The following is a 71,354-nucleotide window of genomic DNA, read 5'->3' as shown; positions in this document are numbered from 1 at the left end:
TTTACGGAAAACCATACTGGATGTCTCCATCTGTAAAAAATCAAAAAAGATACATGTGGGTTAAGAGTCATGTAAACAGAATTTGTATATAGTTGGTTTAAATGTGATACACAAAAATGTACAGTAGTGAGCTAGAAAGAGGGATGTATCATAGCACAAAAAGGTGTATTTTTTTGAATGAAAGCACAGTTGAGGTTGAAAAGACAATGGGGGTGCCGTGAGTGATACATAACACAAAAAAATGTGTTGTAAAATAAAACAAAGGGGTGCTAAAAACACAAATAAGTGTGTGAAAGTGAAACATAAATAAATGGGTCTGTGAAGTTAGTAACACAAAAAAGTGTACACTAAAACAAAAAAAGTAAACTTATAAGAGTGTAAGGGAAGATGAAAGAGTGCTTGAATTCAAAAAATGCACTTAAAAGTGCTTGATATATTCAAAGAAAAGGCTCTGAAAAATTAGAAAAATTTAAAAATTCAAAAATAAACAGAGGGGAGGAGCCTAGGCCCTGCTCGGGATATAAGAAGCTGCACACACAGCTCCCGAGTGAGAAGAGGATGACAGTTGATTTTTTGCTCCACCACATACATGGTGTTTAGAAATAAAATTAAAAAATTATATTGAGCTCAGAGACAAAAACATTTATTTTACACAAGTCATGCCTGAAGAAGACACAGAAAGCTGTCGAAACGTCGCGATAAAAGGCTTGTGTACTTGTATATAGTTTAAAATCTCCTCCCAAAAACCAACCCTGACCTTAACCACTTAGGCCCTGGGTAATAGAGCCCGGGACATTACAGCCCTGACTGTTAGAGCCCTATACTGGGTGATGGGACACTCTGGTGTGGCCAGTATGAAAGTGGAGCCTGCTTGGTGACCATGGGTGGGATGGACAGTGCACAACCCAGTCCGATGCCCTTTGGGCGTTGGTTCTGGGATCTCTACTTACCTAACTCAGCCCGTGCCTCTCTCTCTGGGCCTCGCTGGTCTCCCTTTACGGAAAACCATACTGGATGTCTCCATCTGTAAAAAATCAAAAAAGATACATGTGGGTTAAGAGTCATGTAAACAGAATTTGTATATAGTTGGTTTAAATGTGATACACAAAAATGTACAGTAGTGAGCTAGAAAGAGGGATGTATCATAGCACAAAAAGGTGTATTTTTTTGAATGAAAGCACAGTTGAGGTTGAAAAGACAATGGGGGTGCCGTGAGTGATACATAACACAAAAAAATGTGTTGTAAAATAAAACAAAGGGGTGCTAAAAACACAAATAAGTGTGTGAAAGTGAAACATAAATAAATGGGTCTGTGAAGTTAGTAACACAAAAAAGTGTACACTAAAACAAAAAAAGTAAACTTATAAGAGTGTAAGGGAAGATGAAAGAGTGCTTGAATTCAAAAAATGCACTTAAAAGTGCTTGATATATTCAAAGAAAAGGCTCTGAAAAATTAGAAAAATTTAAAAATTCAAAAATAAACAGAGGGGAGGAGCCTAGGCCCTGCTCGGGATATAAGAAGCTGCACACACAGCTCCCGAGTGAGAAGAGGATGACAGTTGATTTTTTGCTCCACCACATACATGGTGTTTAGAAATAAAATTAAAAAATTATATTGAGCTCAGAGACAAAAACATTTATTTTACACAAGTCATGCCTGAAGAAGACACAGAAAGCTGTCGAAACGTCGCGATAAAAGGCTTGTGTACTTGTATATAGTTTAAAATCTCCTCCCAAAAACCAACCCTGACCTTAACCACTTAGGCCCTGGGTAATAGAGCCCGGGACATTACAGCCCTGACTGTTAGAGCCCTATACTGGGTGATGGGACACTCTGGTGTGGCCAGTATGAAAGTGGAGCCTGCTTGGTGACCATGGGTGGGATGGACAGTGCACAACCCAGTCCGATGCCCTTTGGGCGTTGGTTCTGGGATCTCTACTTACCTAACTCAGCCCGTGCCTCTCTCTCTGGGCCTCGCTGGTCTCCCTTTACGGAAAACCATACTGGATGTCTCCATCTGTAAAAAATCAAAAAAGATACATGTGGGTTAAGAGTCATGTAAACAGAATTTGTATATAGTTGGTTTAAATGTGATACACAAAAATGTACAGTAGTGAGCTAGAAAGAGGGATGTATCATAGCACAAAAAGGTGTATTTTTTTGAATGAAAGCACAGTTGAGGTTGAAAAGACAATGGGGGTGCCGTGAGTGATACATAACACAAAAAAATGTGTTGTAAAATAAAACAAAGGGGTGCTAAAAACACAAATAAGTGTGTGAAAGTGAAACATAAATAAATGGGTCTGTGAAGTTAGTAACACAAAAAAGTGTACACTAAAACAAAAAAAGTAAACTTATAAGAGTGTAAGGGAAGATGAAAGAGTGCTTGAATTCAAAAAATGCACTTAAAAGTGCTTGATATATTCAAAGAAAAGGCTCTGAAAAATTAGAAAAATTTAAAAATTCAAAAATAAACAGAGGGGAGGAGCCTAGGCCCTGCTCGGGATATAAGAAGCTGCACACACAGCTCCCGAGTGAGAAGAGGATGACAGTTGATTTTTTGCTCCACCACATACATGGTGTTTAGAAATAAAATTAAAAAATTATATTGAGCTCAGAGACAAAAACATTTATTTTACACAAGTCATGCCTGAAGAAGACACAGAAAGCTGTCGAAACGTCGCGATAAAAGGCTTGTGTACTTGTATATAGTTTAAAATCTCCTCCCAAAAACCAACCCTGACCTTAACCACTTAGGCCCTGGGTAATAGAGCCCGGGACATTACAGCCCTGACTGTTAGAGCCCTATACTGGGTGATGGGACACTCTGGTGTGGCCAGTATGAAAGTGGAGCCTGCTTGGTGACCATGGGTGGGATGGACAGTGCACAACCCAGTCCGATGCCCTTTGGGCGTTGGTTCTGGGATCTCTACTTACCTAACTCAGCCCGTGCCTCTCTCTCTGGGCCTCGCTGGTCTCCCTTTACGGAAAACCATACTGGATGTCTCCATCTGTAAAAAATCAAAAAAGATACATGTGGGTTAAGAGTCATGTAAACAGAATTTGTATATAGTTGGTTTAAATGTGATACACAAAAATGTACAGTAGTGAGCTAGAAAGAGGGATGTATCATAGCACAAAAAGGTGTATTTTTTTGAATGAAAGCACAGTTGAGGTTGAAAAGACAATGGGGGTGCCGTGAGTGATACATAACACAAAAAAATGTGTTGTAAAATAAAACAAAGGGGTGCTAAAAACACAAATAAGTGTGTGAAAGTGAAACATAAATAAATGGGTCTGTGAAGTTAGTAACACAAAAAAGTGTACACTAAAACAAAAAAAGTAAACTTATAAGAGTGTAAGGGAAGATGAAAGAGTGCTTGAATTCAAAAAATGCACTTAAAAGTGCTTGATATATTCAAAGAAAAGGCTCTGAAAAATTAGAAAAATTTAAAAATTCAAAAATAAACAGAGGGGAGGAGCCTAGGCCCTGCTCGGGATATAAGAAGCTGCACACACAGCTCCCGAGTGAGAAGAGGATGACAGTTGATTTTTTGCTCCACCACATACATGGTGTTTAGAAATAAAATTAAAAAATTATATTGAGCTCAGAGACAAAAACATTTATTTTACACAAGTCATGCCTGAAGAAGACACAGAAAGCTGTCGAAACGTCGCGATAAAAGGCTTGTGTACTTGTATATAGTTTAAAATCTCCTCCCAAAAACCAACCCTGACCTTAACCACTTAGGCCCTGGGTAATAGAGCCCGGGACATTACAGCCCTGACTGTTAGAGCCCTATACTGGGTGATGGGACACTCTGGTGTGGCCAGTATGAAAGTGGAGCCTGCTTGGTGACCATGGGTGGGATGGACAGTGCACAACCCAGTCCGATGCCCTTTGGGCGTTGGTTCTGGGATCTCTACTTACCTAACTCAGCCCGTGCCTCTCTCTCTGGGCCTCGCTGGTCTCCCTTTACGGAAAACCATACTGGATGTCTCCATCTGTAAAAAATCAAAAAAGATACATGTGGGTTAAGAGTCATGTAAACAGAATTTGTATATAGTTGGTTTAAATGTGATACACAAAAATGTACAGTAGTGAGCTAGAAAGAGGGATGTATCATAGCACAAAAAGGTGTATTTTTTTGAATGAAAGCACAGTTGAGGTTGAAAAGACAATGGGGGTGCCGTGAGTGATACATAACACAAAAAAATGTGTTGTAAAATAAAACAAAGGGGTGCTAAAAACACAAATAAGTGTGTGAAAGTGAAACATAAATAAATGGGTCTGTGAAGTTAGTAACACAAAAAAGTGTACACTAAAACAAAAAAAGTAAACTTATAAGAGTGTAAGGGAAGATGAAAGAGTGCTTGAATTCAAAAAATGCACTTAAAAGTGCTTGATATATTCAAAGAAAAGGCTCTGAAAAATTAGAAAAATTTAAAAATTCAAAAATAAACAGAGGGGAGGAGCCTAGGCCCTGCTCGGGATATAAGAAGCTGCACACACAGCTCCCGAGTGAGAAGAGGATGACAGTTGATTTTTTGCTCCACCACATACATGGTGTTTAGAAATAAAATTAAAAAATTATATTGAGCTCAGAGACAAAAACATTTATTTTACACAAGTCATGCCTGAAGAAGACACAGAAAGCTGTCGAAACGTCGCGATAAAAGGCTTGTGTACTTGTATATAGTTTAAAATCTCCTCCCAAAAACCAACCCTGACCTTAACCACTTAGGCCCTGGGTAATAGAGCCCGGGACATTACAGCCCTGACTGTTAGAGCCCTATACTGGGTGATGGGACACTCTGGTGTGGCCAGTATGAAAGTGGAGCCTGCTTGGTGACCATGGGTGGGATGGACAGTGCACAACCCAGTCCGATGCCCTTTGGGCGTTGGTTCTGGGATCTCTACTTACCTAACTCAGCCCGTGCCTCTCTCTCTGGGCCTCGCTGGTCTCCCTTTACGGAAAACCATACTGGATGTCTCCATCTGTAAAAAATCAAAAAAGATACATGTGGGTTAAGAGTCATGTAAACAGAATTTGTATATAGTTGGTTTAAATGTGATACACAAAAATGTACAGTAGTGAGCTAGAAAGAGGGATGTATCATAGCACAAAAAGGTGTATTTTTTTGAATGAAAGCACAGTTGAGGTTGAAAAGACAATGGGGGTGCCGTGAGTGATACATAACACAAAAAAATGTGTTGTAAAATAAAACAAAGGGGTGCTAAAAACACAAATAAGTGTGTGAAAGTGAAACATAAATAAATGGGTCTGTGAAGTTAGTAACACAAAAAAGTGTACACTAAAACAAAAAAAGTAAACTTATAAGAGTGTAAGGGAAGATGAAAGAGTGCTTGAATTCAAAAAATGCACTTAAAAGTGCTTGATATATTCAAAGAAAAGGCTCTGAAAAATTAGAAAAATTTAAAAATTCAAAAATAAACAGAGGGGAGGAGCCTAGGCCCTGCTCGGGATATAAGAAGCTGCACACACAGCTCCCGAGTGAGAAGAGGATGACAGTTGATTTTTTGCTCCACCACATACATGGTGTTTAGAAATAAAATTAAAAAATTATATTGAGCTCAGAGACAAAAACATTTATTTTACACAAGTCATGCCTGAAGAAGACACAGAAAGCTGTCGAAACGTCGCGATAAAAGGCTTGTGTACTTGTATATAGTTTAAAATCTCCTCCCAAAAACCAACCCTGACCTTAACCACTTAGGCCCTGGGTAATAGAGCCCGGGACATTACAGCCCTGACTGTTAGAGCCCTATACTGGGTGATGGGACACTCTGGTGTGGCCAGTATGAAAGTGGAGCCTGCTTGGTGACCATGGGTGGGATGGACAGTGCACAACCCAGTCCGATGCCCTTTGGGCGTTGGTTCTGGGATCTCTACTTACCTAACTCAGCCCGTGCCTCTCTCTCTGGGCCTCGCTGGTCTCCCTTTACGGAAAACCATACTGGATGTCTCCATCTGTAAAAAATCAAAAAAGATACATGTGGGTTAAGAGTCATGTAAACAGAATTTGTATATAGTTGGTTTAAATGTGATACACAAAAATGTACAGTAGTGAGCTAGAAAGAGGGATGTATCATAGCACAAAAAGGTGTATTTTTTTGAATGAAAGCACAGTTGAGGTTGAAAAGACAATGGGGGTGCCGTGAGTGATACATAACACAAAAAAATGTGTTGTAAAATAAAACAAAGGGGTGCTAAAAACACAAATAAGTGTGTGAAAGTGAAACATAAATAAATGGGTCTGTGAAGTTAGTAACACAAAAAAGTGTACACTAAAACAAAAAAAGTAAACTTATAAGAGTGTAAGGGAAGATGAAAGAGTGCTTGAATTCAAAAAATGCACTTAAAAGTGCTTGATATATTCAAAGAAAAGGCTCTGAAAAATTAGAAAAATTTAAAAATTCAAAAATAAACAGAGGGGAGGAGCCTAGGCCCTGCTCGGGATATAAGAAGCTGCACACACAGCTCCCGAGTGAGAAGAGGATGACAGTTGATTTTTTGCTCCACCACATACATGGTGTTTAGAAATAAAATTAAAAAATTATATTGAGCTCAGAGACAAAAACATTTATTTTACACAAGTCATGCCTGAAGAAGACACAGAAAGCTGTCGAAACGTCGCGATAAAAGGCTTGTGTACTTGTATATAGTTTAAAATCTCCTCCCAAAAACCAACCCTGACCTTAACCACTTAGGCCCTGGGTAATAGAGCCCGGGACATTACAGCCCTGACTGTTAGAGCCCTATACTGGGTGATGGGACACTCTGGTGTGGCCAGTATGAAAGTGGAGCCTGCTTGGTGACCATGGGTGGGATGGACAGTGCACAACCCAGTCCGATGCCCTTTGGGCGTTGGTTCTGGGATCTCTACTTACCTAACTCAGCCCGTGCCTCTCTCTCTGGGCCTCGCTGGTCTCCCTTTACGGAAAACCATACTGGATGTCTCCATCTGTAAAAAATCAAAAAAGATACATGTGGGTTAAGAGTCATGTAAACAGAATTTGTATATAGTTGGTTTAAATGTGATACACAAAAATGTACAGTAGTGAGCTAGAAAGAGGGATGTATCATAGCACAAAAAGGTGTATTTTTTTGAATGAAAGCACAGTTGAGGTTGAAAAGACAATGGGGGTGCCGTGAGTGATACATAACACAAAAAAATGTGTTGTAAAATAAAACAAAGGGGTGCTAAAAACACAAATAAGTGTGTGAAAGTGAAACATAAATAAATGGGTCTGTGAAGTTAGTAACACAAAAAAGTGTACACTAAAACAAAAAAAGTAAACTTATAAGAGTGTAAGGGAAGATGAAAGAGTGCTTGAATTCAAAAAATGCACTTAAAAGTGCTTGATATATTCAAAGAAAAGGCTCTGAAAAATTAGAAAAATTTAAAAATTCAAAAATAAACAGAGGGGAGGAGCCTAGGCCCTGCTCGGGATATAAGAAGCTGCACACACAGCTCCCGAGTGAGAAGAGGATGACAGTTGATTTTTTGCTCCACCACATACATGGTGTTTAGAAATAAAATTAAAAAATTATATTGAGCTCAGAGACAAAAACATTTATTTTACACAAGTCATGCCTGAAGAAGACACAGAAAGCTGTCGAAACGTCGCGATAAAAGGCTTGTGTACTTGTATATAGTTTAAAATCTCCTCCCAAAAACCAACCCTGACCTTAACCACTTAGGCCCTGGGTAATAGAGCCCGGGACATTACAGCCCTGACTGTTAGAGCCCTATACTGGGTGATGGGACACTCTGGTGTGGCCAGTATGAAAGTGGAGCCTGCTTGGTGACCATGGGTGGGATGGACAGTGCACAACCCAGTCCGATGCCCTTTGGGCGTTGGTTCTGGGATCTCTACTTACCTAACTCAGCCCGTGCCTCTCTCTCTGGGCCTCGCTGGTCTCCCTTTACGGAAAACCATACTGGATGTCTCCATCTGTAAAAAATCAAAAAAGATACATGTGGGTTAAGAGTCATGTAAACAGAATTTGTATATAGTTGGTTTAAATGTGATACACAAAAATGTACAGTAGTGAGCTAGAAAGAGGGATGTATCATAGCACAAAAAGGTGTATTTTTTTGAATGAAAGCACAGTTGAGGTTGAAAAGACAATGGGGGTGCCGTGAGTGATACATAACACAAAAAAATGTGTTGTAAAATAAAACAAAGGGGTGCTAAAAACACAAATAAGTGTGTGAAAGTGAAACATAAATAAATGGGTCTGTGAAGTTAGTAACACAAAAAAGTGTACACTAAAACAAAAAAAGTAAACTTATAAGAGTGTAAGGGAAGATGAAAGAGTGCTTGAATTCAAAAAATGCACTTAAAAGTGCTTGATATATTCAAAGAAAAGGCTCTGAAAAATTAGAAAAATTTAAAAATTCAAAAATAAACAGAGGGGAGGAGCCTAGGCCCTGCTCGGGATATAAGAAGCTGCACACACAGCTCCCGAGTGAGAAGAGGATGACAGTTGATTTTTTGCTCCACCACATACATGGTGTTTAGAAATAAAATTAAAAAATTATATTGAGCTCAGAGACAAAAACATTTATTTTACACAAGTCATGCCTGAAGAAGACACAGAAAGCTGTCGAAACGTCGCGATAAAAGGCTTGTGTACTTGTATATAGTTTAAAATCTCCTCCCAAAAACCAACCCTGACCTTAACCACTTAGGCCCTGGGTAATAGAGCCCGGGACATTACAGCCCTGACTGTTAGAGCCCTATACTGGGTGATGGGACACTCTGGTGTGGCCAGTATGAAAGTGGAGCCTGCTTGGTGACCATGGGTGGGATGGACAGTGCACAACCCAGTCCGATGCCCTTTGGGCGTTGGTTCTGGGATCTCTACTTACCTAACTCAGCCCGTGCCTCTCTCTCTGGGCCTCGCTGGTCTCCCTTTACGGAAAACCATACTGGATGTCTCCATCTGTAAAAAATCAAAAAAGATACATGTGGGTTAAGAGTCATGTAAACAGAATTTGTATATAGTTGGTTTAAATGTGATACACAAAAATGTACAGTAGTGAGCTAGAAAGAGGGATGTATCATAGCACAAAAAGGTGTATTTTTTTGAATGAAAGCACAGTTGAGGTTGAAAAGACAATGGGGGTGCCGTGAGTGATACATAACACAAAAAAATGTGTTGTAAAATAAAACAAAGGGGTGCTAAAAACACAAATAAGTGTGTGAAAGTGAAACATAAATAAATGGGTCTGTGAAGTTAGTAACACAAAAAAGTGTACACTAAAACAAAAAAAGTAAACTTATAAGAGTGTAAGGGAAGATGAAAGAGTGCTTGAATTCAAAAAATGCACTTAAAAGTGCTTGATATATTCAAAGAAAAGGCTCTGAAAAATTAGAAAAATTTAAAAATTCAAAAATAAACAGAGGGGAGGAGCCTAGGCCCTGCTCGGGATATAAGAAGCTGCACACACAGCTCCCGAGTGAGAAGAGGATGACAGTTGATTTTTTGCTCCACCACATACATGGTGTTTAGAAATAAAATTAAAAAATTATATTGAGCTCAGAGACAAAAACATTTATTTTACACAAGTCATGCCTGAAGAAGACACAGAAAGCTGTCGAAACGTCGCGATAAAAGGCTTGTGTACTTGTATATAGTTTAAAATCTCCTCCCAAAAACCAACCCTGACCTTAACCACTTAGGCCCTGGGTAATAGAGCCCGGGACATTACAGCCCTGACTGTTAGAGCCCTATACTGGGTGATGGGACACTCTGGTGTGGCCAGTATGAAAGTGGAGCCTGCTTGGTGACCATGGGTGGGATGGACAGTGCACAACCCAGTCCGATGCCCTTTGGGCGTTGGTTCTGGGATCTCTACTTACCTAACTCAGCCCGTGCCTCTCTCTCTGGGCCTCGCTGGTCTCCCTTTACGGAAAACCATACTGGATGTCTCCATCTGTAAAAAATCAAAAAAGATACATGTGGGTTAAGAGTCATGTAAACAGAATTTGTATATAGTTGGTTTAAATGTGATACACAAAAATGTACAGTAGTGAGCTAGAAAGAGGGATGTATCATAGCACAAAAAGGTGTATTTTTTTGAATGAAAGCACAGTTGAGGTTGAAAAGACAATGGGGGTGCCGTGAGTGATACATAACACAAAAAAATGTGTTGTAAAATAAAACAAAGGGGTGCTAAAAACACAAATAAGTGTGTGAAAGTGAAACATAAATAAATGGGTCTGTGAAGTTAGTAACACAAAAAAGTGTACACTAAAACAAAAAAAGTAAACTTATAAGAGTGTAAGGGAAGATGAAAGAGTGCTTGAATTCAAAAAATGCACTTAAAAGTGCTTGATATATTCAAAGAAAAGGCTCTGAAAAATTAGAAAAATTTAAAAATTCAAAAATAAACAGAGGGGAGGAGCCTAGGCCCTGCTCGGGATATAAGAAGCTGCACACACAGCTCCCGAGTGAGAAGAGGATGACAGTTGATTTTTTGCTCCACCACATACATGGTGTTTAGAAATAAAATTAAAAAATTATATTGAGCTCAGAGACAAAAACATTTATTTTACACAAGTCATGCCTGAAGAAGACACAGAAAGCTGTCGAAACGTCGCGATAAAAGGCTTGTGTACTTGTATATAGTTTAAAATCTCCTCCCAAAAACCAACCCTGACCTTAACCACTTAGGCCCTGGGTAATAGAGCCCGGGACATTACAGCCCTGACTGTTAGAGCCCTATACTGGGTGATGGGACACTCTGGTGTGGCCAGTATGAAAGTGGAGCCTGCTTGGTGACCATGGGTGGGATGGACAGTGCACAACCCAGTCCGATGCCCTTTGGGCGTTGGTTCTGGGATCTCTACTTACCTAACTCAGCCCGTGCCTCTCTCTCTGGGCCTCGCTGGTCTCCCTTTACGGAAAACCATACTGGATGTCTCCATCTGTAAAAAATCAAAAAAGATACATGTGGGTTAAGAGTCATGTAAACAGAATTTGTATATAGTTGGTTTAAATGTGATACACAAAAATGTACAGTAGTGAGCTAGAAAGAGGGATGTATCATAGCACAAAAAGGTGTATTTTTTTGAATGAAAGCACAGTTGAGGTTGAAAAGACAATGGGGGTGCCGTGAGTGATACATAACACAAAAAAATGTGTTGTAAAATAAAACAAAGGGGTGCTAAAAACACAAATAAGTGTGTGAAAGTGAAACATAAATAAATGGGTCTGTGAAGTTAGTAACACAAAAAAGTGTACACTAAAACAAAAAAAGTAAACTTATAAGAGTGTAAGGGAAGATGAAAGAGTGCTTGAATTCAAAAAATGCACTTAAAAGTGCTTGATATATTCAAAGAAAAGGCTCTGAAAAATTAGAAAAATTTAAAAATTCAAAAATAAACAGAGGGGAGGAGCCTAGGCCCTGCTCGGGATATAAGAAGCTGCACACACAGCTCCCGAGTGAGAAGAGGATGACAGTTGATTTTTTGCTCCACCACATACATGGTGTTTAGAAATAAAATTAAAAAATTATATTGAGCTCAGAGACAAAAACATTTATTTTACACAAGTCATGCCTGAAGAAGACACAGAAAGCTGTCGAAACGTCGCGATAAAAGGCTTGTGTACTTGTATATAGTTTAAAATCTCCTCCCAAAAACCAACCCTGACCTTAACCACTTAGGCCCTGGGTAATAGAGCCCGGGACATTACAGCCCTGACTGTTAGAGCCCTATACTGGGTGATGGGACACTCTGGTGTGGCCAGTATGAAAGTGGAGCCTGCTTGGTGACCATGGGTGGGATGGACAGTGCACAACCCAGTCCGATGCCCTTTGGGCGTTGGTTCTGGGATCTCTACTTACCTAACTCAGCCCGTGCCTCTCTCTCTGGGCCTCGCTGGTCTCCCTTTACGGAAAACCATACTGGATGTCTCCATCTGTAAAAAATCAAAAAAGATACATGTGGGTTAAGAGTCATGTAAACAGAATTTGTATATAGTTGGTTTAAATGTGATACACAAAAATGTACAGTAGTGAGCTAGAAAGAGGGATGTATCATAGCACAAAAAGGTGTATTTTTTTGAATGAAAGCACAGTTGAGGTTGAAAAGACAATGGGGGTGCCGTGAGTGATACATAACACAAAAAAATGTGTTGTAAAATAAAACAAAGGGGTGCTAAAAACACAAATAAGTGTGTGAAAGTGAAACATAAATAAATGGGTCTGTGAAGTTAGTAACACAAAAAAGTGTACACTAAAACAAAAAAAGTAAACTTATAAGAGTGTAAGGGAAGATGAAAGAGTGCTTGAATTCAAAAAATGCACTTAAAAGTGCTTGATATATTCAAAGAAAAGGCTCTGAAAAATTAGAAAAATTTAAAAATTCAAAAATAAACAGAGGGGAGGAGCCTAGGCCCTGCTCGGGATATAAGAAGCTGCACACACAGCTCCCGAGTGAGAAGAGGATGACAGTTGATTTTTTGCTCCACCACATACATGGTGTTTAGAAATAAAATTAAAAAATTATATTGAGCTCAGAGACAAAAACATTTATTTTACACAAGTCATGCCTGAAGAAGACACAGAAAGCTGTCGAAACGTCGCGATAAAAGGCTTGTGTACTTGTATATAGTTTAAAATCTCCTCCCAAAAACCAACCCTGACCTTAACCACTTAGGCCCTGGGTAATAGAGCCCGGGACATTACAGCCCTGACTGTTAGAGCCCTATACTGGGTGATGGGACACTCTGGTGTGGCCAGTATGAAAGTGGAGCCTGCTTGGTGACCATGGGTGGGATGGACAGTGCACAACCCAGTCCGATGCCCTTTGGGCGTTGGTTCTGGGATCTCTACTTACCTAACTCAGCCCGTGCCTCTCTCTCTGGGCCTCGCTGGTCTCCCTTTACGGAAAACCATACTGGATGTCTCCATCTGTAAAAAATCAAAAAAGATACATGTGGGTTAAGAGTCATGTAAACAGAATTTGTATATAGTTGGTTTAAATGTGATACACAAAAATGTACAGTAGTGAGCTAGAAAGAGGGATGTATCATAGCACAAAAAGGTGTATTTTTTTGAATGAAAGCACAGTTGAGGTTGAAAAGACAATGGGGGTGCCGTGAGTGATACATAACACAAAAAAATGTGTTGTAAAATAAAACAAAGGGGTGCTAAAAACACAAATAAGTGTGTGAAAGTGAAACATAAATAAATGGGTCTGTGAAGTTAGTAACACAAAAAAGTGTACACTAAAACAAAAAAAGTAAACTTATAAGAGTGTAAGGGAAGATGAAAGAGTGCTTGAATTCAAAAAATGCACTTAAAAGTGCTTGATATATTCAAAGAAAAGGCTCTGAAAAATTAGAAAAATTTAAAAATTCAAAAATAAACAGAGGGGAGGAGCCTAGGCCCTGCTCGGGATATAAGAAGCTGCACACACAGCTCCCGAGTGAGAAGAGGATGACAGTTGATTTTTTGCTCCACCACATACATGGTGTTTAGAAATAAAATTAAAAAATTATATTGAGCTCAGAGACAAAAACATTTATTTTACACAAGTCATGCCTGAAGAAGACACAGAAAGCTGTCGAAACGTCGCGATAAAAGGCTTGTGTACTTGTATATAGTTTAAAATCTCCTCCCAAAAACCAACCCTGACCTTAACCACTTAGGCCCTGGGTAATAGAGCCCGGGACATTACAGCCCTGACTGTTAGAGCCCTATACTGGGTGATGGGACACTCTGGTGTGGCCAGTATGAAAGTGGAGCCTGCTTGGTGACCATGGGTGGGATGGACAGTGCACAACCCAGTCCGATGCCCTTTGGGCGTTGGTTCTGGGATCTCTACTTACCTAACTCAGCCCGTGCCTCTCTCTCTGGGCCTCGCTGGTCTCCCTTTACGGAAAACCATACTGGATGTCTCCATCTGTAAAAAATCAAAAAAGATACATGTGGGTTAAGAGTCATGTAAACAGAATTTGTATATAGTTGGTTTAAATGTGATACACAAAAATGTACAGTAGTGAGCTAGAAAGAGGGATGTATCATAGCACAAAAAGGTGTATTTTTTTGAATGAAAGCACAGTTGAGGTTGAAAAGACAATGGGGGTGCCGTGAGTGATACATAACACAAAAAAATGTGTTGTAAAATAAAACAAAGGGGTGCTAAAAACACAAATAAGTGTGTGAAAGTGAAACATAAATAAATGGGTCTGTGAAGTTAGTAACACAAAAAAGTGTACACTAAAACAAAAAAAGTAAACTTATAAGAGTGTAAGGGAAGATGAAAGAGTGCTTGAATTCAAAAAATGCACTTAAAAGTGCTTGATATATTCAAAGAAAAGGCTCTGAAAAATTAGAAAAATTTAAAAATTCAAAAATAAACAGAGGGGAGGAGCCTAGGCCCTGCTCGGGATATAAGAAGCTGCACACACAGCTCCCGAGTGAGAAGAGGATGACAGTTGATTTTTTGCTCCACCACATACATGGTGTTTAGAAATAAAATTAAAAAATTATATTGAGCTCAGAGACAAAAACATTTATTTTACACAAGTCATGCCTGAAGAAGACACAGAAAGCTGTCGAAACGTCGCGATAAAAGGCTTGTGTACTTGTATATAGTTTAAAATCTCCTCCCAAAAACCAACCCTGACCTTAACCACTTAGGCCCTGGGTAATAGAGCCCGGGACATTACAGCCCTGACTGTTAGAGCCCTATACTGGGTGATGGGACACTCTGGTGTGGCCAGTATGAAAGTGGAGCCTGCTTGGTGACCATGGGTGGGATGGACAGTGCACAACCCAGTCCGATGCCCTTTGGGCGTTGGTTCTGGGATCTCTACTTACCTAACCTAACCCTAACTCTAACCCTAACCCTAACCCTAACCTAACCTAACCTAACCCTAACTCTAACCCTAACCCTAACCCTCAGTCTCCCTATCCCAAACCGGCCTAGACGAGGGCTAGGTTGGGGGGAGCTGTTGTACTTTTCCAAACCTAACCCTAAACCTAACCTAACCTAACCTAACCCTAACCCTAACCCTCTGTTGTACTTTTCCAAATCTAACCCTAACTCTAAAGCGAAACTCAACCCTAACCCTAGCAAGGCGAAACTCAACCCTAGCACTGCGAAACTCAAGTAAGGGTGCAGTACCATATCTCAGCACCTGGTGGCGCTAGAGCTACCAAACTAAGTGCAAACGATCGGGCGCCCTCTAAATAGTATATATACCGAATTTCAGCCCTCTAGGACCTATAGAAACGAAGTGCACCCCACCCTATAGGGGGGTGCAATTTCGCATTTTACCCTATATACCCTAACCCTAACTCTAATCTAACCCTAACCCTAACCCTAATTGCAAATCAACAGAATCAAATTACAAATTAAGAATCAAATCCCTAACATCTCTTCTAATTACTGGTTTAAGTTGAAAACCCTTTTTAACTCAATCCAGACCCCAACCAAGCAATTGTGGATCTGGTCAAGCCCAAATAGCAATTGGATACAAGACACGCGCTTGGGGCTGATCGTCCAAGCGAGCCGGCCTCAGCGTGAGGGTGTATAGTGTTTAACGGCCGAAACACCTGATGATCTTGAGGTACACTACTGAAGAGGTTGTCTTGAACATTTCACAAACCAAGAAATGTTTCTTGCCCACTTTACAAACAAAGGCAAGAAAATCCTGAACTTGAATGTTCCACTAGCCTTAACCCACTCTATATCCTCCAACCCCGCACCCGGTGCAAACAATGTACGGAGCAAATGAACCATCCCCATAGAAGACTGGGCTCCATTTAAGGCCTGTTAGCCCCAGGCCACCTACCCTGCGTGCTGTCCAAATGGACCCAGGGAGGCTGGATACTCACCGTGCAAGTGACCCTTTGTTAACACCGCAAGGTATCCAGGTCACCTGAAAAAAAAGATTTGTCTGAAGCCCAATACTAAACTTAAAGCTTCCTGCTCACCCCTTTTTGGCCGAGAGCATGAGACTGGCGGATGCACATTTCTGAACACCAAGCTTCTACCAGTCCACCCCTCTTCAAAGTTCATGCATTTTAGAACTGAACAGACATCATCCTTTCTGGGACAACCGTCAGATGTCACGAACCTTTGCCTAAAAGTCCATTTTCTCTTTCATGCACCCCATACCTTGTCCTAGTCACCTCGCCCACGGTGACCACAGAAAGAACTTTATAAAATAATAGAAAACACAACACAGCAATGATCGGGACACGAACCTGAGTCCTCTCGTCCTAAGTCTATCACTCTACCACTGATCCAACCAGCCACACACAAATCTGTCTCCTTAAGTGATGGCTATTTCCTTCCCTTCATTCTATGAGGGTTAGGATTAGAGTGTGAATTGGTTCAAGGCTAGTTTCTGTCCTTTTATAAAACAATAGACAACACAACCCTGCAATGAACGGGAGTTGAACCTGGGTCCCCCGATCCAAAGCCTATCACTCTCCCACTGACCCAACCAGAAATTATCCAAGGGTACTGCCTACCCGTCATTTCATGAAGGTTAGGATAAGAGTATGGATTAGTGCTAGGTTTGGGTTAGGTTTAGGGTAGGGGTAGGGGTAAGAGTAGGGTTAGGGGTAAGGGTTAGGGTAAGTTTAGGGTTGGAGTTAGGGTTACCACATAGTCTTCAATCAATCAATCAATCACCTTTATTTATATAGTGCTTTAAACAAAATACATTGCGTCAAAGCACTGAACAACATTCATTTGGAAAACAGTGTCTCAATAATGCAAAATGATAGTTAAAGGCAGTTCATCATTGAATTCAGTAATGTCATCTCTGTTCAGTTAAAATAGTGTCTGTGCATTTATTTGCAATCAAGTCAACGATATCGCTGTAGATGAAGTGACCCCAACTAAGCAAGCCAGAGGCGACAGCGGCAAGGAACCGAAACTCCATCGGTGACAGAATGGAGAAAAAAACCTTGGGAGAAACCAGGCTCAGTTGGGGGCCAGTTCTCCTCTGACCAGACGAAACCAGTAGTTCAATTCCAGGCTGCAGCAAAGTCAGATTGTGCAGAAGAATCATCTGTTTCCTGTGGTCTTGTCCTGGTGCTCCTCTGAGACAAGGTCTTTACAGGGGATCTGTATCTGGGCTCTAGTTGTCCTGGTCTCCGCTGTCTTTCAGGGCAGTAGAGGTCCTTTCTAGGTGCTGATCCACCATCTGGTCTGGATACGTACTGGATCCGGGCGACTGCAGTGACCCTATGATCTGGATACGGACTGGATCTGGTGGCTACGGTGACCTCGGAATAAGACAGAAACAGACAAATATTAGCGTAGATGCCATTCTTCTAATGATGTAGAAAGTACGGTGTTATGTGAAGTGTTTCCGGTTCCAGTTTACCTAATTAATGCAGCCTAAAAATCCTTTAACGGATTTGGATATTAAAAGCATATTAGTATGTCATGTGTATGCCAGGTTAAAGAGATGGGTCTTTAATCTAGATTTAAACTGCAAGAGTGTGTCTGCCTCCCGAACAATGTTAGGTAGGTTATTCCAGAGTTTAGGCGCCAAATAGGAAAAGGATCTGCCGCCCGCAGTTGATTTTGATATTCTAGGTATTATCAAATTGCCTGAGTTTTGAGAACGTAGCGGACGTAGAGGAGTATAATGTAAAAGGAGCTCATTCAAATACTGAGGTGCTAAACCATTCAGGGCTTTATAAGTAATAAGCAATATTTTAAAATCTATACAATGTTTGATAGGGAGCCAGTGCAGTGTGGACAGGACCGGGCTAATATGGTCATACTTCCTGGTTCTAGTAAGAACTCTTGCTGCTGCATTTTGGACTAGCTGTAGTTTGTTTACCAAGCGTGCAGAACAACCACCCAATAAAGCATTACAATAGTCTAACCTTGAAGTCATAAATGCATGGATTAACATTTCTGCATTTGACATTGAGAGCATAGGCCGTAATTTAGATATATTTTTGAGATGGAAAAATGCAGTTTTACAAATGCTAGAAACTTGGCTTTCTAAGGAAAGATTGCGATCAAGTAGCACACCTAGGTTCCTAACTGATGACGAAGAATTGACAGAGCAACCATCAAGTCTTAAACAGTGTTCTAGGTTATTACAAGCAGAGTTTTCAGGCCCTATGATTAACACCTCTGTTTTTTCTGAATTTAGCAGTAAGAAATTACTCGTCATCCAATTTTTATATCGACTATGCATTCCATTAGTTTTTCAAATTGGTGTGTTTCACCGGGCTGCGAGGAAATATAGAGCTGAGTATCATCAGCATAACAGTGAAAGCTAACACCATGTTTCCTGATGATATCTCCCAAGGGTAACATATAAAGCGTGAAGAGTAGCGGCCCTAGTACTGAGCCTTGAGGTACTCCATACTGCACTTGTGATCGATATGATACATCTTCATTCACTGCTACGAACTGATGGCGGTCATATAAGTACGATTTAAACCATGCTAGTGCACTTCCACTGATGCCAACAAAGTGTTCAAGTCTATGCAAAAGAATGTTGTGGTCAATTGTGTCAAACGCAGCACTAAGATCCAATAAAACTAATATAGAGATACACCCACGATCAGATGATAAGAACAGATAATTTGTAACTCTAAGGAGAGCAGTCTCAGTACTATGATACGGTCTAAATCCTGACTGGAAATCCTCACATATACCATTTTTCTCTAAGAAGGAATATAATTGTGAGGATACCACCTTTTCTAGTATCTTGGACAGAAAAGGGAGATTCGAGATTGGTCTATAATTAACAAGTTCTCTGTGGTCAAGTAGTGGTTTTTTTTATGAGAGGCTTAATAACAACCAGTTTGAAGGTTTTGGGGACATATCCTAATGACAATGAGGAATTAATAATAGTCAGAAGAGGACCTATGACTTCTGGAAGCACCTCTTTTAGGAGCTTAGATGGTATAGGGTCTAACATACATGTTGTTGGTTTAGATGATTTAACAAGTTTATACAATTCTTCCTCTCCTATAGTAGAGAATGAGTGGAACTGTTCCTCAGGGGGTCTATAGTGCACTGTCTGATGTGATACTGTAGCTGACGGCTGAATGGTTGCAATTTTATCTCTAATAGTATCGATTTTAGAAGTAAAGTAGTTCATAAAGTCATTACTGTTGTGGTGTTGGGAAATGTCAACACTTGTTGAGGCTTTATTTTTCGTTAATTTAGCCACTGTATTGAATAAATACCTGGGGTTATGTTTGTTTTCTTCTAAAAGAGAAGAAAAGTAATCAGATCTAGCAGTTTTTAATGCTTTTCTGTAGGATATGCTACTTTCCCGCCAAGCAATACGAAATACCTCTAGTTTTTTCTTCCTCCAGCTGCGCTCCATTTTACGGGCTGCTCTCTTTAGGGTGCGAGTATGCTCATTATACCATGGTGTATATCTCATTATACCATACTGTTTTCCTTAACCTTCCTTAAGCGTAAAGGAGCAACTGTATTTAACGTGCTAGAAAAGAGAGTCCATAGTTTCTGTTACATCATCAAGTTGTTCTGAGGTTTTGGATATGCTAAGGAATTTGGATACATCAGGAAGATAACTTAAAAAGCAGTCTTTTGTGGTAGAAGTGATGGTTCTTCGATACTTGTAACAAGAAGTAGAATTTACAATTTTGGCTATATGAAGTTTACACAGAACTAAATAATGATCTGAGATATCATCACTTGGCTGAATAATTTCAACACTATCAACATCAATTCCATGTGACAGTATTAAATCTAGAGTATGATTTCGACAATGAGTAGGTCCTGAAACATGTTGTCTAACACCAATAGAGTTCAGAATGTCTATAAATGCTGATCCCAATGCATCTTTTTCATTATCGACATGGATATTAAAATCACCAACTATTAAAACTTTATCTGCAGCCAGAGCTAACTCGGATGTAAAATCACCAAACTCTTTAATAAAGTCTGTATGGTGCCCTGGTGGCCTGTATACAGTAGCCAGTACAAACATAACAGGGGATTTATCATTAACATTGGTTTCTCTGGATAATGTTATATGAAGCACCATTACTTCAAACGAGTTATACTTGAAGCCTGCCCTCTGAGAAATCCTGAAAACGTTGTTATAAATTGAAGCAACTCCTCCCCCTTTGCCTTTTAAACGCGGCTCATGTTTATAACAGTAATCTTGGGGGGTGGACTCATTTAAAATAATGTAATCATCAGGTTTTAGTCAAGTTTCTGTCAAACAGAGCACATCTATATTATGATCAGTTATCATATTATTTACAAAAAGTGTTTTCGTAGAAATGGATCTGATATTCAATAAGCCAATCTTTATCATTTGTTTATCCATATTGCATTTGTTTTTTATTTGTTGAACCTCAATTAAATTGTTAACCTTAACTTGGTTTGGACGTTTTTTGTATTTTCTAGTTGGGGGAACAGACACAGTCTCTATAGTGTGATATCTAGGTGAAAGAGTCTCTATGTGCTGAGAATTAACTGACCTCTGTGACGGGAGGCAGCTAGCAGACGGTCGGTTTAGCCAGTCTGTCTGCTTCCTGACCTGGGCCCCAGTTAGTCAAGTATAAACACTAAGACTATGTGCCATATTTCTAGACAGAAGAGTGGCGCCACCCCAGGAGGGATTAAGACCATCTATTTTAAACAGGTCAGGTCTGCCCCAAAAGCTCGTCCAATTGTCTATGAAACCTATGTTATTCTGTGGGCACCACTTAGACATCCAGCCATTGAGTGATGACAATCTGCTATGCATCTCGTCACCACGGTAAGCAGGCAGGGGACCAGAGCATATTACAGTGTCTGACATCGTGCTTGCAAGTTCACACACCTCTTTAAAGTTATTTTTAGTGATCTCCGACTGGCGAAGTCGAACATCATTAGCGCCGGCATAAATAACAATCTTACTGTATTTACGTTTAGCATTAGCCAGCACTTTTAAATTTGCCAAGATGTCAGGCGCTCTGGCTCCCGGTAAACATTTGACTATGGTGGCTGGTGTCTCTATATTCACGTTCTGTACAATAGAATCACCAATAACTAGAGCACTTTCATCAGGTTTCTCAGTGGGTGCATCACTGAGTGAGGAGAACCTGTTTAATGTTTTGATCGGAACAGAAGAGCGGTGTTTTGACCCATGACTACGCTGCCTCACCGTCACCCAGTTGCCCTGCTGCAGGGGCTCTGCTGGAACCGGACAATGTACAGGAATCCCTGAGCTAGACGCATCCAAAGCCATATCTAGAGCCCTAACATTCTTACTGTCCTCAATTAAAGTTTGGATGCGTGTCTCTAATTCTGAAATCTTCTCTGTCAGCCTAACTATTTCCCTGCATTTATCACATGTGAATCCCTCATCAGCGACAGAGATAGATAAACTGTACATGTGGCAAGAGGTGCAAATAACGATAGTAGGCCATTACTCACCGTGCTTTATGAAATATTCTTACTGCGGTTGTTTGATGAACTTGTGAAAAACTGGAGCGAGAGAGAGGAGAGGAGAAAAGAAAACGCTAATGACAAGCTAACGGGTGCTAACGCTTTGCAGGTGTACTGCAGTCACGGAAGAGTGAACGATCAAAGTTAATCTGATAAGATTGATCGATAATATCAGAAATATGGTGTGAATTAAGTTATATTTTACAACTTAAAAAACAAACAAACAGACAGTGATAGTAAGAAAGATTATAGAGAAAAAATATAAAATAAAAACAGCTACACGGAGCTATGATTAGCTACAGAAGGCCAACAGGAAGTAGAGAAAACACTGTCCAACAGCGACACCAACAGGCAGGAGGCACCAACAATCTTCAATAGAAGTCTTCAATAGAAATGTATTCCAGATTAGTTGAGAAATATTAACATTATTACGCTAACATAAGCAAACTAATATTACCAGCAGAACATTTCTGCAACAGGGATCAGAAAACATAGTTTAAACTATAAAAAAAAACACTTAAATACCCTGAAATGTCATTGAACCAGGAATCCACATTTTCAATTAGCTGTCAATAAAGCTGATTTTAAATGTTAAATACAGCCGCTTATTAGTGAAAGAATTATGAGAAAACTGTATAGTCTTGTCAGACATATTTGGAGAAGCATAAGATGAGTATAATTTTTTAAATAATTTAAATAACCATTATGTGAAGCTTCTAGGAGGGAGGTCTGGTAGAAGTGTTATGCCCTGCATTATTCTTTCCTACTACCTTAAATCAGCTAGACTGAGGTAAATGTTCAAAACAACCTCTTCAGTAGTGTACCTAGGGATCATAGAGTGTTTCGGCCTTTAAACACTATACACCCTCATACTGAGGCCAGCTTGCTTGGATGATCCACACCAAGCGTGTGTCTTGTAAACAATTGTTAATCGAGCTTGACCAGATCCACAATTGCACGGTTGCGCTCTGCATTGACTTTAAATATTAATATGAGTTTTCAACTTACACCAATCATTAGTAAAGAGGTTGATTAGATTCTATTGATTGCAATTTACCTGCTCTTATCATCTGATCGTGGTTGTATCTCTTTATTAGTGCTATTGTATTGCTTGGCGGGAAAGTAACCTATCCTGCAGAGAAGCATTAAAAACTGCTAGATCCGATTACTTTTCTTCTAATTTGGAAGAAAAAAAAATAACCCCAAGTATTTATTCAATACAGTGGCTAAATTAATGAAAAATAAAGCCTCAACAAGTGTTGACATTTCCCAACATCACAGCACTAATGACTTTATGAACTACTTTACTTCTAAAATCGATACTATTAGAGATAAAGCTAGTATTCAGCTACAGTATTGCATTAGACTGTGCACTATAGACCCCCTGAGGAACAGTTTGACTGGGGTCAACTGGTGTTGGCGCAGTGGATAAGACACATTCCTTTGGTCTGAGAGACCCGAGTTTGAATCCACTGTGAGACACCAATGTGTACCTGAGCAAGACAGTTAACCCTTAGTTTCTCCAGAGGTGTGTGGCCTCTGACATATATAGCAACTGTAAGTCACTTTGGATAAAAGCGTTAGCTTAATGAATACATGTAAATTCTCTTCTATAGGAGAAACTTCTTAAATCATCTAAGCCAACATGTATGTTAGACCCTATACCAGGGATAGGCAACTCCAGTCCTGGAGGGCCACTGTCCTACAGAGTTAGATTAGCGATTTGTTGATTATATAATTATTTTTTCGATCTTTTCCCATCACATGAAAGGCTGCAGTGATGAGCATTGAGTAGACAGAGTCTGTTTATCGCGTGGATGCAGTGATCTCATCATTATTGCAACACGTTTTCTCTCACAAAATGCTTTCACCACAACTAACAGAAAACACATGAATGCACCACATGAATAGAGTAAGAGCTCCGTTGTGCAGCATAACAGCGTCATTCATTGTAAAGGCAGTTTGGGCAAGTGTGCAGATGTGTTACAGCTCCGAAAAAAAAGGAAGCGTTCTTTGATCGCTCTCTGTAGTTTAATCACAATTTAAATAACAGATTTTTTTCATGCTACTAAGAGAAACAACGTGAAGTTGATCGTTTAGTCACTGGCTTGATTCACTGATGCATAAACAGTATTAAACGATTTAGAAAGAAAGTTTGTGTGAACTTGAATGAGTAGCTACACATCTAAAATCACTGATCACAGATCAGGCATCAATGAACACTGTTACTCACTGTTTGTGCCGGTGCTGTTGAATCTATATAATAAAAGTCTGTTTGTAACGCCTATGCTAACATTGCGACTGAATTATATGTAAATATTTGGGCGGGCAAAGCAGAGAAAGGGGAGGTAACAATTCTCCTTACAACGTCACAACGTGGAGATTCAAGATCAGCCTGTTTGAGCTTCCATTTTCTCAAAGGCAGAGATGTCTAGAAACTTGGGGACCATATACAGGCTAGTGGAACTCATATTAATGTTAAAAATTTTCATGTCATAGGACCTTTAACTAAGCTGATGCTATGGATGAAAACTCAACATTGTATCAATGTCACCCTGCTATCTGTTTTTAAATATTATAATGAGTGAGTGGAACTAATGACTAAGTGATAGTTTGTGACTGAGACTCTGACATACCTAGTTAAATAACTTCAGTCCCTTCTCTGGTTTAAATGTGGCACAGTGTTGAAAACAACGAAATCACAGCTACACATTGACACATTTAGGGCCTCATGAAGATCATGTGATGCACAATATCACATGACAATTATCTGTTCTAAAGCACACATGGACAAGCTGACTTTACATCAAAAAAGAAAAAGGGGTCAAGGAAAAATATTTTTTGGACAACTCTTTTAAGGGAGTAAATATTGTCGGGGTTGGTTTAAATATACTTATTGGACAAAACTTTTATTCATTTAGAAATGTTGACAAGAAAATAATTCAGGTTATGATACTGCCCCTTCTTTGCTTTAGTTCTTTTTTAAACATGCTCGGATACAAATCTAAACTCGTAAAAAGTAAGATTATGGAATAAACAGACTCCAGTATAAATGCTTGAGAGATTATGTTTGTCCTGTGTTTCAAAAAATCTCTTTGTTTCCATTTTCACTAAACTAAGTTATTCAAATGATATCTGAAGTCTGTTCACTCACTATGGGCATGGAGTCGCCACTAACTCACCAACAAGTGGAAATGGCCTTTGCCACATACACAAAGAATGTGAACTGTTTGCAGCAAAATCTATTCTGAGCATAAAGACAGAGTCTGTGAGTTTGTGTCAGAGGGAAAAAAAAACACCAAAGTCACTTAAAGTGAAAAGGAGGCAGCCATAAAAATGCCTTGAGATGTCTGAGAGGTAAACATAACTGCAATTACAAACAGAACAAAATGATGTTGATTCATACAAGAATCATTCTTTTTATACAGTCTAAAACAGTGGTTCCCAACCTATTTCAGCTCGTGGCCCACACAACCACATACATATGTTTGTGCGGCCCACTTCAAAAAAATTAACTGACCCCGCTATTGTTGGGTTAATAACTTAGTACTCAGATGCTAGATTGTTAACTGTATTGATTGAATGAACTAGGGCTGTGCGATATGGACAAAAAAAAAATATATATATATATATATATCAATATATATTTATATATTCAAAATCACTCTCACAGACCTTTTCCTGGACTGTGCCCAGCTGGTGGAATGACCTCCCAATCTCAATTCGACACGAGTCTTTACTCATTTTCAAGAAACATCTAAAGACTCATCTTTTTCGCCTGCACTTAACCTACTAACACCAGTACTTTTCCTTTTCTTGCCTTTTTTATTTAAAAAAAATAAAAAAATAAAAAAAAAAATATATATATATATATATATATACACCTGGCTATGCGTTCTATACTAGACTAACTGAGACTTGTCATGGCACTTGTATTCTGTTGTTGTTCTCTTGTTGACCTGACTGCTTCTATTGTTCTCATTTGTAAGTCGCTTTGGATAAAAGCGTCTGCTAAATGATTAAATGTAAATGTAAATCATGATTTCTTTGATCAATTTTGCGATTGTGACACATAAATGCATTCAGGATTAATTTGAAACATATTTCCAAAAGAAAACCAATTAGAGCTTTATCAAAAAGTTGTAACGTCTCTTTTTTTTCTCCATATCGCACAGCACTGTTATGCTGATGATACTCAGCTCTATATTTCTTTGGGCCCCGGCAAAACACACCAATTTGAAAAACTGACGGAATGCATAGTTGATATAAAAAATTGGATGACGAGTAATTTCTTACTGCTAAATTCAGAAAAAAACAGAGGTGTTTATTATAGGACCTAAAATCTCTGCATTTAATAACCTAGAACACTGTCTAAGACTTGATGGTTGCTCTGTCAATTCTTCGTCATCAGTTAGGAACCTAGGTGTGCTACTTGATCGCAATCTTTCCTTAGAAAGACATGTTTCTAGCATTTGTAAAACTACATTTTTCCATCTCAAAAATATATCTAAATTACAACCTCTGCTCTCAGTGTCCAATGCAGAAATGTTAATCCATGTGTTTATGACCTCAAGGTTAGATTATAGTAATGCTTTATTGGGTGGTTGTTCTGCACGCTTGGTAAACAAACTACAGCTAGTCCAAAATGCAGCAGCAAGAGTTCTTACTAGAACCAGGAAGTATGACCATATTAGCCCGGTCCTGTCCACACTGCACTGGCTCCCTATCAAACATCGTATAGATTTTAAAATATTGCTTATTACTTATAAAGCCCTGAATGGTTTAGCACCTCAGTATTTGACTGAGCTCTTGTTAAATTATTGTCCCTCTACGTCTGCTGCGTTCTCAAAACTGATAAAAAATTTGACAATACCTAGAATATCAAAATCAACTGCGGAAAGCAAATCCTTTTCCTATTTAGTGCAAAAACTCTGGAATAACCTACCAAACAATTTTCAGGAGGCAGACACACTCTTGCAGTTTAAATCTAGATTAAAGACCCATCTCTTTAACCTGGCTTACACATAACATACTAATATGCTTTTAATATCCAGAGGAGAACTGGCCCACAGACTGAGCCTTTTTTCTCCAAAGGTTTTTTTCTCCATTTTTTCACCAATGGAGCTTTGGTTCCTTGCCATGTCACCTCTGGCTTGCTTAGTTGGGGTCACTTAATTTACAGCAATATCGTTGACTTGATTGCAAATGATTGGACAGATACTATTTAAACTGAACTGAACTGCATGATGACATTACTGAATTCAATGATGAAATGCCTTTGACTGTCATTTTGCATAATTAACACATGGTTAATATATATACATGTGTATAATATATATATATATATATATATATGTGACTTGACTGCTTTTGATCCTTTTGGTTAAAACGTTATGAAGAGCAGAAAAAAACCCTGTAAAACCAGGGGCATGAATTATGAATGATTAGTTAATAATTATCTTACTTGTACTGTCTTTTGTGAGTGAGTCAGGATTGTCTACATGTCTCACATGGATGCGAGTTCTCTGAGCACAAACCAAGGCTGTCATTCTCTTTATTTTTGCCTGAGCATAGATTAAATGAAAATCATTAAGATCCGATATATATACATACATACATACATATATATATATATATATATATATATATATATATATAAATGGATAAATTAAACATCTGAAGTACTGTATTGTCTGAAAGCCACAATACCCACACTGCAGAAAATGGTAATTGGCAATTGTTAGCTATTCCTACCCGATTTAACCCCCCCAAAAAATAACCTTGTTGCACAAAAAATAACCTAATTTAAATAAGTTTATTCGGTGAATTATTTATATTTTTGACCTGAACAGACCCAGTTTATTTAGCCGTTCTTTAGTGCACTGATGCACTCTTCTCAAAGGGGTTTATATTACTGCTCTCTCATTATCTGATTTGGTGGTCTGTTTGCAGGGTGGAGCTTAATGGCCTGATTTTACTTGCAAGGAAAAAGGGGCCTCTGAGACTCTGGAAAGTGGTTTGGTTCTTCTATATTTGCTTTGACCATATACACATGCTCCACCCTCGTCACACAGCCCACACAAACCACGCAGTTCCTTCAGACCTCATGAAGCTTAAAATGTCCTTGTGCAATAAATTTATTTGCAAGATGCACTCATATTTTATCACAGGCTGTAGATCATATCAAAAGCATTGTTTTGAGATTGAGTATGTTTCACCTAAGCTTGCGTGTCTGTGCACAGTGAGATCAAGCACTGGACGTAGGTGAGCAAAAGAATCTTGAGCTGTGTGTGGGTGGGAGGGTGAGGTCAGTTTGAGTAAACCACTCTGCACCACATACAGGAGGGGTTCAGCGTAAATGAGCACGTTGGAGTTTCACTGTTGCTCTAAATAGCAGATGGCACAGTAATAAAGGCACCAGCTGATTAGCAGCTGCTACAGAAAGCAGGTTCTCCTCGAAGGCAGGACAATGCTAAGTGCTAGCACATGGTGTGGGCGTGACCCCTGAGAATGAAACACAGAAAGCACACATGAATGAAAAATAACATTTGGTTAAATAAATGCTGTATTACTAAGTGTTTTTTATTGGCCATCATTGAGGTCTATGTGTATTCCTGGACTGTAGACACTAATTAGAGCTTGCAGATTTAGATGAGACTTAAAAACTCAGAAAACACATCCTGCATATTTGGACTCGTGGATTCTTTAGCAACAGCTCTGAAAGAGTTCTTTGTTCATTTCATGCTCTTTTCACAGGCCCATGTGAAATCTGCTCCTACAGAACGGCCGTCAGTCACATCTTCTTCAGCTTACATGTATTTATTATGTTTAGACCTTAGCTATCTCTCAAAGTAAGCTATCATTCAACTAAAGAACCGCTTTATTTGATTCAATCTTTAGAACACAGAAAACAAAATGAATTTCAGGCAAGGGTTAGCAAAACTTTATTAATACCTATGGGGTAAATTTAAAGCCTGTTTTACAAGACACCATGGGTTTTTCGTAACAAACTGACCTAAAGTAATATGAACATAATTATAAAATTATTCTTTGTCACTTTTGTTTATAACAAAGAGCCCTTGTCAAATAAGACAATATATTAATCTATGAAAATTATTTTTTTCTGTATGAGTCCTCCATTGACATGGTTCATAGAGTTCTGCAATCCGGCTGCAGTAAGAATATATGAACACACAGCAGCAGCTCATTTCTCCTCAAACAAACATATATACGGTACAGTATATACAGTAGAGAAGAATTCAAATGCCTGCTAGGACTATTCATCAAATGAGCTCACTGGCCATTTATCAAATAAGGAAATAATATTTTGTTTACAATACTGGTTTACAAGTGATGCAAGGAGTTTAAATCATGTCACATATTACTTCATGAATCTCATCATTCTTCCTCATGAAATATATGTGTAGAATCATAAAAATGTTCTCTCCTCAATCAAACTTACTGATTTATCAGTCAGCATGTCTATGTTCTCTGCAAACTTGTAACCAAATAGAGTCATGGTGGGGCCGCACACTTTTTGCACCAGCTGCACAAGTTTGAAGGGAATGCTAAACCTCCATTTCTCCACCTGCTCCAAGGAGTTCTTTTGGGTGGAATAAACTCCACTGACCTCCTTAGATGCTTGGGTATTTTTTAGGATCCACTCCTCCACCTTTGCAGTGAAGGGAATGCCTATGAAGTCATACATCTCTGCAGCTTTGCGCATGGGGAATCGCGCAATGTCTTCGTAGCGCACTAGCATGTAGCGCCCACGAAGCCACGGTGGCTGCTTCAGTCCGATCTCAGCAGACATGCGGATGTTGTCACAGTTTCCTTTGAGCTTCCTTACTTCATCCTCGTCCACCGGAAGGTCTCCATCCATGGCCCAACGCTTCCAAACGTCATACTTGCTGGAGAAGGCCACCATGCGTGAGGCAAGGACGGCGCGAGGGTCTCTGACCAGCTGAATGAAGGTCATGTCGAGCCTGGGGTCCTCTGCCAGTGGCCGGAGTGTCTCCAGCTGCCGCACACGGACGGACTTGATGGCACGATGCTGCTTGTGTGCACAGGACTGAGCGGCCAGCGTCAGGTTGAGCGGCCCACAGCGGCGCTCACGGCAGTGGTATCGCTCAAACACCTTCCTGACCAGTGGCGTGCAGACAGGATCCTCGCACAGTGAGCGGCTGGACTCGCGCCGGAAGAGCGCAGGGGTAACATGATCCTGCGGTGGTGGCTCGATGAAGCTCTCCAGCAGTGAGAAGTCACACAGGAGCAGCTGTCGCAGCACGTCTCGATACGCCGGCCCCGCGACCGAGGCGTTGGTGCCACCGCTTTCGACCGTCAGCATGCGCTCCACGTGCCACAGCGGCTCGAACAGGTAAAACATGCTGGAGCCCTGCTGGTTAAAAAACTCTCCCACGAACGAGGAGCCGGTGCGGGTCGTGGCCAGCAGAAGGATGTGTTTACGTCCTCCGGCTGCGGACGCCGCGCTCAGCTGGATGCTCTGAGTCGAGTTCTGCAGACTACTCAGGTGTTGATGGGCCGAGCTGTCCGTCGAGACATTGTGCTGTGCAGCAGACAGGAGAGAAGCACTGAGCATCAGCAGCGGGGTCAGTCTGGGGCTCAGTTTATCAGACACCCTAAAAAGGAAAAAGAAAGTGGATAAAGCTTTTAGTGCTAAAGGGACATTTCACCCCAAAATTATCATTCTGTCATTCTTTATTCTCCCTCATGTCCTTCCAAATGTGTATGACTTCCTTTCATCTGCAAAACACACTAACCATTTTTTGTCCATTCAATGAGTCAGATTGTCTCCAAAATTGTGTTCTTTCCAAAAAAGTTATAAGAGTTTGGTACAAGAAGAATAAATAATGATTTAATTTTCAATGGAACTATTCCTTTAATGTCTATACTCTTCTCAAAGAAGCAATTACTCTAAGAACAAAATGTGTACACAGCAAAATTAATAACTCAACTGACAAGCTTTGATTTCAATGTTTTCTGACTGTTATTCAGATAAATGTAATCCTCCACTGCATCACCAAATCAAACACAAAGGTGTCACACATACAGAGGAACAAACAGACGAGGAGAGTAAGAAAACTACCTACTTTGAAATAATGTTGTTTTCCTTTTCTATGATGACCAGAGCCACAATAAAGATGATAGAAATGGTATATTTAATGCGCATTCTTGTGCGTGATTGTGTTCAGTGGGTAATTCACTCTCAGATCATTCCTTCATATTTTTCCTCTGGTTGGACTCTGAAATAAAACACACACACGACACATGAGTCATGACAAACCCTGTAAAACCACACTAATCTAGATTTATTCTCCACTTCATACCCACAAATAAATATGATTTAAAAGTATTTCCTTTTTATAGCATGTGTGTAATCATTAATTCAATCAGTCTCATTGCAGTCACGGATAGTCTGTCAGTAGTTACTGTAGATAATTATTCTTAGGTCTCGTATGATTGCAAGAATATACAGGAGCATAGTTTGTAGCATTTGTTTAAATGTGTTTTATATTATTAATAGCATTGTCAAATGTTATATATGAGTTATGCTTTACAGTCTGACATATAACAGCAGGTTTGGCTTTCATAAATAATCAGAATAAGTCTCTTGATGAGGTAGAAAAAGACAAATCACATGAAAGAAAAGTGGACTTGGATGTGTTTGTAAGTGTAGTTTTATGAGCGATGTGCAGGCCGTTCATATGGAGTCAATTCAGCTGCATTTCTATGCTGTTTCTACACTGTTTTTATACAGTTATGAACTCTGCATAGTTTAATAAATATTCACAACACAACATACTGGATAAAGACTTACTGAACTTTGCTCTGGAAGCAGAAGACAAAGAAATAGTAATAATAATAGTGAGTAAACACAACTAATTATCACACACTGTGAATCATGCAATACTGACGTCACAGTAGAGGATGCTGAGTGGGGTCTAAATTAAAAGCTATATATTAATAGCTATAAACACTAAAATATAAAGACACTCAATAATATAAATAATAATATATAATAATAATAATAATAATAATACAAACAACAGAAATCTGGGTAACACTTTACAACAAGGTGAACCTGTTTGATTGTGTTTGTGCTCGACTGTGTCACTTTTTTAGTATGCACATGGTTGTACCTCCGTATATAAAAGAAGAACAATTATTGCTTATTTTGATAATGTGTGTGTGTGTGTGTGTTTTGGAGAGCGCTCAGTTCAAAAGCCTCATACAAGGATAAGTTTTCTGTATGCATTTACACTTTGATCTGAGCGAAAACAGCATATTCTTGTGTCACGGCTGACACAGAAAAGTGTACACAGTTTGCGTTCAGTAGATATTCTCCAAATTGGTCGCTTCATAATGTTACAGTTGAATCAGACCCCCTAAAATTTTTCACTTTGTTATATTGCAGCAATTTGCTAAAATTATTTCAGTTAATTTTTGTTTGTAATTAATGTACACAGAGCACCCCATATTGACAGAAAACACAACATTTTTACACGTTTATTAAAAAAGAAAAACTGAAATATCACATGGTCCTAAGTATTCAGACCCTTTGCTCAGTATTTAGCAGAAGCACCCTTTTGATCTAATACAGCCATGAGTCTTTTTGGGAAAGGTGCAACAAGTTTTTCACACATGGATTTGGGGATCCTCTGCCATTCCTCCTTGCAGATCCTCTCCAGTTCTGTCAGGTTAGATGGTAAACGTAGGTGGACAGCCATTTTCAGGTCTCTCCAGAGATGCTCGATAGGGTTTAAGTCATGGCTCTGGCTGGGCCATTCAAGAACAGTCACGGAGTTGTTGTGAAGCCACGTTATTTTAGCTGTGTGCTTAGGGTCATTGTCTTGTTGGAAGGTGAACCTTCGCCCCAGTCTGAGGTCCTGAGCACTCTGGAGAAGGTTTTCGTCCAGGATATCCCTGCACTTGGCCGCATTCATCTTTCCCTCGATTGCAACCAGACGTCCTGACCCTGCAGCTGAAAACCCCCCCACAGTATGACGCTGCCACCACCACGCTTCACTGTTGGGACTGTATTGGACTGGTAATGAGCAGCGCCTGGTGTTCTCCACACATACTTATCCCCTGATAGCTCAGTTTGGCTGGACGGCCAGCTCTAGGAAGGGTTCTGGTCTTCCCAAACGTCTTCCATCTAAGGATCATGGAGGACACTGTGCCCTTGCCACAATACTGTCTCTGAGATCTTCAGACAGTTCCTTTGATCTCATGATTCTCATTTGCTCTGACATGCACTGTGAGCTGTAAGCTCATATATAGACAGGTGTGTGGCTTTCCTAATCAAGTCCAATCAGAAACATTAAAACAATTCTGTGTTTTTCTGTCAATATGGGATGCTGTGTGTACGTTACTGAGGAAAGAAATGAACTCAAATAGTTTTAGCAAATGGCTGCAACATAACAAAGAGTGAAAAATGTAAGATGGTCTGAATACTTTCCATATCCACTGTATATAGTGTAGCAACTTAAAGACTACAGATGACGTTTCTCACTAGCGGTGTAATAACAGCGACGTTTACAGTCGCTGCAGCAGAAGAGTGTTTAGAGACGCACAGAGGTACGTTAGACTAATTCACATAAGCTCTCTCTCTCTCTCTGTGTGTGTGTGTCTGTCGCTCTCACTCTCTAATAACTTCATTAACAACTGCGTTAGAATGCTATCAATGGCTCAAGCCTCCATTGCCAGGTTAACAACGTTTTGGTAGTAGCGAAAAAGGCATTGGATGAGATGCGAAAGAAATAGTCAAATTCGCTTCGTGACCGCATCACCACCTCGGGGTGCATTATTTTTCTAATAATTCAACAGCCCGTCGTCAATTATTCCTTACATATATGATTCCAATCAGCTTATCTTTGTAAAATGGCACAGCTTCTTAAATCTTAGCTTCTTAATCAGTCAGCCAAGCATTATATTATGGTATTAAGTGCTATTTAATGATATAACTTTAGTGATTAGAACTAAAACTTGGTAACCATGTACAAGTATGAATGCATATTTGTCATTTTAACTAAACTTAAGACTGGTGGTGATGCTTAAGATATTGTTTGTCATTAAGGGTTTCTGTAAAAAAAAAAAAGTAATAGATCATATTAATTATTATTAAAGATAATACTACTACTAATTCTACTACCATACTAACAATATACAATGCACTATGGATTGATGACCTGCTGGGTTCATGAATTTTAATCACGTTGTCTGCGCTCGGTTAAATTGATTTGCTGAAATCAAAACAGGGATGGTAATAGATGAGCGCCAGCCAATGAAATTGTCATTCTCGCATTAGCTCCGCCCACTACAGGAGTAACCAGCATATCTTCTGCTCCATTATTTTGTTGGGAAAATCCAATAGAGAATATAGCTTGCATTTAGTGCATCGATTTAGTGTGGTAAGACCCTCGCTCTCTCTCTCTGCATGTGTGAGAAACAGCACTATCAGCAAAGCGACGGCTTCAGAGCGTCCTTCACACAGAGTTTACGGAGCGTCAATTACAGGTGCACTGTGCATCCATTAGTACAGATCGCTCTACGTTCAGTGAGTGATAATGTGCTAATCTTATAATAGCCTTAAACATACACACACTGGCGAGTAAAATGTAAGAATTTATTAGCCAATGGCTAACAATAGACATCATTTAGTCACCAGAGTAAAATTTATTCACATATACGAGTGATTTACTCGCAATGTAGAGGGTTGCAAAATATCTTAGATTGTTGAACAAAGCTTTTATGGGTTTGGAACGACATGGGGGTAAGTGATTAATGACAACATTTTCATTTTGGGATGAAGTATTTGTTTAACTAACATTAACTAAGGTTAATAATTCCAGTAAAAATGATAATGCTCACAGTTAGTTCATGTTAATGTTAACAAATGAGACTTTATCGTACCTTCAGTAAGTCAGACTTACAGAAATCTGAATGGTTTTCAGAAATGGTTGAGGTGTTTAAACTGATTCCACCTCATCATGATTTGAAAAATACCTTTACAGTAAAAAAAAAAAAAACTTTGATAAGCAACATTTGCTGTGATTTTTCAAAGAAATTTCTGAAACTGCAAACAGACACAGAACAACAACAAAAAACCATTCATACACTAAACAGCAACTGTGACGGAGATATTGCCTTAAAGCCACAGTACAGCTAAATGTGAAATCGACTGATTACACCTCTACAGTTTTATCTTTTTCTTTTATGCACACAGTTGAGGTATGAATTGTCTAGATTGTCTAACAAATCTTTACATTTTATGTGTCTGTGCATAGATGGCATAAATTTGCTATTATACTGGTGATAAAAACATGTTTGGCAGCAGATATTACAGCATCATCCCAGACACATTGACTCAACACTTATAGGTTCAGACGGAGTAAATCCTCTGTAGTCTGTTATTTAAAGAAATAAATGTGTTTCAGTAAGATTCCAGTTTCAAGAGCTCTGAGCAGAGATCAAACCCGCTGAATTCAGTGTCCCAGATAGTCAATTGCTCTAATGAAGAAGCAGTTTAAAGTCTTTGTGGAAAAAACAAAACAAAAAACTGACATTGGAACAACATGAAAGTACAGCATCACATACAGTACAGTAGTATGTGTCAACAGTATGAGTAAAGTAGTATTTAAATGATGTATAATTAGTATGTCATTGGGATTTATGAGCCGGGGTATAGATGTGCAAACATTCAAAGACTCTCACCTTCAGGACACTATAACCATTCCTCTACAGCAGGGATGTTTGTGACCGTGTGTGGGATAATTACACAGTACTGAACGAGGCAGAGAGAGAAGCTGTCCGGCCAGCAGACGGTGGTTAGGAGGCAAGTTCTGTCTTGCACTGTTAACCTGAGCCACAAATTAGACTCAAAAAACCTTTACATCACCACCAAAACTCTGATCAAATCATTTCATGTATTTATGCGAGTGAACACTCATTTTCCCACGCTGTCTCTGTGACTCTTTCATCTCCAGTCTTCTAAACAAACCCTGAACTAACTGGAAACAGCACCAAAAAATCACCTAAAATGCTTCTGTGTTTCTATTCTTGTTTATTGGCAGTAATCATCTACGTGCATGTAATAACCAGAATACAAACCTTAACAAAACAGGAGATCTTCACCATGTTCCTGCATTATTCACAGTCATATTTAGATTGCTGGTCAAAAGTAAATGATCATAGATTATCATCATGTAAAAGACCTGAAAGCTGTTCTTCATCTCACACTCGTGACACATTCCTCACACACATACTAGAGAGACTGACACAGCGAACCCTTCAGTTAACAGCACTTCATCTGATCAGAATCAACTAAAGACCTGCGAGAAACACGCACAGCATTTCAGCAGAAAGGAGCCCTCGACAAATCACACAGCGCTATGATTATATTCATACAGTGGATTGATAGTGATGCAGTAATAAATCTACAAATGTGTTACAGCATCAGTCGCAATCACCGACACGCGATACATTGACTCACTTACGAAACATTACATACATCACTTACTTGAATGACGTCATTCAACTATTATATCAGCCAACAAGAAACACATCGAAAGTCATTCATAATCATTCTGATATGACAACGGAATAAAATAAAGCACAATGATACTGTACCATTATATTTCCGCGTTCATTAGTTTCCTCGTTCACTTGATGGAAAAAAAAACCCCACTAAAATGCAGATCACGGTGTGCAAAATTCAGTATTTAAAAAAATCGAATCCATCATTTAATAATCATTCACGTCCCGCTCTGTAACCAATTAAGACTATTACATCAAGCATATACCTACACAAACATCTAAAATGGATCGGGAATGCAAAATAAACTCACTGATGTAGTGTATTTGTGGATCGAAATACGTTTTCTTTAAAAGCAACGCGCTGAGAGACAGATGCGCCTCATCAGCGGAGCGAGTCTGACTCCGAGAGACACAAACACCGCCGCTGCGTCACCGCGACGTGCGCGCCCCCGCGCCTGTTCAACATTCTACATATTTCAATATTACAACCAAAAGAAAAAACAACAACAACATATTTTACTACAGGAGCACCAACACAGTGCAAAAGTGTATGACAGCTCGGTAAAATATGCATTTTCTTTCTATAAATAATAATAATAATAATAATAGACTTCCCTTAATCATTTTTTGGGGTGTTTATTAATTTATCGGAATAATCGAATACCATTTACATTGTGGGAGAAAGTGTGGCTACTTGCTCGAAAAGGTTTCAGTATTATAGTTTAATGGAATATTCATTTTAAAAATTAATATTATGTTGGAATGATATGGCTTTTTTCTTTGTTTATTGGGAACGATCAAAACAAAAACAAAAAGTTGCAACAATATTCGGTATTCATACATCATTTTTAAATCTAATATTGTTCAGTCTTAACAGTATCATACCATTAGTTTACTTGTTTATTAAGTATAATTTTTCTAGTATGTGATTAATAATTAAAAAATAGTATAAACAAACGTACATAAATTAATTTAAAAGCTAACTCTAAAAAAATTAACAAAATGTAGACCGTTTGTCAAAGCAGAAGAAGTCCAAACTTCAAGACCCATAGTGCATTGCGTGGCTGTCGCCGGACTGTGACGTCACGCTCAGGAACGTTCAGGAACTTGTTTACGGTTTGTTGCGTCATTGGTGAAGACGCATCTGAAAGGTGAAATTAGATAACAAACCAACTGGTGAGTTTTACTTAATATAATGTTTTACAAAACGAAAAATGTAAATGTCATTCTACATGATTATTCGCTGGACTCATATTTAGGCAAACACTGATAGCAGTGAAGATCCTCTGCTCGTTCTTGAGTTTGTTACGTTTGTTGCATAAAATCGCCCTCTTGTCCTGTTTAGCAGCTGTATTCACTCTGCTTCACGCGAATGTGAAAATATCTTTGTTTTTCTGTTCTTAAGGAATGATAATTAGCTCTAGTTTCTGTCTGTTTTTCATGTCCTCCTGCCTGGACTCAGTACTGGTCAGAGATGCTGGTCACACGCCTGTCATGCCTTCGGTCAGTCCCTGTGCTGGGCCTGCGGTCAGCCCTGATGAAGTCCGGTCCAGCTCAGATCAGACCACAGCAGGTAACAAACCTCTCTTGTGCTGCTGTCAGCCAGATAAGAGCCTCACTGGAGCGCTGTGTTCTGATCATGTGTTGTGTTGTGTTTCATGTTGTTTTTGATCAGGGTTATTCCACCAAGACAAGACTGGGATTTCGCCGGAGCAAGACGGTCAAAGATCAAGCGTTTCAGCCTACTACAGACACGGCAATTAAAAGTGAATTCTATTAACATGTCCTTTTATAAAGACAGTTTTCTGGACATTTATGCATGTAAAATTATGACGTTTTTAGTGCTGTTCGTGTGTGTCTCGGTGAAACCATGTGTCTAATCAAGAGTTGTTAGGCTTGTTTGAGATAGACAGGTTCTGCATGCTGGTTAGAAATGCTGTGCTAAAATACTCTACAGCATTTACCAGCAAAATAAAATCATGTCAGCTCATGCTCATTGGATTAGAACGATCAAACACACAAAATGACATTTCTATGATATTTAGTAGTAGCTTATAAGTGGTGACTGTCTGTTTGTATGCATATGACAGGATTTTTCAGAAAAATGTATACAAGACAATCAACCAGATGATGAACCCTATTTACAGCAATTATTATATGATGCAGTCACACTTGTAGAATATTTGTTAGTTCTGTTTGTTGATTCAGGGTCAGCATCATCTCTTCCCATGTGTTCTGGATCCAGACACAAAACATAGAAACAAATAGAGATATCGTTAGCATAGCTGCTGTTCTAACAAAGTATAAATTAATTAGTTTTGTTGATCAGATGCAACGGAACTGCAGTCACAATTTAAGAGATACATTATTCGAATGCTTGGTGAAAGAGATGCGTTTTTAATCTAGATTTAAACAGAGAGAGTGTGTCTGAACCCCGAACATTATCAGGAAGCCTATTCCAGAGTTTGGGAGCCACATGTGAGAAAGCTCTACCTCCTTTAGAGGACTTCGCTATCCTAGGAACGACCAAAAGTCCAGCGTTTTGTGACCTTAGGGAGTGTGATGGGTTGTAGCGTGGTAGAAGGCTAGTTAGGTACGCAGGAGCTAAACCATTTAGGGCCTTATAGGTAAGTAATGATAATTTGTAACTGATACGGAACTTAATAGGTAGCCAGTGCAGAGACTGTAAAATTGGGGTAATATGATCATATTTTCTTGACCTGGTAAGGACTCTAGCTGCTGCATTTTGGACGACCTGTAGCTTGTTTATTGAAGAAGCAGGACAACCACCTAGAAGTGCATTACAATAGTCCAGTCTAGAGGTCATGAATGCATGAACTAGCTTTTCTGCTTCAACACACGTTCAGACTTGCACCTGTTCTTTGTGTCTTTAGATTGTGGACGGAAACTCTTAGGCCGTGCTCACACTACAGGAGTTTTAAAATCATAACTGATTTTGAAATCTGGTTGCAGCACACACATGAGGAGAATCTTTACAGATTACCTTCCCTGAAACCTTAAAGGGGGGGGGGGGGGGGGATGATCGTTTTCACTCAATCTCCTGTTAATCTTGAGTACCTATAGAGTAGTACTGCATCCTTCATAACTCCAAAAAGTCTTTAGTTTTATTATATTAATAAGAGAAAGATAGTCTGTACCGATTTTTCCCGGAAAAACACGACCGGCTGGAGGCATGACGTGTGGGCGGAGCTAAAGAATCTCGAGCGCCAGTAGGCTTTTGCGTTGAGAGCGTTAGGAAACTGTGACACCGTGAGGAAAGCAGTTTTACTCACCGCCTGCGGTTCCAACACACGATCGTGACCCTTTTTCGTTGGGATTGCATCATCCTTAAGAAATAAACGATGTGCAAATCCGTCGTCAAACTGGGCCTTGTTTGTAAAACAAGCATCTTCGAAATGCAGGGAACAAACACAAACACTTGCACAACTCCGTTGATGCTCTGTAAAAATAAACTCCATCCACTGCTCCCTTAATGCTGTTTCTCTTTTGGTAATCTGTGCAGGGTTGTCTTGCCCTGGCAACCAAAAACACACTTCTTTTGTGACATTTGGCGGCGCTCTCGCTCTGATCAGTGAAGTCTGTTGTGCTCTCAGTGCTCTGCTATACGGGAGCGCGCTCTCTTCCGGCAGAAGTGCCTCAGGACCCATATAAGGAAATTCCGCTCCATCTAACGTCACACAGACCCATACTCGAAAAAAACTTTCAGAAACTTGTGACAAACCGGAAGGAGTATTTTTGGAACAGAAATACTCCTTCAAACGTACAACTTAATTTTTGAAACTTTGTCCATGTTTAGCATGGGAATCCAACTCTTTAACAGTGTAAAAAACTCAGTATGCATGAAATAGTGTTTCACCCCCCCTTTAAACATGCACACACTACAAGATATTATTAAGATGATCTTCCCAGAGGGAGCCTCACGTGATCTCACAGCAGATCGTCACTGATATTAATGTTTACATATGTTAGCTAGCATGCTAGTAGCTTTCTGCACTTACCCGGGGCATTCAAAACAGGCCATTTCACTCCAGCACTTCTCTTTCTCCTTACGGTTGTGATGCTTTTTCAACACATTATACAGACAGTAGTGTTACTACAAAATGTCCAGAAACAGTTTCCTATGTCTCTCCTATCCAACGGAGCCGCACATCAGCTGTTGTGTGGTTTTGGGTATTGGCTGTGAAAGTACTGACGTGATCATATATCCATCACCATCCCGATTTAATTCCTAAATATTAAACATGTTTGAAATTAATCAGGGCTGCCCTGATTTGTGTGCGAGCAGATCGAGAGGTGCAAGATTCGATCGGTGAACGCCTCACATTACCAGATCATCTGCGCCGAACATCGGGACAGATCGAGGAGCTCAACAAGATGTTTGCTCAGATTCTCGGGAACATGAAATCGGGCTAAAAATCCTGTAGTGTGAGCCAGGCTTAAGTCTTAACAATGGACTAAGATAAAGTAATCTTGTGCTAAATGCTTTAGACGCTGTTCTCAGCTGGATCTGCTGCTTGTGATCGGATCAGCTGAGATGTCTCTAAACCTCTAAAGTTTCAAACTCTAAATATGTAAAGGATATTTATATTTCTGTCCCTGGGCGCCTCTGTGTTTGTGATTGTCTTCTCTGCAGTCGACAGCATGGGCCGGATCGTCCTCGCTGGAGGCGCAGCCGTCGGACTCGGAGCTCTGTGTTATTACGGCTTAGGGATGTCCAATGAGATGGGAGCCATCGAGAAAGCAGTGTAAGAATCACCTTTACATTCAAACACTCTACATCAGATTCACCTGATTATTAAAATGATCCTGTCTGTGAACCAGCGGCTCTTCTCTGATCTTGGTGATGACTGGTGTAATCCTATAGTCTCTGATTCACTACGAAGCAGTTCAGTTCGATCTCTGCAGAGGAAAGTTGATACTTCTCATGTTAACAGTTTTATAATCATGTCATTGCTGGCCAGATGGGTGTCCTAAGCAGAATAGTATTGTTGTGCTCCATTCTCCTCCATCAAACACAAAAAAACTAAAACCTACTATAAGTGCTCAAAATAGAATTTTAATAAAGTAAATAAATAAATTGAAATTAAATTGTATTATTATAGATTACAATTGTAGCTCTGTACAATTACCTATTAGGGCTGGGACAACGCGTCGAGGTCATCGATGACGTCGACGCAAAGAATACGTCGACGCAAAATATGCGCATTGATTCGTCGACCTGTTTTTTATTTCTCTAAAAAATGTTTACCTTATGTGCGCTGAATATACGCGATGGGGTTTTTCTGCATTGATCTTTTTTTTTTGGCGGCTGTCAAAGCCTTATTTGATCGCTGCGTCTGACAGAGCACGTACGAGAGAAAGCCCCGGCTGCGCGCACTCACAGTCTTCAAACCACACGAGCTCTCGCTCTCTCTCTCTCTCTCTCTCTCTCTCTCTCTCTCTCTCTCTCTCTCTCTCTCTCTCTCTCCTCTCTCTCTCTCTCTCCCTCTCTCTCTCCTCTCCCTCTCTCTCTCTCTCTCTCTCTCCTCTCTCTCTCTCTCTCTCTCTCTCTCTCTCTCTCTCCTCTCTCTCTCTCTCTCTCTCTCTCTCTCTCTCCTCTCTCTCTCTCTCTCTCTCTCTCTCTCCTCTCTCTCTCTCTCTCTCTCTCTCTCTCTCTCTCTCTCTCTCTCTCTCTCCTCTCTCTCTCTCTCTCTCTCTCTCTCTCTCTCTCTCTCTCTCTCGTGCATATTAACCAAAATCATTAGACATGTTAGAAAAAGGGCGGAACGCCAAAGTTTCACGTGGAGCATTCAGAGATTTTTTTTTCTCTCCATGACAGGCTGCTGGCTCCCACTGTTAATTTTTTTTTTTTTTTTGGAAAAGCACTCTCTGTATTAGCGTAAAGTCCTCAAGCTTACATTGGTTACTGTATTCTTTCAATTGCTCTAAACAAGTATTTTGGGTGACCTTTTTTATTGATGCTAGACATCAAATTGTTGTTATTTTCATCTGAAAGAAGAACTTTTTTTCAGTAAGCTAGGCCCTATGTGTTCAGTAAGCTTGTTTCAGTAAGCTGTGTGTTTTCAAGGCTTCAAGGTTTTATTGAATGCTATCTCTATACAAGTGCAAAGTAATGCAGTCTTTTATTTTCTAATTTTAAGAGCAAGAAACATATATTGCAATGTTAAGGAATTTGTGTTTTTTATCAACATGTATAAATTGTTAGTAGTCAATTAATGGGGAGATAATCGAAATCGGTCTAAAAAGTTAATTGTTAGATTAATCGATGCATCGAAAAAATTATCGCTAGATTAATAGTTTAAAAAATAATAGTTTATCCCAGCCCTATTACCTATGGCTATGATTTTATTAATACAGTTGTCTGATTGATTTTATAGTCAAGCATTCAGAAGTCACACAAAATAAAATGTTAAATAGAATGAGACCATGGTTAATTTTGGTAAGGGTTGTGATGTCCACGTTTTTGTTGAAGACATTAAAGAATCTGTAGCATTCCTTTAAAAAAAAGGTGGAAAAAATTAAGTGGATATTTGAATTAAATGTTTAGTCAATAACATGCCACTGTTGCCCTTTGCAAGCATTTGTAATAATGAAAATTGTTTATTTTGTATTACATTATATTTTAACAGTGTTATTCCATAAAACCATATGATTTTATTAATTAACCAATCATTATTGCATCACTGTTTTTATATAATACATTTTAAGTCATGAAAAGTAGAATATTAATTCAAATGCATTGTTAGTGGAGAAATTATTACAGACATTAAAACACGTTACCAACGTACACAGTCCAAACATATTCACGGGAATATGAACGTAGCCACCTGAAAGTGATGCACAGGCTTCATCTTGGACTTTAAAATTTTTCTTTTCTCTGCACCGCACATAGCTGATGTTTTTTCCCAGATATAGCTTAGTTATACATTAATTATGTTGATAAATTGTATTCAGCCGCAAAGGAGTTGAGAGCGAGAGCCGATGTGGGATTGACGCGTCACGTGTGTTTACTGCAAACTGCGTTCATCAGAAAATACATTTTTAGATTTTAATATTATATGTATATGTTAATATTAAAGATCACGTTTTTGTTTTTTTTGAAGCTTTGATTGTGTTCACAGTGTGAAATATAACGTGTTCATGTTTCACGTGTAAAAAAAAAAAAAAATTTCACACAATTCACCTCTCTGTATACCGCTGTTTTCACTGATAAAAACGGGCTGATGACTTCCTTGTTCTATAAATTCCCTCCTTCAGAAATACGAAACGAGTTCTGATTGGGCCAGCGGTTCCTGTGCTGTGATTCGACAGCAGCTGAGCGCACGCTGCCCTCCTGGAAACGTGTTTTGAGAGTTTTGGGAAGCCAGTGTGCAGGAGCATGTGCTTATAATCACAGGAGCGTTTTTACTGACAAGATGCGCATGAACAGCGCATTCGTTTTTTTGCACAGCCCTAGCATCTAGTTAACAAATCTAAACAGTGTTGCCCTTTGTGTAATAAGTTCATCTTTTACAATTTTCGGGAACCGAGTTAAACATAAATTGTAACCATTAATCTCCAAGTACAGCGTCCCTGGGAAGCCCAAACAAAGAACATTTGACTCAGAGATGAAAATAACAGCGTTTCGACGACAAACACAAACGCAGCTCTTCCTCTTCTCCATCGGAGCGCAACAAGGCCACGCCCCCTGTTTGTGTATTCATGTGGGCGGAGGTTAGTCAAAAAACTGTTTCAGTGACGTCATTCCTGCAGGAACTAGAGGGGTGTAGTCCAAACGGGTCGTTCGATGTAGGCGAATTCTGTTAAATAAAATATCTCGCTTGGCTTTGAGCTTTAGAATTTTACAGATATTATTTATACTCTAACAACAACAACAACAACAACAACATTACACACTAACTATAGTTTAAAACATGAGATCACGAAGAACGGGACCTTTAATATATTTTTTGAGCAACTGGGACAGTGCCCCCCCCGGGAGTTGGTGCCCTATGTAGACAGCATACACTGTGTATAGGGAGCGGCGCTAGTGTTCATGAGATCCGTTACGATCAGCTCAGCTGAGCTGGATTTAATGTGTCTGATAGTCAACATATATACACACTTACATTGCAGATATTCTGTACGAGCTCCTCAGACTGAAGCTGTGTGTTTGCAGGATCTGGCCGCAGTATGTGAAGGACAGGATTCACTCCACATACCTGTATTTTGCGGGCAGCGTGGGTCTGACGGGGCTCTCGGCCGTCGCGGTCAGCAGGACACCGGCGCTCATGGGACTCATGATGAGGGGATCCTGGCTGGTACACACACGATCATAGAGCTTTTTATTCATCACCCTTTAAATACACTCTTCATAACAAATCTTAGTGGTAGAACATCCTGTTAGGCATCTACATAGCGATTATAGTTATGATTGAGCTTACAGTTTAATATTCACATTGATATTTAATGCTGTGATAACCCAATCAACCACAGGCTATCGGTGCTACCTTTGCTGCTATGATCGGCGCCGGGATGCTGGTGAGATCGATCTCGTATGAACACAGTCCGATGCCGAAACACCTGGCCTGGGCTCTACACGCAGGTAAAGTGCTGCTTTAACTGACCTCTAGAGGGCACTGCAGGCTGTGTTTCTGGTTCTGCTGGGCATGTTTTCTTTTGGTTGAGCACTGCAGAACATTTCCAAAGACAGATACAGCTCTCACATGAAGTTATGAGTCCTGTGTGGACAGACAAGCAGAGCTCTGGTGTTCCCTGTGTGCAGGTGTGATGGGTGCCGTCATTGCTCCGTTAACTCTGCTGGGCGGCCCACTGATGGTTCGAGCAGCCTGGTACACAGCAGGCATTGTGGGTGGTCTGTCGACGGTGGCCATGTGTGCCCCGAGTGAGAAGTTCCTGAGCATGGGCGGCCCGCTGGCCGTGGGCTTCGGCGTGGTGTTCGCCTCGTCTCTGGGTGAGAAGCATTTACAGTCCGATGCAGATTGTGTTTCTGTTTAATCTCACAGACTTTACAGGAGTGTGTTCTGTCCTCTCCGCTCTAAAGGATCCATGTTTCTGCCCCCCACCTCGGCTTTCGGGGCCGGCCTGTACTCTGTGGCGGTTTATGGAGGTCTGGTCCTGTTCAGCTTGTTTCTGCTGTATGACACACAGAAAGTCATCAAGCGTGCCGAGACACATCCTCTTTACGGAGTTCAGAAATATGACCCCATTAATGCGTAAGTGTTCTCTGTGGGCAAGCTAACGGTCACTTGTGCTTTTGTAATATGTGTTTCTTTTAATTGAGTCTTTCTATCATTTAAACGACACGCAGTATATGTGCTGCGTCTGCTAACATCGCTGCTCTTCCAGGTGTATGGGCATTTACATGGACACCCTCAACATCTTCATGCGTTTGGTGATGATTCTAGCCAACGGCGGCGGAAACAGAAGAAAGTAGCCATAAAGAGACAAGACGACATGACACTGACTGGAGGAGAAAGATTTAGCTGAATAAAGTTTACTAATTGATTTTGCATTTATTTGTTTAAAAGCAGAAAACCCCTTTGGATTGCTTTCATTTTATTTTAAACATGTCCAACAGTATAAGGTAATTGTTATAGTTTATGTGTCCTATCAAATGAGGGTTAAAGCAGATCGTCTTCCACAGCTGGTGTAATTATAAGAAACATTTTTGTATATTTATTTTAGGTAAGAGATCACAACAGACTTATTGCACTGAAAACACTTGTCAATGTGATCATCTAGAGTTCATTGTTCAATAAACTTTAGTGCTATCTCAGTCTACATCTTTAACGTTTATTGCTTTAGAACAATCACAATTTTAACATATTCGGCACTGTACAAGCTGAAGACACTAAACTAGAGCAGATGGTGTTGAATCCTCAAGACAGAAATTCCTTGTGTGTTCTGTTTTCTTGCCATTTCATTTTTTTCTTTGTTTAGTTTAATTCAGTGTTGTGTGATTATTTTACACAGATGTTAGAGCCTTTGATTCTTTAGATTTTTTCCCTGAAGTCGGTTTTCTGCTGTTTTGAGAGTAACTGGCCATCGGCAGACATTCATGTTTTATTTGTGCTCGGACCAGCGGCAGATGACAGTGAGATTACTGAATAATCCTTGTGTCTCCATCTGTATTCTGATGCTGATTAATAATCCAGAGAGGAGAGTTACGAGATCAAGGTGTTTTTACACCATGAGACCTGATTGGTTGATGTAATAGTGATGTTAGGTTTAGGGGTGGGGTTGGGTTGGGTAAGGGGGATCATTTAGATTGCATGATTCAGAAACACCCAGCAGTTTCAAAACACCCACATGGTGATAAACACCCACTTTTGCTCTGCAGAGACCTAAGTCTCGAAAACATTGCCTTGGTGCCAGTTGAAATACACAGGACAATCGTACAGAAGAGTTGCGGTGTCGTTTTCTGTACCTCCAATAAACTAACAAATTATGAATTGAAGTTATACATCCTTCCTAATAAACATACAGAACCGGTATGACAAAATGGCTACAAGCAATAAATTGTGAGGATGATCAAGGGAAGTTGTGGAAATCCCAAAACTAAAGGCCCAATCCCAATTCTATTAACCCTTCCCCTATCGCACAGCTCACACATCCAGGAGAAAATAAACTGGTCAACGCTGTCCCACGAATTTTATTAAATAGTTTAAATACTGAATCGCTACATTATATTTTCCACTGATGAGAGGATACAATCAATGTTTTTAAGTAAACTCACTCTAAAAAGATAAACGCACAGACGTGAATACACGCAACCTCTCTCTGTCTCTGGCTGAAAACCACTGATCTATGGTGTCTAATGCTGCACTAAGATCAAGTTAAACTAGCAATGAGCTGCAGCCTTGATCTGACGCAAGAAGCAAGTCATTTGTAATTTTAACAAGTGCAGTTTTCGGTGCTATGGTGGGGCCTGAAACCGGACTGAAATCCACTGCAGGATTTGTTAATCTCAACATTTGGACACATCTCAAACTAGAAGCACAAGTTCAACAACATCTGTGATGTTAACTACATCATTGTTCTGTTTAAATCTTTTTTGACTGTTGGCTGTTTCAGGTTTCTCATTCTCCCCACATCCGCGATCATTTACACGCAGCCCTGGGTTTCTTTAGATGCTAAAGTGAAGTCAAAATATAATTTCTATGTGAAAGCTGAAGACACTGAGGGCAAATACAGCCTCACGGAGGTTTTTATCACGGTGCTGGATCAAAATGACAACCCACAATAGTTCAACCAGAACTTCCTGGAGAGGACCGTGATCATTGGGTCGCCAGTGAAAATAGAGGTTTGTGTTCTCCAACAAAACTGTTATTTTGTGGACCGCCATCTGTCTTAGGTCCCAGTAGATTAGAATAATATTCAAAAGCCAAATCTGGCATCAAGCCTGATGCCATGAACTCCCATGATCCCTCAACCAGCTTAAAGTTCTGCATCGGTGTTAGCAGTTTAACTGAACAATATTTTAACTGATGGTGTGATTGTGAATATAATGATCTTATTTGAACCTGATTCTGGTTTGTTTTCAGGCTTTGGATGAGGATGCAGAGGAACCCAATAACCTGATTGAATATTCCATCATGAAAGCCGATCCAGACAACATCTTCAACATTAACACGTCCACAGGAGAGATTAATCTAAAACCGTACATCAAGTCTATGGAGATTGTGCAGAACGTCACCAAAAATAAAGACTGCCGGTGGTCAGTGGTTGTCCAGGCTCGTGATCGAGGCTCTCCATCCTTCAGTACAGCAGCGGTCATGAAAATCAACATCACGGAAGCGGTGAGACGTTAATACGTCAGGATTATTGTGTGCGCCGTTGGATCAAAGTAGCTTTTAATCTGCTTTTTTTTTTTTTTTTGAGGAGAATACCATGTTACTATCATGGTAAATGTCCAAAAACACAAGTACTTTGAATTATGATGTGAATTCCTTGGTATAAAAACATGGAACTACCATTGAAGTACCATACTATTTCATAGTTCATCCACAGTACTTTTTCTTCTATGTAGTAATGATTAAATAGATCACCGTGGTTTATTGGAAGTTGTGGCCTAGTGGTTAGAGCGTTTGACTCCTAACTCTAAAGTTCTGGTTTTGAGTCTTGGGTCATCAATACCCCGACTGAGGTGCCCTTGAGCAAGGCACTGAACCCCCAACTGCTCCCCAGACACCGCAGAATAAAATGGCTGCCCACTGCTCCGGGTGTGTGTGCACAGTGTGTGTGTGTGTGTGTATATATATATATGTGTACACTGCTCCGGGTGTGTGTTCATGGTGTGTGTGTATGTGTGCACTTTGGATGGGTTAAATGCAGATCACAAATTCTGAGTATGGGTCACCATACTTGGCTGTATGTAACCTTTATGTGAAGAAAATGAAAGTTCATCATGTGCTAATTATTTACACTTGTGTGTGTTTTCAGAATCGGCTCAAAGGGCCCATGGCTACTTTTCTAATGCAGAGCCGAAACAATCCCATGAAAGCACTTGGCCTGGCTGTCAGCATCAATACCATGTTGGTTTTGGTGACAGTTATGATCTCCACCATCATCTACTTTCACAACACAAAGTCCAACAGGATCACGCCAGCACGCCGCATCAGTCGCAGGAGGCCCAAAGAGTCGTGCCGCTGGACCTTCAGGGGACAGTTCAGATGGAGCGACCAGAGCTTTGGAAAGTTCTTCACTGATGAAGAGACAAGCAACAACCACAGCAGCATCAGACTCAAGCAGTCAGCCCCTAGCGCTCTGACCTCTGTCTCCAGGTCACTCCCGGCCGAGCGAGCGGCTGCGGTCAGTCCCCACAGTGTCCAGGTCCCTGGCCTCCAGAAACACCAGCCGCAGATCCAGCTGGAGGACCGGCAAAAGCACAGATGGGTTTCAGAGATCTTTTGGGATTGAAGGACATTGAGCTGGAGGCAGCCCACTCAACCCAGCACAGATTCAGCAACATAAGGAGCTTAAAATATCAACTTGTTGTGATTTTGGGTACCAGAATCAACATAATACAGCCTTAAATTAGAAATTTTATAGCATATCTGTTGGCACTGCCAGACAAAAAAAAAAAAAGACGGCTGTGGTTAAAAGCGATAAAATGAGTGGACTGGACATCTCAGGAATGATTTTATATAAAATGTCTTTTGTATAATTTTTTTTTTTTTTTAAGTCTGTGTGCATGCAAGTAAAACAACAAACTTATTTATATGTAATCATTTGTAATTGTAATAAATCGTGCCTTGCAATAATGTAGCTGTAAAAATAGTTGCCTGCTAAAAAGTGTAAATGTATATACATCATCATGACTAGATAGACACGAGGAGTTCGCTTTACTATTCATGGATTTCAGTAATGTGACTTTTTAGTTGTGGCCGCCATCTTTAGGACCTGGTGTAGCCTCTCCTCAGTGACTGAACACCAAAATAACACTCCACCAACAACGGAAAACAATTAAAAACAAAATAGATACTTTAGGAATAGATTCTTTTTTTTTTTTTTTTCAAAGCGAACTACTGACTCCACTTAAGTCTAGTTTAAACACCATTGTGTTGTTTGCTGATATGTTATTTACATCTACCTTATACACAAACCATCTCTGTACAATTGCCATTTTCAAGGCAAGGCAAGTTTATTTATATAGCACATTTCGTACAAAATGGTAATTCAAAGTGCTTTAGATAAAAGTAAGCAAAATAATCATTTAGAAAAATAAGAGCAATTTTTTAACTTTTAATATTAAAACATTTACTTAATTAAAGAACAGTTAGAAAATGATTTTACATGAAAAAAAATGAAAAAAAAAACTCAATCAGTGCAATCAGTTTCGGACATTGCACAGTGCTCATTCAATAAATGCACAGCTAAACAGAAGGGTTTTAAGTCTAGAATTAAAAGTGACTAGTGTTTTAGCACATCTGATCTCTTCTGGAAGCTGATTCCAGCTGCGGGCAGCATAGTAACTAAAGGAGGACTCCCCTTGTTTTGTGTGAACCCTTGGTATTTCTAACTGACTTGATCCTAGTGATCTGAGTGCTCTGTTAGGTTTATATTCAGTGAACATATCTGCAATATATTTCGGTCCTAGGTCATTTAGTGACTTATATACACGTGTAAAAGTACTTTAAAAATCAATCCTAAATGTAACTGGAAGCCAGTGTAAGGACCTGAGGACTGGTGTGATATGCTCAGATCTTCTGGTTCTAGTCAGAATCCTGGCAGCAGTGTTCTGGATGAGCTGCAGCTGTCTAATGGTCTTTTTGGGAAGGCCGGTGAGGAGCCCATTACAATAGTCCACCCTGCTGGTGATAAAGGCATTTTTTTAATGATAGTATGCCGATTTAGTTACTGCTTTGACATGACTACTGAAACTAAGGTCTGTCTCCAGAATCACACCAAGATTCCCGACTTGTTTTTAGTTGTTTGACCCCTAGAGTCAAGGTATGCATACACCTTGAAAACTTCATCTTTGTTTCCAAATGCAATAACTTCCATTTTTTCCTTATTTAACTGAAGAAAGTTCTGGCACATCCAACTATTAATTTCATCAGTGCATTGGCAGAGGGAGTCAATGGGGCTGTAGTCATTTGGAGAAAAGGCTAGGTAAAACTGGGTATCATCAGCATAGCTGTGATAGGCAATTTGGTTCCCTCTCATGATTTGACTTAGTGGAAGCATTTACAGGCTAAACAAGAGCGGTGCTAGAATGGAGCCTTGTGGGACTCTGCATGTCATGGACATGCACAATCTGACTTTGCTGCAGTCTGGAATTGAACTACTGGTTTTCGTCTGGTCAGAGGAGAACTGACCCCAACTGAGCCTGGTTTCTCCCAAGGTTTTTTTCTCCATTCTGTCACCGATGGAGTTTCGGTTCCTTGCCGCTGTCGCCTCTGGCTTGCTTAGTTGGGGTCACTTCATCTACAGTGATATCATTGACTTTATTGCAAATAAATGCACAGACACTATTTAAACTGAACAGAGATGACATCACTGAATTCAATGATGAACTGCCTTTAACTATCACTTTGCATTATTGACACACTGTTTTCCAAATTAATGTTGTTCAGTGCTTTGACGCAATGAATTTTGTTTAAAGCACTATATGAATAAAGGTGATTGATTGATTGATGGACAAGTTTGGGGAAGCATACAACAAGCATGTTGCTTTAGCTGCTTATGCAAATATTTGAATGTATGGGGGAAGCATACACCCCTAGCAGCAGCACATAATACGACGGCAGTTTGTATATTAAACAATTTTAAGTGTCTAACATGCTGAAATAAATAAATAAATAAAATAATCACATTGAGGGAAGGGGCATAATGAGATCCATGATCAAAAAAAAAAAAAAAAAAAAAAAACTACCAAAACTCGTACCACCCAGAAGTAAGATTTTTAGCATAGAAAACTCCTTTCATCCAAATTGGCCATGTTTAGCATGAAAATCCATCTTTAACATTGAACAACTCTGAATCTATGAAACACCATTGTAGCCCCCCTTTAAGCAAATGTGTGATACATACGACCCCTTTCTGCAGCACGAGGAGCATGTAATGTGCATTAAAGCTGTAAGTTGCATAATGTAGGGTAGTCCAGCAGGGGAAGCATACACCCTTCGGAAACTTAGGATGACGTCCAGTCTGAATGAAAATGCTCCATATAAATACCTCAGTCTGAATAAAATTGCCGAAATGGTAATCTGTTGAAAGGGGTCGGATAACCTTCTATAACCGAACTAAATTAAAATTGTGCCATGTTAACGTATTAAACCGATTACTTGTATCTATGTAACCACATCAATAGTCGTAGTCATCAGAATGTGAACATGACGTCGGCAACGCTGTGCATTCAGTGATTCGTAGACACTGACATTACATTAGAGACTGGGAAATAGTGGACGAAAAAGATAAAATTCCAATTAAACAATAACACACATTAGAATGGAATCTGGAATCTCATGACCGGGGGGCTGTACCATGATGGTAGCTGAACAAATTCAGAGTTACAGGATTAGTTTTGAGTTGACAAAACCAAACCTCTCCAATCCGGCTTTGTTGGTACCATGATGCTGTTCATCAACTTTCTTTGTCAATTCAGGCTTTGATCCCGAGTTTGTGGAGCGCGTGCACATGAATGTGACATCACTGTTGAACAGCCAATCACGAGCCTTGCAACACAAAGCATGTTTGATTTACTTCTCGTGAGAGACCCAGCGAGATTCAAAACTAAAGGTTAAAGGTTTTGCTAAAGGTTAAGAGATTGAAGAATATGACCAATTTAAATGTCATATGAAAAATGAAGGAGGACTAATAAAATGATCTTGCTCCATCAGTTTAGTCACAAGCGGAACTTTTTAACTTAGTTTATACATTTGAAAATATATAGTGATAGAGACTTGAACATGTAAGTTTAGATTTGACATTTTTAAAATAGTGCAATCTTTTGATACTACAGCTTATTTATATTACATGATCTGTATACATTAATATTTATTTAAAATAATTTATAATAACTGTTAAACTAAAATTGCTTGTGTGTAAGAGATAAATAATAATATGAATCACAATAATTATATAAATCATAAAATGACTCAGTTATTATCATTAAAGCCTGACTTCTATACAGATATATATATATATAATTTTTTTTTTTTTTTTAAGCATAAGTGACCTTTAATTTGGAGCAAGATAAACTGGAGTGACTTTGTGTCAGACATGTGTCACTTCTCTCACATCTGATTGGTTCACCTTCAGTTTGAGATCTCTAACCCAGAACATAACCTGCCCCGGAGCAGGTTAGCCATGCAGTGTAAGATACCATGGCAACGAACACCGATTAAAGCCGAGCTACTTTCATAGTACCTAAAACCCAGGGTTGGCGGAAACTAAGCTGAAACATAGCTGGCTAGCCACCTAATCCAGCTTCATGGTACAGGCCCCAGAGCAGAAAGCTGATGTAATAAGTGAAGCACAATTTACTGCTTTTCAGCTTAGAAACAACACTATGATCGTGAATAGCTCAATGAAAACACTTGACCAAAATTTGCCTGTCGTTGTATGAATTATACGGATTCATAAACCCATTTGTAAATGTTGTGCGATAGCTCGTTGCAAGCATTATCTGCGTTCATAAGCCATCCCCTCACGATTCATTGTTTAACGAAACTTGGTGAAAAATCGTGTATTTTTCCATTTAAGTACAGAATGATGATTATTTTAATACTTTAGATTTTTTTTTTATATCAGAATAAATTTTAGAGCTGCATTACAGAAGGTCTTAGGCTGAATTGACATGTTTTCCAGTTTACTCTTCAGTTAACATTATTTGGGCATGTTTTCAGCCAGCATCACTACAGAACCTTTAACGTTCTCATGTGTCACACGACAGTATCAATAATGCTGTATCACATCTGAATGGATGAAGCGGTTTATCACTGTACACTGTTGTTGCGCAAACGCAGCGCTGTGCGGGAGACTCTGCTCTTGCGTGCAGCTGGCGGATGCAGTTCGTAGCGCCGCGTCACACTTTTTTTTGCAGTTTTGTGTAATTTAGAAACAGTGCCTAATGTGAGGGAGGTTTCCCCTGCTTCGGCGATCAGCTCTCACTCAACCGGTCTAAAAATGTCCCGGTGCTCCCGATGGCATTAGAGCGGAATTCTCTCGCTGCAGCGGACACGCGCACTCAGTAGATGATGGGCGGGGAAATGTCAAATGACAGAACTGATAATGCACCAATTACATCAAAGAATCACTAGTTTCACAACTGTATGGTGAACCATTAAAGGGAACGATTCATGATAGTAAATTACAGACTTTGCGAAGCAACAAAACAAGTGGGTATACTCGCGCATGTCATCGTAGGCCACTTAGTATGTCCCAAAATCGAAATCACAAGCACATTTAAACACCATATCGGATTAGATGATAGCGTCTCATGTAAACAGTCCACCAAATCTTTAAATCAGAATGAAAAATAAAATACATGTAAAAGTGGCTATTGACGTTCTTTATGTATAGAAGCCATAGAGCAATATATGCGTGCTTTTGAAGCTGCGTGCATCTGAAACGCTCACACATCAACCTTAGAAATAAACAGCAGTGACATTGAGATTTCGCCGCTAAATAAACCCCCGTTGAAACGCTTACACGAGAATGCTTGTCTCGTTTAACCCTGTTTTCGTGGCTTTATCGGTGTGTCCTTAGAGCGATTGCATGCTCTAGCTGCGTATTGCTCCAGGTGTATGAACACAGGTGTATAAATGCTGCTGCAAATATGCTTAATATTCGTTCCTGCAACCGATGCAAAACCACGTTAACCACCAGGCACATACTCAGCGATATGGATTAAAAGAGCATTCACTTATCTCAGATGTGGATTTCATATGTTCTGATACAAACTGCATCAATTTGATTTGCAGCAGCGATGCGATGGAAGAGACACTAATGAGTGGGAATTTAAATAGACCGCATGTGATATGTGTCGAGACTGGATTGGTACACGTCAGGAACAGCTGACTGTCAGCTGATGCAAGCGTGAAGCGATGCTCCATATAGTATCTTTTTGATATTGTGGCCGAATCTGTCTGACCTCTGCATTACTTGAGGATGTGCTAATCGCCTTCCTGATATTGATGATCTTCTCAGAAAAGAAGGAAGCAAACTTATTACATTTGCCTTCTGAGAGCATTTCATTTAGAATCTGACTCGGGGGGTTTGTCAGTCTCTCAACAGTGGCAAAAAGAGTACGAGTGTTGTTTAAGTTACTGTTTATAAGGTCTGAGAAGAAATTCTGTCTAGCTGTGGCTAGTTTCACATTAAAAGCATGAAGGCTGTCTTTATAGATGCGATAGTTTGTCTTCCTCCACATCCGCTCTGCTTTTCTGCATTGTCTTTTCATAGTCTGAACTGTTGTTGATCCCAACTAAAGCAAACACCGACCACTATAATGGTGACAAACAAATTGTGATTTTCTCGAATGGTGATTCTGCTTGTTAACATCAGGTGTCTTCAATAATGGTCAATCATAACTCAATAAAGTTGCGGTCGGTAACTTTTGACGCTCTAGCGGTTAATAAACAGAACTGCTTGCATCTTGCGGAAGAACATCGTAGCCGGAACTACTTCTCTCTGTTTATGTCTATGAAGAATCACAAAGGTACTGGGTTACTCCGCCGCGGTATCCCCGAAGCAATCTAAAATAGTCCGAATATAAACACTTATTATAGGTGCACCCTAGTGAATCAGGACAAGCCAAAAACACGGTTTGGAAAATGGATTCATGGTGTACTCGCTTATTATATACATTTTTCTACATTTTGAACACAAACAAAGTTACGGACCGCAGCTCTGATTGGTTATTTTTTACTGGGAGCGATGGAGTTTCTGCAAATGACAACAGGACACTGGGAGGAGCCAGAGGAGCTTGATTTTTTTCACAGATTATCTGTCTCATATGGGTCATTCTCACGAAACAGTTGAAACGCCATGTCACTAGTGATTTTAGATATTAAACATGCAATTTAGTAATATATAAAAACACCATAATAAAGACAATACTGTTCTCTACCTTGCACAAAGAGTAATTTCAACATAGGAATTAATTATTTTTGCATTTTATTGCATTTTCTGCTGAAATTCTCATTACCGCAATGCGTCCAGCTGTATCTTAACTTATGTTATGTTGTAATATAAACAAATTACAATTAAAATATTCTGAAAAAAGTAAATGGATATTCTTCTATAATTTTTCACATGACAGAAAAATGACAGACTGAATATTCATGTATAATAATAATGATACAATAGTGGAAATATAAAGTGTCCATGACTAATGTTCTCATCCTCCACAATAGTTTTTGAGGGTCATTTACGCGTCGCACACAATTTTTTCAAAATATAAATCTTGATTTTAAATTAGGCAACACATGAGGCAGAACCTTCGAAATACCAACAAGATAGGCAGATATCTTCACATTGTTCCAGTTAAAAGTGTAAAATTCTCTTGTCAGAACATGTACACGACAAATTGATTATCATCACCGAAACGGGTAGTTTTCCACATTTAGAAAAATATTAGATTACAAATTTTCTATGAAAATATACTTCATTAATGACTGATTATATACACCGAGTAAAAATTAGGTAAATCATCATGGCTTCTCTGTTGTTAGCAAAACATGCTAAGACACCTCATCCTCCGCAACACCATTTTCACTCACCGCAACAATTTGAGACAAGTTGCGGTAGAGAGAACCTCTTTTTCGGTAATGAGAATTTAATCATACAGACTATTGTTAAATGTATATAATGAGTTATTAAATTAAATATTATTTAATAACAAAACAAAAAAGCTTAAGCAAAGGCTAGGGTGACCAATTTCAGAGAAAACGTTTAAACCAACCCACCAAATCCCAGGAAGGAGAGAGACATTATGGGTTAGAGGTTACAGCAGGAGTAGTTATCAAAAATTGTTGGGAAGCCTACACAAATGTTGGTGCATCTATCATTAACAGAACTTTGTGTGTGTGTGTGTGTGTGTTCATTGCTGTGTGTGTGCACTTTGGATGGGTTAAATGCCGAGCACAAATTCTGAGTATGGGTCACCATACTTGGCTGAATGTCATATTAGAATAATTTCTAAAGGATCATTTGACACTGAAACCTGGAGTAATGATGCTGAAAATTCAGCTTTGTTACCACAGAAATAAAATTCTGGTTTAAAGTATATTAAAAAGATAACAATCACTTTATCATAATATTACTGTTTTTACTGTAGTTCTGATCAAATAAATGCAGCCTTGATGAGCAGAAGAGGCTTTAAAAAAACTTTTTTTTATTTTTTATTATTGATGCTAAACTTTTGAATGGCAGTGTATTTAAATATGAAAAAATGCAGCAGCTTGAAATTCTAATTCAAAAACAATTATTATAGAATGGTTAGGGTTAAATTGAATGAGAACATCTTTAAGGAAAAAATAAAAATATATTGTGAATCATCTTTTTAGGAATGAGCGATTTTGGAAAAACTTTAGGTTCACACTTGGGTATACTCTTTACCAGAACCAACTCTTTCAGTAGAAAGAAAAAAATCCACTTGAGTTATCAAATACTACATTCCCACTGTCAATGACTATTAATAAATAGTTATTACATAATTATATGATTATTACATAAAATATAAAATGAAATAAGAAACATTATTTTGTAATAATGTATTGTGAATAATTTTTTTATAATAAAACTAAAATTACAAAACTAATATTAGTCTTGTTTGTTTTCTAACATTACACTATTAAGTATTTATTTTTGTGGAAAACCACAGGGTCCCCTTTAAACAGCTTCTCTTAAAACTAATTCATAAAGCAGCTGTGACAGAATTTTACTAAGGAATGGGGAGAAATCTTAAGCTAAGAAAAAGAGTGAGGATGACCTTTTTGGTATGGATGATGTCAGCATGATTACTAACTACACCCACAGTGATTGGCTGATAGGGGATGGGTCTCTGTCAGTTATTTTATAATAGAAATATTGTAGAATGAGATATCATGTTGCCATAATCAAATAAAGATTTCAAAATAAAAATGTTGCAATATTCAAATAAAGTTTGAACTAGAGTGTCACTAATTAAACAAGCATATGTTCAGCTAATTGTCAGCTTCTACATGTCTGCATCTTATAAATAATTGTTATATGTATAAGCAGCCTTTTAATTAACAGACTAGAATTATTATGGCTGATACGACAGTAAGATTTAGTACAAAGGTAAAATAAATCCAAACTGGATTGCTGTGGAAACAGCCATTTTAGGATTGTTTAGGAATGGTCTTTGTGATTTAGGTGTCCTCTTGACTACCACTAACTTTTCACAGATTTAAAAGCTGATTTTTACATAAAAACACTTTATGAAGTACTTGAAGAAGAGTCGAAGAGTCCTAAAGATGTGGAGTTAGGAGCAACATTTAGTTTCACTTAAAATACTTTGTGAAAATGACCCCTGGTGTTTATACCCTATGTTATCTAGTTATGAAGCACTGCAAAATAATTTATGCCGATATTATTGTAGAAAATTATTGTATTATATTATTGTATATATACAATATTATTGTATTAATATTAATGTAGACAATTAATATTATTATTTTCTACATTAAATATTATTTGTTTGACTATACCACATACTTAATATGCCTATTATCATTACCGAAATCAAGAACCTCATTTTCGTAACCTATGTATCATTACCGCAACATGTGTTCTTTTAAGATTTATTTAAGAAATTGAAAAATAGTAGTCTGCTTTTAAATGTATGTGCAGAATCTATACACTGTGTTCTTTCAGGTTTGCAACATCATTTTGAAAATATTTCAGTTTTTACTGAAAAAAAAATAAAAAATTGGCTGCAAAATGCAGAAGGTGTTGCGGTAATGAGAGAAATAATTCAAAATCACATAAAAAGGTTATTATAAAAATATATTTTATTCCAGAGTTTCAAGTAACTGTGCATGACTGTTATAAAACAATTTTTAAAAATTTATTATTTTTCCCCACATCACTGGACTTTTCAGAGTGTTACGGTAATGAGATTTTTAAGGACATGTTTTGGAAAATATGTTCAAAAAGTTGTTAAATTGTCAGTAAAACTTTTTTAAATTTATGGTCACTGACACTTCAGACCCGGCTCTTAATGCTTAAAAAGAAAATTTGTTGATACATTTTTTTAAATGTCATATATGAAATCTTTGAAACTACGATTTCGTGAGAATCACCCAGATTCTACTGTCAGGACATAATGACAGGTTTAATAAATATGTAAAAAATATTTTTTTACAGAAGTTCCCTACAGCACCTTTAACTTCTTAATTATCTCATTAACTTCAACACTGCTTCAGTGTCTCTTTTAACACTGCTTCATGTTTATATGTGTCCACACTCAAATTTTCGATTTTTGGAATTTACATTTTCTTATTGAGAGGATTTAAAGTAGTGTTTACCTTTTTTAACTTTGATCATAAAGCCCAATGCGAACGATTGTCATAGTAACTACTATCTGTCGAAATAAACAGCAAAATATGAAATTTCATTTGTTTATATGTGTTCATTTGTTTATATGTGTTCAACTGTCCCATATTGACCAGACGCCTTACTATAATAAGTGAAAGACATCTTTATATCCCCGACTGGACAAGTTAGCCTGATTAAAAAAACAGAAAAGAAAAAAAAAAAAAATACTGAGGAAGCATTTGATTTTGAATATTCTTAATTTAATAGAACATAAGCTCAAACAACAGAATTTGTGATTTAATGTTGATTCCAGCATTTTATTTTTTATAATTTTCTTTAAAACATTTTTTTTTTTTTTACAAAAATTATACAAATTCTGTTGATTGACCTTCATTTTTATAGAAAGTTAATGTTCTACTCGGAGTATGGCTTATTTTGTAAACATGTATTTGTAGTTATTTGTGATGCTATGTTATTTTTATGATAAGATTTTAACTGTTGAAAGACTGAAATTTTTATTTTACCAGTAAAAGCCTTGCAATGTCTTTCTGCCAGTTTTAATAAATACTTCATTGACATAATTTCCTTTATTCATTTTTATTCATTTGTAAATGTATTAATACAGAGCTCATGATGAGGCATTTATATACATATTTTATAGTTTACTGTTAAAGTTATTCTTTAAGAGACACTTCTCTCAAAGGATCCGGGGAAACAACACGTGACTGCTCCTGAGGAGAAAGCACAAATGCTGAACACTGAAGTGTGGTACAGTGTATGTATGTTATTACCCAAGAATTCGTTTCCTAATTACAGCCGTGTGCACTGGGACCTAGTGCAGTCAGATCATCACATTATACCTCAAACATTCTGTGATGTTACTTGGTTTTCACTTCTAATATCATGGCAACGATTTAATTTCATTCAGAATATACATTTTTCAAACATAACACAATAAAAGTTAATTAAATCAATGTGTTTTAAGATGAACAGGACAACCAATTATAATTATAATTACCAATTATAATACATTTTTGTATAAGCATGCACTGTTATTTGTCAGAGAGTTGTATATGGAGGACTGTGATCTGAGGTCGAGCGAGCGATGCGGATCTGATTTCACAAACTTTTGTGGTATTAAAACATTCTTGCAGGGATTTCAGACTAGGCTTTAAATCTCACACGTGCTTCCAGAAGGAATAAACACATATAAAGTCTCGCTCTGTAACACAGCGCTCAGCAGTGAGAAGTGTCTTGGACAATGGCTTTATACGTGTTACCGGAGGGATTTAGTGATTTTGACATGTTCGCCTTCGGCTCTGTGCTGCTGGTGGGCGGTGAGTACTGCTGATCGATCAGTCAATCAATCAATCAATCAATCAATCAATCAATCAATCCATCAATCCATCAGTTCATCCATTCATCAGTGCTGGATAGCTCTTCACTGATGAATGTATTGACGAACATGAAAAGGTTCTTTATGTCTGATTGATTAGTGAAGGCGGATCTATCCTCTTATTGGGGGTAAAATATGTAAATAGTTTCTGAATTAGAAAAAAAAGAAAAGCAAATATAGTCGGTTCATGGTGTAATGATTGATGGCATCTGATCTGATCACTGTGGTGCTTACTGATACTTCTTTATTACTGTGGACTTAATTCTTCTAAAAGCATTGAATATAATATTTAGTTATGATTGCTCTTGTATGTGGTGCACAGTGTTATGAATTCTGTTCAGTCTGAATATCTGAATATTTTCTTCTAGGTCTTCTTGGTTTCTTTCTTAATTTAATCTCGATCATGGCGTTCCTCAGAATCCGGGAGATGCAGACGCCCAATAACTTCTTCATCTTTAACCTGGCCGTGGCCGACCTGAGCCTCAATATTAACTGTTTAGTGGCTGCTTACGCCAGTTACCTGAGGTGAGACTGACCCAAACCACAGCAGCAATCCACACAATCTTCACCAATTTACACTTTATAGCAAAATAGCAACTTTTAAAATTGTGTGAAAAGATATGGCAAAATAAATTAAAATGAATTATATGTGTGATGACTATTTCTCACATAACTTATTGGTGTTATTGCAAACAAGGAATTAGAACTGAAACAAAAGATTGCATGAAATACAACCGCTGGACACAAAAGAATACATAGTTTTAATATGTATAAATATTTAAACACCTGTGTGTCTGTTTCTCTGAACTCTGGAAGATACTGGCCGTTTGGGTCGGAGGGCTGCCAGATTCACGCTTTTCAGGGAATGGTGTCGATCCTCGCCGCCGTCTGTTTTCTGGCTGCCATTGCTTGGGACAGATATCATCAGTACTGTACGAGTGAGTATAAACAGAGAACATATGCCATACATAAAATGACACTTTATTATACGCAAGACATTAGTTGTACTCTTCTTTCTGTAAGGCTTGTATTCAATTCTTCAGTAGTTTTCCCAGGTTTAGTGGGTTTTAGGATCATTTTATACTATATTTTATATCTCATCTGACTGGCTGTAAATCGATGAGTTTGTTTCCAGAGCAGAAGATGTTCTGGAGCACGTCTGTGACCATCAGCACCATCATCTGGATCCTGGCCGTGTTCTGGGCGCTCCTGCCGCTGCCGGCCATTGGATGGGGCGTCTTTGACTTTGAGCCGATGAAAACTTGCTGTACGCTCGACTACACACAAGGAGACCGGTACATCCATCTCACAGAGGAGAACGCAAACATACTTCACTCTAGTTTCTGAGTGAACAGCACATTACTAATCAGAAACCACATTAGGAGAAATCTGGACAATGTCTGTCCTGCCTGGACACGACTACTGATGATTGTAAATATCATGTGTGAATTTACCTGCAAGAGTAATACGTTGTTTTCTTCTCTGTCTTCTTCAGGAGTTACATCACCTACATGGTGTCCATCACTTTACTGTATTTAGCATTCCCGGTTATGGTTTTGCAGTCGTCCTACAATTCCATCTATGCTTATTTCAAAAAGACACACCACTTTAAGGTACTCACACACTGCTTATCAAACATACGCTACAATGAGACACAATGTATTTTCATTGCCCGAACTTTGCTGTCGCCTAGTATGATTCACTTGATGTGTTATTTATCATTTTAAGTAATTGCTGTACCCTATAATGTAGTAAATTTCAATTATCAATTTTTATAACCTGCGTATAATCAGAGATGCATTTTGTACAGCACACTGAACCAGTTTTATATGCTGTAATGAGGCTGTGTATAACTCTGCATCCTCGGAAGAGAGGCACGTCTCTGATGCGTGAACCAACTCACCATTAACAGCTACTAGTTTAGTGTTAATAATCTGGTTGTGACTACCTGTCAGCAGTTAATCAGCGCTAGACACTCGTTAGAGCAGCACAAACGAGTTCATCTGCAGCGAGACTGACACGAATCAGCCACACGCTCAGCATTCTGTGTGCTTTAAGCCACGCAAGCAGCAGATTTCTGCTCTAGTTTTTCATGATGTTTTAGATAAAAGCATGATTTGAGAAGTGAATGGTGTGTGTGTGTGTGTGTGTGTGAGTGTGTGTGTGTGTGCATGCGTGTGTGTGCATGCGTGTGTGTGTGTGTGTGTTGGTGTTAAGTGTCAGCTTCTCCTCTCTGTCCTGCAGTTTAACACAGGGTTACCTCTGAAAGCGCTGCTGTTCTGCTGGGGTCCGTATCTTCTGCTGTGCACATACGCCTGCTTCGAGAACGTTAGCCTCATTTCACCAAAGCTCAGAATGGTAAGAGAACAAACACTGGTGGTCTTTCAAATCTTTCACAGGTTTGATAAATCATTGTTCTCACGTTGATCTCAGTTCTGATGACAGTCGTCTGGTCCTCTAGGTTCTTTCAGTGCTTGCCAAGACATCTCCGATCTTCCACGCCGTCCTGTACGCGTTCGGGAACGAGTTCTACCGTGGAGGAATCTGGCAGTTCCTCACCGGGCAGAAATCTGCAGACAAAAAGAAATAGTGAATGAGCTTTAGCCATGTAATGTTGTATTCAGACGAGTCTGCAAGAATTTACACGTGATGTGACTGTAATTCATGTCAAATCAGTGCCTAACACATTTGGAGATATTTGTCCAGAATTTCACAAAGTGATTATAGAAGACGGACATATGAAGCCTTTCAGTTCTCTGCAGTGTGAGAGATCACTTACACAGTTCATTTAGGACACAATCATTTAACCATTTCATTGTTCTTGCCTTACTGTTGCTGTTGATCAGTGCAAGAGAATCTAATATTCATGTGTAAATCTGTAAGTAACCCTAACTTGAAACCAGTGAGGGAACTGCTAAAAACAAAAGGGCTTTTCATTGTTTATCCACAGAATAAACCGTGAGGCACAAGACAGTTTGTGACGGTTCTTTAGATGTTCAGAAGGAGACTGATGAAGGCTAAATAACTCCAATAGAATCTCTCATCAAGGACTGGATTGCAGATATTCATCTTCACTGGTTTAGACTTTAGAAAATGCCCTGATTCCTCGGTGTGTGTGCGTGTGTGTGTGGGTGCGTGCGTGCATGTGCGTGTGTGTGTGTGTGTGTGTGGGTGCGTGCGTGCATGTGCGTGTGCGTGTGTGTGTGTGTGTGTGTGCGTGCATGTGTGTGTGTGTGTGCGCGTGTGTGTGTGAGTGTGTGCGTGCGTGCGTGCGAGTCAGTGGCGGCTCCAGACAATTTTGATGGGGGGGGCAATGGGGGGGTCCTGGTCTTTTCAAGGGGGTCTCATGAAAACCAACAAAAAATACAGTGGACATGGCTAATAACTGCATATTTCTGCTACTAAACAACAAAAACACCTTTGCAATGTAAACAAATGACAGGCTACATTTGTTATTCATATCCTTCACACTGCACTTTCATGTCAGGTATATTATGCATTTTTATTGACATTGATATTTTTACATTTATTTCCAGATAGATATTATTGAGTTTACAGTCTAAAGTGGTCTTGCTGTTGTAAACACTGTTGCTATTGTAGAAAAAATATTTGCATCACATTTAAAATCTGAATTGTTTTTATTTTTATAATGATAATTCAGAGAATGAGAAAATCTTAATAAGCCTTACCAGTGTTGTGATAATTACTTTTACGTGTTAAAAATAAATAAGTACTGTAATATAATAAAAGTTTATTCAAATAACATAAAAAAGACCAGACCCCTCGATGCCTGTGAAACTTTTCTCCCTCAAACAACACGCTAGCGTTACTCTACACTACAGGCTACACACAGCAATATAAACAACGTATCTGCATGTTCTCACATCACATCGTTCTTGTAAAATTATAATAAGTAAATAAACACCAAAATCACTTCGCTGAGAATGAAACACCACTTACCAGCTGCCACGATGTTGAAAATATCCTCTAGCAATTAAAAAATGCGCGTGCAGCATGAGGAATCTTCCCGGTTGGATGAGGTCATAGTCAGGTGAACGGTCATCATGTTGGTCATTTTATTTACGGCTAAATTATTATTAATAAATTGTACTAATATTATGATTGGGCGTGGGCAGGCATTCACAAAAGTTTATGTTATTACAAAAAAAAAAATTGAGGAAATTTTGCTTTGACAAAAGGGCACTTAAGGGGCAAAGGAGCAGGTGCTCAAGTGAACCGGTTCTTTCGGACAATTCGATCAAATAAACCAGCTGAAAAAAAAATGGTTCACCGGTTCTTTTGCGCTCGATGTAATGCCGTCATTGGCGATGATTGCCCTTAATTCAAGCCTTTGGTTTACCCGCGCTTATAACATTAGCACAGAATCAGTTCAGAATCAATCACCAAAAGAATCAGTTCGGTTCAGATGCGCTCTGTGTCAGTCTGCTGCACGCTGAATCACACATGCGCAGTTATCATCAGCTCATCGCTTCTCGAATCGGACGCGTCCGACAGAGACGGTTCTCGGTTCAGTGTATGAATAAATGTCGAAATAATTATTATTTATTATTGTTCTGCGTAGTTTGAAGAGAAACATTTATGGATCTTTATCCCGAATATATATTTTTTTAACCAGGAAGAGGCTGGGGGGTCAAATGGGGGGTCAAGGCATTTTTTGGCAGGGTCTTGAGACCCCCCAAGACCCCCCCTGGCGCCGCCGGTGGTGCGAGTGTGCGTGTGTGCGTGCGCACGTGCGAGTGTGTGTGAGTGTGTGTGTGTGTATGAGAGAGTATGTGTGTGCGTGCGTGCGAGTGTGTGTGTGTGTGTGTGTGCGTGCGTGCGAGTGTGCGAGTGTGTGTGTGTGTGCGTGCGTACGTGCGAGTGTGTGTGAGTGTGTGTGTGTGTATGAGAGAGTATGTGTGTGCGTGCGTGCGAGTGTGTGTGTGTGTGTGTGCGTGCGAGTGTGCGAGTGTGTGTGTGTGTGTGTGTGTGTGCGTGCGTGCGAGTGTGTGTGTGCGAGTGTGTGTGTGTGTGTGTGTGTGTGTGTGTGCGTGCGTACGTGCGAGTGTGTGTGTGTGTGTGTGTGTGTGTGTGTGTGCGAGTGTGTGTGTGTGTGTGTGCGTGCGTGCGAGTGTGTGTGTGTGTGCGAGTGTGTGTGTGTGTGCGTGTGTGTGCGTGCGTGCGTGCGAGTGTGTGTGTGCTCGTCAGGAGTCTGAATGCTCAGTGTTCGGTGTGTTGCTGATGTTCACAGATCTTCTCAGTCTCCAGCTCAGATCTGGAAGCGGTGGCTAATCAACATTCATGTTCAGGATTAGAAATTCTCCAGGATTTTGTAATCTGCAGTAATTCCACTGCACAAGGAGCTGCTCTCATATCAGTAGATTTGGGTTTCTGACGTATGTTGAAGACCAAAGAGGATTAGGAGAGCTTTAGCGCAGCCGGTCACGGGACGGCTCTCGGACACACACCGAACTCTGAAACACACCAGAGCAGAGCAGAGGAGGAACGTCTGGTCGTTCTTTCATTCATTCACTGAGCTTTACTCTTTATTGTCTTTCCTACTCTTTAATGTGAGTGAACTGTGTGTATTGATGTCTATCCGTTCACATTCCTCCACAGTTCCTGGAATCAGGTGTTTTTAATATGAGCTCAAATATAAAACTGAACATGGCAAACATTTTTTGATTTTTGAATGCTGTTTAGAAAAGCAGGTGATGCAGATGGAGATCTTTTGGATAAAGTACTAATTCATGGCAATGCTTTGTCTATTTTTATTTGCTCTTTAAGCTCTTTTTAAGATATTTTAACAGGTTTCAAAGCATTTTAACAATTACTGGTCAACACCGATTCATTTCAAGAAATGCACAGAAAAAATACCTTGAGCACTATTTATAGAAAAGCAGAAGTCATACAAACTCTCTCTCACACACACACACACACACACACACACTCTCTCACTCTCTCTCTCTCAGACACAAACACACACACTGGTTAATTTACATTTTACACTGAATCATTCAGCAGAATCTTTCATCTGGAGTAAATCAAAGACTGGAGCTAAGCAGCAAATTAACGGACGGAGATTCAATCATCTGTATATGGCTGCTATTGTCTGGGGATATACACCAATGTCCTGCTCCGATGCACGATTTCAGACCTAGGAATGCGACAGGTGTGATGACCTGGGTGAAGGAGTGCATGGAGACATTGAGAGAACAGAGCCGGGAATGGGAAACCCAACGGTGTTCCTGGATGAGAGCAAACAACCCATGAATTCTGTCCCAAAGTTCTGTTCAGTTCAGTCAAACCATTCGCTTTTGGAGGATGCCTGTAAGGTTAAAGGGGGGGTGAAATGCTTGTTTTCACTCAATATCCTGTTAATCTTGAGTACCTATAGAGTAGTACTGCATCCTTCATAACTCCAAAAAGTCTTTAGTTTTATTATATTCATAAGAGAAACATAGTCTGTACCGATTTTTCCCGGAAAAACACGAGCGCCTGGAGGCGTGACGTGTGGGCGGAGCTAAAGAATCACAAGCGCGAGTAGGCTTTTGCGTCGAGAGCGTTTGGAAGCTGTGACATTACCCAGAGCCGTTGAAAAACATATTTAACGGCTCTGACATTGCCTTGAGGAAAAAACATCCAAAATAAACCATGGCTAAGTCAGATTCAGCCGTTTATTTATGATCCAGAATCAGATCCGAGGCTGAAATTGAACGAGAGCAGCAGCAGCAACGACTCGCTCCGAGCGGGGCTCGAACCCGGGTCTCCGGCATGGGAGGGGACGCACTAACAAGGAGGCAGAGATATTTGAAGCAGTTTTACTCACCGCCTGCGGTTCCAACACACGATCGGTTCCAACACACGATCGTGACCCGTTTTCGTTGGGACTGCATTATCCTTAAGAAATAAACGATGTGCAAATCCGTCGTCAAACTGGGCCTTGTTTGTGAAACAAGCATCTTCGAAATGCAGGGAACAAACACAAACACTTGCACAACTCCGTTGATGCTCTGTAAAAATAAACTCCATCCACTGGTCCCTTAATGCTGTTTCTCTTTTGGTAATCTGTGCAGGGTTGTCTTGCCCTGGCAACCAAAAACACACTTCTTTTGTGACATTTGGCGACGCTCTCGCTCTGATCAGTGAAGTCTGTTGTGCTCTCAGTGCTCTGCTATACGGGAGCGCGCGCTCTTCCGGCAGAAGTGCCTCAGGACCCATATAAGGAAATTCCGCTCCATCTAACGCCACACAGAGCCATACTCGAAAAAAACTTTCCGAAACTTGTGACAAACCGGAAGAGGTATTTTTGGAACAGAAATACTCCTTCAAACGTACAACTTAATTTTTGAAACTTTGTCCATGTTTAGCATGGGAATCCAACTCTTTAACAGTGTAAAAAACTCAGTATGCATGAAATAGCATTTCACCCCCCCCTTTAACATCAGAAGCCTTCTCCCTAAAATCACAGATACGTCTCCTCAGTAACAGCTTAAAGGTGTGTGTGTTTATGTGAGATCGGACATTGGTTTTAATCAGAGAACGGACTTGAATAATGACCAAATTTCAGCAGTCTGGTTAAATATTTGGAAGTTATTATGATAGGAGATTTTAATACTGATATTCGAAAAACTGACCGTTCTGGCTATAATCATGGCGTTAATTAATTTTTGTTGCTCATTTAGTTTACATCAGCTGATCAAAGAAACAACACGTGTCTGTTCTTCCACTCAAACTATTATCAACCTTGTGTCAGTGTCAGAAAAAGAGAAAGTGGGGTAACTGACTGAGTGATCATTCTATTGTGTTCTGTACTTGAAAGCAGTGTTTAATTCTCATAGGTCTATAAGAATTAGGTCATTGAAAACATATAATAAAGAAGCATTTAATGACTGCTTGAATTTAGCAAACTGGTCTGTTGTGCTGCAATGTAAGAAAGTTGATAAAGCATGGTGCTTATTTAAAGGTGTGTTTTTAGAAGCTGTAGACAAAGTAGCCTCTTTTAAAGTAGTTAGAGTTAAACAGAGGACAGAACCATGGATAAATGATGATATTCTCAAGGCAATTAGGATGAGAAATATCAGAAATGGAAAGAGTACAAAAAGGTGAGAAATTAAGTTAGCAGATTAGTGATCAATGGTAAAAAAGACATATTTTAATGAGAAAATTGTGCAATATAGAAATGATTCAAGCGAGTTATGGAAGTCCCACAAGCAGATTGGTTACAGTAATAGGTTAAAAACAAAAGCCAGTAACATAACTCTTGATTTGGGGAATAATGTCACAGCAGAAAAGGTGACAGTGGCAGATAGTTTTAATAATTACTTGTCATCAGTTGCTAGTAAACTAGTGGAAAAACGACCTGTCCAGTCAGGGCAGTATGGGGAAAGTCACATCTTTGAGTTTTACTCTGGGAAAGATATCACACATATTATAAACATGTCTATTGGGCAAGGATATTTCCCTAATGATTTCCATCTTGCCAGAGTAATTCCACTTCACAAGAAAGGGAGTACATTAGACCATGGAAACTATAGACCGGTTTCAACTCTTTTTAGTGTGTCAAATATAATTGAAAAGATTATTTTTTAACAGATTGACAAATATTTAGCATCACACAATTCTCTATGAGTTTGAGTCTGGCTTTCATAAATCACATTCCACTGACACCTGTTTATTGTTTCTAACGGACCACATTAGGAGGGAGGCAGATAAAGGTCATTTTTGTGTTATGATCATGTTAGACCTACAGAGGGACTTTGATACCATTGACCATGGTATTGTGGTTAGTAAATTACAAGCCATAGCAGTCAAAGGGGTGAGATCTTATCTGAAGCATAGGAAACAAGTGGTGGATAATGGAGTAACAATGTCTCAACCACAGAGTATAGAATGTGGGGTTCCTCAAGGGAGTGTTTTGGGCCCACTTTTATTCCTTCTATATAATAATGACCTTAAGTCTGCATGTTCATGTGAACTTTTTTTTATACTCCGATGACTCTGCGTTATTGTTTTCACATAAAGATCTTAGGGGAAAGAACTGTAAGTGTAGAACTATCTAATGTCAGTAGGAAAAGCAGCGTTTCAGCTCCGCTCTATAAAGACTGTGTTCACGAGCGGCTCGGTCGATATGGAGCCCAGCGGGCCACGCTTTCATCTGCCCCGGGGCCAGTCACACACGGAAACACCACAACCAGCCCACAGACATTTAAAACAGCTTTATTGAGGCACATACAGCGACGTCTGAGAGCAGAAAACAGCACCGCCTGGCCGAGCCGCTGGGGTCAGGGGTCACAGGTGCTCAGAGAGGAAGCTGTAAAGTGTTTCCTGAGGTTTGCTTCTTGTAGTTTTCTTACACACACACTCATAATACTGCAGCAACAGCCTGAACACAGACCCTACAGAAAACCACAGAGAAACATAAACACACTGCACAAACACCATGTGATTAAGTGATGTGACATTCAGTCAAGTGTGGTGACCCATACTCAGAATTCGTGCTCTGCATTTAGCCCATCCAAAGTTCCCACGCACACACTCACACACACACACACACACCCGGAGCAGTGGTCATCATTACTGCTGTGGTGTCCGGGGAGCAGTCAGGGGTTCGGTGTCTTGCTCGAGCGCTCCTCAGTCGTGGTGTTACCGGCCCGAGACTTGAACACACAACCCTAGGGTTAGGAGTCAAACTCTCTAACCACTACGCCATGACTTCCCCGTGTGTGTGTGTGTGTGTGTGTGTGTGTGTGTGTGTGAGAGTGAGAAAGAGAGAGAGTGTGTCTTACCTACGGTGGTGTGTGTGTCTGTGATCATTTTGTGTATGTGAAGGACATCTTTGACTAGATCTGCGTCACCAAACGTGAAGTACATCAGATCTCGCTCCGCCTCCGCAGCCGCCATCATCTGCAGCACAGCTACACACACACACACACACACACACACGCACACACACACACACACACACACACACACACACACGCACACACACACATATGTTAACAAAACAATCGTATATCATCACAAACGCTCTTCATCGCTCTCTTTGCTTCTGTTGTCAGTCTGAGGAAGAGGAGCAGTGTGTGTGAAAGCGTCAGTGAATCACAGAGTGTTTTACTTTCAGTGAAAAAGAGTTTGTTTGTTTGGCATTTGGGGTTTAATGATGTTCACGTGTTAACTTTTTATTTCAGGTGTTTGACGCCTCGTCGCACCTTTGAGACGCTTGTCTCCTCCGAAGGCTCCACAGCCCCAGTTCCCCGTCGAGACGGCCGACAGATTCTCCGTCTGGACTCCTGTACGCACGAACCCACAGAAGGCCTGAGGGATGGACAGACATCAGCGGACAGACGACACTAACTGACCCGTCCCTGACCTAACACAGATCTATGAGCGAGCAGATCCGTCCTCAACATCTTCAGTGCTTCGTAAGGAACTGTATTATTATGTTTATTACTGTCCCTCACGCATCGGTGATCCCGAGCATCTGCAGCAGAGTCACAGGATACAGGAGATGTGCTCAGTGGGTTCATCTCTGATGTTCAGATGAAGTGCAGAGGTTTATTCTGACCTTGTTGAGTTCTCTGCTCATGTTTTCAGGCTGAAACTGCTCCAGGAATCGTGTGTAATGCAGGGCGTCTATAGCCACGATCTCAGTGCATCTGCGTTGCCACTCGTCCCTGCAGACACAAACACAGCATCAGCGCCTCTGAGAGACACACACACACACACACACACACACACACACACACCTCGGCGTCTGGTCATCATGGTCTCCGTCCCAGCGGAAGCTATCCGAGTATCCCGAGTATCTGCTGAACCGCTCTGCTCCTGTGAACATCAGAACAGTATTACACACTCGACATGCGCTGAATACCTGCTTCACAGCTGATCCTGACCTTCACAACACTACATTAACATCT

General features: G+C 39.5%; 5 protein-coding genes across 14 annotated transcripts in view; 3 read left to right on the top strand and 2 right to left on the bottom strand.

Moving 5' to 3' along the window:
- Positions 1-28,391: 28,391 nt before the first annotated feature.
- Positions 28,392-36,428, bottom strand: chst3b (carbohydrate (chondroitin 6) sulfotransferase 3b). Of its 4 annotated transcripts, XM_052570732.1 has the most exons (4): positions 36,317-36,397; positions 35,184-35,329; positions 30,560-30,712; positions 28,392-30,088 (listed from the first exon to the last, which is right to left on the bottom strand). In XM_052570732.1, the coding sequence occupies exons 3-4, from the start codon at positions 30,637-30,639 to the stop codon at positions 28,879-28,881; spliced, it is 1,290 nt and encodes a 429-aa protein (XP_052426692.1). In that variant the 5' UTR covers positions 30,640-30,712; positions 35,184-35,329; positions 36,317-36,397; the 3' UTR covers positions 28,392-28,878. The 4 variants fall into 4 exon arrangements, with proteins under 4 accessions (XP_052426692.1, XP_052426691.1, XP_052426693.1 ...); XM_052570731.1 differs by lacking the exon at positions 35,184-35,329 and having other exon boundaries at positions 36,099-36,428; XM_052570733.1 differs by lacking the exon at positions 35,184-35,329 and having other exon boundaries at positions 36,317-36,412.
- A 609-nt stretch (positions 36,429-37,037) lies between these two features.
- On the top strand, positions 37,038-45,809 carry LOC127969084 (growth hormone-inducible transmembrane protein-like). 4 transcript variants are annotated; one of them, XM_052570738.1, is made up of 9 exons: positions 37,038-37,181; positions 37,468-37,578; positions 37,681-37,771; positions 40,660-40,771; positions 44,185-44,326; positions 44,502-44,610; positions 44,791-44,979; positions 45,070-45,241; positions 45,375-45,809. In XM_052570738.1, exons 2-9 carry the CDS (start codon positions 37,480-37,482, stop codon positions 45,460-45,462), a joined length of 1,002 nt encoding a protein of 333 aa, XP_052426698.1. In that variant the 5' UTR covers positions 37,038-37,181; positions 37,468-37,479; the 3' UTR covers positions 45,463-45,809. The 4 variants fall into 4 exon arrangements, with proteins under 4 accessions (XP_052426698.1, XP_052426699.1, XP_052426697.1 ...); XM_052570739.1 differs by having other exon boundaries at positions 37,087-37,183; positions 37,475-37,578; XM_052570737.1 differs by having other exon boundaries at positions 37,088-37,181; positions 37,478-37,578.
- Positions 45,810-45,944: 135 nt separating this feature from the next.
- On the top strand, positions 45,945-49,665 carry LOC127969090 (cadherin-related family member 1-like). Its single transcript, XM_052570765.1, has 3 exons — positions 45,945-47,331; positions 47,573-47,827; positions 48,471-49,665. The coding sequence occupies exons 2-3, from the start codon at positions 47,624-47,626 to the stop codon at positions 48,945-48,947; spliced, it is 681 nt and encodes a 226-aa protein (XP_052426725.1). The 5' UTR covers positions 45,945-47,331; positions 47,573-47,623; the 3' UTR covers positions 48,948-49,665.
- Positions 49,666-60,250: 10,585 nt separating this feature from the next.
- Positions 60,251-63,406, top strand: rgrb (retinal G protein coupled receptor b). Its single transcript, XM_052570741.1, has 7 exons — positions 60,251-60,376; positions 60,804-60,960; positions 61,252-61,373; positions 61,571-61,730; positions 61,931-62,048; positions 62,680-62,793; positions 62,897-63,406. Exons 1-7 carry the CDS (start codon positions 60,301-60,303, stop codon positions 63,023-63,025), a joined length of 876 nt encoding a protein of 291 aa, XP_052426701.1. The 5' UTR covers positions 60,251-60,300; the 3' UTR covers positions 63,026-63,406.
- A 6,232-nt stretch (positions 63,407-69,638) lies between these two features.
- LOC127969079 (poly(ADP-ribose) glycohydrolase) overlaps positions 69,639-71,354 on the bottom strand; it is a 17,102-nt gene continuing 15,386 nt past the window's right edge. For all 4 annotated transcript variants that reach the window (XM_052570723.1, XM_052570722.1, XM_052570725.1 and 1 more), the window contains 5 exons: positions 71,184-71,262; positions 71,003-71,111; positions 70,647-70,752; positions 70,224-70,352; positions 69,639-69,833 (listed from right to left, as the gene is read on the bottom strand). In XM_052570723.1, the coding sequence (XP_052426683.1) occupies positions 69,727-69,833; positions 70,224-70,352; positions 70,647-70,752; positions 71,003-71,111; positions 71,184-71,262 (530 nt within the window). In that variant the 3' untranslated portion in view covers positions 69,639-69,726. The remainder of the gene's footprint in view (positions 69,834-70,223; positions 70,353-70,646; positions 70,753-71,002; positions 71,112-71,183; positions 71,263-71,354) is intronic.

This window comes from Carassius gibelio, chromosome B12, assembly GCF_023724105.1.
Source record: "Carassius gibelio isolate Cgi1373 ecotype wild population from Czech Republic chromosome B12, carGib1.2-hapl.c, whole genome shotgun sequence".
Classification (NCBI taxonomy): domain Eukaryota; kingdom Metazoa; phylum Chordata; class Actinopteri; order Cypriniformes; family Cyprinidae; genus Carassius; species Carassius gibelio.
This window is presented reverse-complemented; position numbering and strand designations above follow the sequence as displayed.

Excerpts from the sequence above, each read along its gene's own strand:
- LOC127969090 (XM_052570765.1), top strand. The coding sequence starts at position 47,624 with ATGAAAGCCGATCCAGACAACATCTTCAACATTAACACGTCCACAGGA. Across the intron at positions 47,828-48,470 it reads AAATCAACATCACGGAAGCG|AATCGGCTCAAAGGGCCCAT; the intron begins GTGAGACGTTAA and ends GTGTGTTTTCAG.
- LOC127969084 (XM_052570738.1), top strand. The coding sequence starts at position 37,480 with ATGCTGGTCACACGCCTGTCATGCCTTCGGTCAGTCCCTGTGCTGGGC. Across the intron at positions 44,327-44,501 it reads TGATGAGGGGATCCTGGCTG|GCTATCGGTGCTACCTTTGC; the intron begins GTACACACACGA and ends AATCAACCACAG. Across the intron at positions 44,980-45,069 it reads GGTGTTCGCCTCGTCTCTGG|GATCCATGTTTCTGCCCCCC; the intron begins GTGAGAAGCATT and ends TCCGCTCTAAAG.
- chst3b (XM_052570731.1), bottom strand. The coding sequence starts at position 30,639 with ATGCGCATTAAATATACCATTTCTATCATCTTTATTGTGGCTCTGGTC. Across the intron at positions 30,089-30,559 it reads GAAAACAACATTATTTCAAA|GGTGTCTGATAAACTGAGCC; the intron begins GTAGGTAGTTTT and ends TTTCCTTTTTAG.
- rgrb (XM_052570741.1), top strand. The coding sequence starts at position 60,301 with ATGGCTTTATACGTGTTACCGGAGGGATTTAGTGATTTTGACATGTTC. Across the intron at positions 61,374-61,570 it reads ATATCATCAGTACTGTACGA|AGCAGAAGATGTTCTGGAGC; the intron begins GTGAGTATAAAC and ends GTTTGTTTCCAG. Across the intron at positions 62,049-62,679 it reads AAAAGACACACCACTTTAAG|TTTAACACAGGGTTACCTCT; the intron begins GTACTCACACAC and ends TCTGTCCTGCAG.